Raw genomic sequence first — 72089 nt, forward strand, 5'->3', positions numbered from 1 at the left:
ACTGTCTTAAGTATAAACCAAAATAAGTGTCTGGTCTGCCTTGAGACACTTTTCTGAATCTTTCAGCACAAGGTATGTTCCAGCAGTCTTAGGCTCAACCTGTGTCTGGGAAAGTTGGGTGTCATGGGCTCCAGACTGGGGACCAGGGTTTAGATAGGGCCTCTATCGTTAGTAGGTCTCTGACCAGCAGGTGAGCATCCAGAGAAGCCTGATTTCTAATTGTTCCCCAGCACGCCCACATCTGCTTTCCACCCATCCCTGAAGAAAGTAGCTGACCCTCACCAAATGGCTTGAAGAAAGGAAAAGAGGGGTTTATGGGGAGGCATTTTACGTGTCTCTTCATATTTCATTTCCACCTCTTGGTCAGATTCCCCAGCAAGCACCTTGAACCTTAGAGGAGTTGAGCTGCATTTGAGATGCATCATTCTCTTTGTGAGTTCAGATGGTCAGGACCAGACCAACATATGTTGTCTTCTGGTTCTAGGCCACCTTTACCCTCATGGCTCCAGTCTGCAGTACCACACAAAGACCCACATGATATAAACTCCTCCACATCACCAGGCAGGCTGCACCCTATGATGTTCACGTCAATCACCTGTCACATTTGCTGGTACAATTTCTTATATGCCTCCCTCCATTTCACACTCACAAATACCTTACTGGGTAACCCCACTACACACTCAGACACTGACCTCAGGTATTCACTAACAAAGGAGAAAGAGAAGGGGTTTTCAGGTAAAGCTGAGACAGGGTTGAAAATCACCTTTGTTTTCCACCATTACAGGACAGATATAATGAGAAGGGACCCTAATGAGAACATACCTTATCGAAGTCTGCTTTGGGAACGTCCTCCTATTCTGCTCAAGCCTGCATGGTGCCTCCTTAGGCCTTCATATCTTGTAGCCAAGTCCCTGTGCCACCTTTCTGACCAGGCCTGGCTCCTTGGATACCTTGGCCCACTTTGCTCATCATTTCCACCAGGAAGTTGCCACAAGGCACATTTGTTGTGATTCAATGGCCTATTTCAGTGGAGAATAAAATATATGTTCCTCATGCCCCCTTCCCTCTTGTTGCTATCCCAGCAGCTGTCCTTCTACACATGTTTCACAGCCATTGCAATGTCCTGACCACCACACACAGGAGGTACCTTAAAAAGTCACTATGCCTTCCCCTTTGTGGGCAGGACATAGTCCAGGAGGTGTGAAATCAACTGGCCACCATCTTACAGAGATTTGTTATCATCATTTAAGTAGTGACTGCAGTGATCTGGAAGCTGTATGGGTTTACATGAAAGAATGAGGAATGACCTACCCTCAAGAAGCTTTGGTTCTATCAGAGTAAAGATAAGAACTCCAAGAAACATAATTCCAATGCAATGTGAGGTTACATATGAGAAAGCATGCAGGAAGTAGAGGGGACAGAGGAGGAAGGGGTCCATGTGCATTGAAATATGTGATGAAGGACCTGGATGGGAGTTGAGAACTCGGGAACCCACACCCTCTTACCACACCAGACACCCACCTGGAGACTGGCATGGTCAGTGACTCATGGGATGAGAGGACAAGTGACAGGCTGGAAGCTGGACACAGGGCTGAGAGGGGCTCACAGGAAATAGCTCCCCTCACTGGAGTCCAACATATGCTCAGATGGGTGCCCACTTCAGGAGAAGTTTGTGAGTTTCCTCAGATGCCTTCTGGATTCTGCGCAGTCCCTCCAGCCAGGACTCCTCACTGGGCCCTTCCCCAGAGCCTTGACCCTGGATTATCTGCCTTCCTTGGACTTCTGTGAGCAGAAGGTTTTGCTGGGAGTATTGGTAAGCCTTGTTGCTATAATGATGGCCTTCGTTTTCCCACAAGACCCCCTCGATTTTGTCCATGAGCTCCTTCAGCTGGGCCTCCTACTCTGCCCCCTCCTCTCTATTTTTGAAGCCACAGTGACACCTGGCACAAATGACATCCAGCTCAGCAAGCTCCCAGTTGTCAGTTGCTCACTTACTTGTCCAGAGAGCCTCCATCCAGGTCTTCCTTCCAGGTGAACACCAGGATGGTATAGGCCAGGATTTCCACTCCAAAGACATCCTGAAGGCGCCTGACCACCAACTGGTCCTCCTTTGTGAACCTGCCCAGCTCTGTCACCAGGAACACCACATGTGGCCCTGGAGAGGAGAAGCCGATGGCTTCCCAGGAGCCCCTACCTGCCACTTCCTGTGGACCTCAAGAGGACAAAATATTGGGGATGTCAATCACCTCAAGTTCCTTCTAAGCCCAGTCTCAGCTCCCCCTCTGGAAGGCCTAGGACAATGTTCTAGCACTAAGCTTAGCCTGGAACACTTCCTGGCCAAGGATGATGTTTCCTGTTGTACTTTTCCCATTTCTGATTTTCTCCACCAGGATGAACCTCAGCCTCTTTGGGGTCTGTTCCTTTTCCCTTAGATCTAGAAGCATCAAGAGAAAGCAGATATCTGCTACATGACCTCAGGAAGACTGTCTTGGGAGGAGAGACAAAAATTACATCTGCGCCTCAGATATGCCCTGGGTTCACATACCTTTCATTAAAAAAAAAATTAATTGTGTTTCAAAATGCGTGACATAAAAGTACTGTTGTTGCCCTAGCTGATTTTCTCAGTGGCTAGAGCATCAGCCCACAGACTGAAGGACTGTGAGTTCAATTCTGGTCAAGGGTACCTACCTCAGCTGCAGGCTTGATCCATGGCGCTGGTGGGGGTGAGTGCTGGAGTCAACTAAACAATGTGCCTCTCTCACAATGATGTTTTTTTCTCTCTCCCCTCCCTCCCTCCCACACTACCTATATTTCAATGAAAAAATATCCTCAGGTGAGGATTAGCAACAACAACAAAAAAAAAAGGTATTGTTGTCAGAGGCACCTCTCACAGACAGCAGAGAGGTGTTATTGGGCAGCCCATGAGTTGAAGGGAGAGGGCTCACCCCAACCTCAATTCTTGTCTTCCGTATAAATAAATATATGAGGGACCTTGATTGGACTGTGATTAAACCAATTTTGTTAAATAAATTAAAGCATGTACCTTTACTAGAGAAGCAAGGCAAGCAATCCTATACATCTGGTTTTTGAAGCACAGACAGGCTCTCAATTAATATGAAGAACAATGTTGGTGGAGGTCTGAAGCATCATATTTCCTCTTATCTATAGATTTCAAAATTCCTCTGTTGACTATTTTTGTACAGATTATTCCTCAAGGTTCCTTTTCACTTTGATGTGATACCCAGAATTCATGAGAAGCACCTGGCAACTTTATCTTGCCAAACCTTGAGCCTGCTGGCTTTTCTGCTTAGGGAGTAAAACACTTCATTTTCCCTTTCTTCGTACCCCCTCATTAGGGTGGCTTTTAACCATTTGCTCTCAGGTGTCCTTGGCTGAGGAGATAACAGCTTACTATTTACAAGCTGGCTGCAAATTGCCCCCACTGTTTGGTCTTGTTTTAACTTTCCTTTCTCAACTTCCCTATTCCACTTGCCCTATAATTTTCCTAGCTCTTTATCTTCCTGTAACACTGCCTTAGCTCTTTTTAGGTATACAATTCAGTGGTATTCAGCACTTTCACATTGTGGCCCCATGAAACAATAATTTCTCATTTCTCCCCACCCTGAACCCTTGTTAAACACCATTATACTTTCTGTCTCTATGGCTTGTACTGTTCTGGGTTCATCTGATAAGTGGATTCCTGTAAAGTTAACATGTCGTGACTGGTTTATATCACTTGGCATAGTGAGTTCAAGGTTCACCCATATTGTAGCAGTGTTGTAATTTCCTTCTTTTTCAAGGCTGATTAATATTCCATTATATGATGGACCACTTTTGTTTATTCTTATATATGGGTATGAGTTGTTTCCACTATCTGTATTGTGAATAATGCTCCTATGAACATTAGTATACACATGTCTGTTTGAGTGCCTGCTTTGACTTCTTTGGCAGCATATACCCAGAAGTGGAAATGTTGAATCATATGGTAGAAACCACATTTTATGTTTAGGTTTTGAAACTTCTTCTCAGGTTCACGTGTTCTCCTCCAGATAGAAACCAGGCCTTCATGAATATTGGACCCTGAGCTTTGCTAGGTATCCCTGGGTAATGAGAATATAGCTGACCACGTCACCTTCTTCAGCCATTCCAACAAGGAATATGGGGAGTATCAGATCTTTCAGCCAGATCCCAGGCTTGACAGAACAGAAGCACACTGGGGTCTCATTATTAGGCTACATCCTTGAAGTTTGAGCCTAGTAGTCCCACCCAGCTGAATCATTGGCTGAGAGATTAGAGATGCCAACCTAATATTGAAAAATTTAATGTTAAACTTTTAGAAATGACTGCGGTTGAAGGACAAGAAGAAAATAAATTCTCCTGGTCTTTGAGGTCACAGACCCAGAGCACATACAGAAGTCCCAAATGGTACCTCTGGTTTCCAAGTCTGTTTCTCATTGAAGACATTCATGTGTCTCAACAACAGAGCCCTAATCCTCATAGAGACAGGATTAGCATCTTGGCTGGTGGACACACCAACCAACTTTTACTGAAGACTTTGGCTCCCTCCAGCTTCTCCCACTTGACTTTGAAAGGTATGTGAGTGGATGGGTGGGAGTTTCAAGGAAGCGTGGAAGGTGGAATGTTCATCCCTGCCCTCCCTATCTGTAGCTGGGTGAAGACACCCATCTGGGCAAGCCTGGAGCCAGTACACACCAAATACATCATTTAAATTCTGGAGAGGATTTTAAAAATAGTATTTGACCTTTATTGCCATGAAAAAGGGTAAATCATGAGCCAGCACTTATATTGGTAACTTTCTCATGCAGATTATTAATATCGCTTTCTCTCAATGGCTCAGGTCATTGAATTTTATATCATAAAAAATAATTTGTGTTCAGCTACATAATGAATCGCAAATAATTTCTTATGGCTATGAAAATGGATTGCAAGTACTCCTAAATTCTGTTTTCCCTGGTTAGATGATAAAGTTGATCTTATGACTTTTAAGTGCAGTAGCTTTTAGGGGAGAACCCTTCGAGAAGGGCCAGACCAGTTCCGAGGCAACTGTGGTTGACTGATGCTTTGCATTGCTTGTGACCTCAAAGCTCCCACATCTTAACTACTAAGTATCCTAGTGAGGTCTTTGGCTTATATGCCTCCACCAAGGAGAGTGGTCTTGTCACACTCACCTTTCTGAAGTCATGACTCTCTCTCTCACCTTCTTTCTCCCATTGAGACTATTGGAGGACTTTCCCTCTTATTTGGTTGCCATAAGCAATACCCCAACCAAGGACTGTCTACTGGGTGAAGCCTTGACTGGGATGCACATTAATGCCTCTCTGATGCACCCTGCACATCACACCTTCCTATCAAAACCTGTCTCAGGTTCTTCAACACCTGACTCAGATTTGGGTACACTGGGAAGTCATTTTACCTCCAGACACATCTTTTTTAGCATGCTGGGCCAGTGTCACTGTGGAATTGTCTGGGAAAATTGAAGCATAGTAACCTCCATCTTGTATAAAAACTGCTTTTGAAATTCTCTGTTACTGTGAGATAGTCCCTTGTTCTGTCTATAAAATAACTTTTTTTTTTAGTTTGAACAATAGAGAAAGGTAAAATCTTAGCTATCTAACCTTGCAAGCTAGTCATCTGATGTAACAGGATAATTTTGATACTGATAATAATTCCCATATTCTTATGCCAAGTGTTTGTTCATTATGTATCCAAGGTTACAGGTGTCTGTGTAGATATGATATTTACTCAAGGTTACAAGTTGCCTGCATAGATATGACAGGTGTTTGTTATATATGATATGTACTCAAGGTTACAAATGATCTGTAAAAATAACTTACACAAGGACCTGAAAAGATATAGAAAGAGAATGCTTCCTCCTTTGGTTGTTCAGAATTTGACAGAGGTATTCTGCTCTGAACCTGTGTGCAATAAAAATAACTCCTAACTAATTGGCTCTTTAAGGCGTCTTGTTTAGTTCGCTGATTGATAATACAACAAAATCAGCTCAAATTCTTATTTCTCCACCTAGAGGAAATAGTATGTTTGACTGATTTTCCAAATTAGTTTCAAAGGTCACCTGACTTTGCCTTTCTCCTATGAGAAGGAAATTTTTTGCATTGCTTTTCTGGGGAGTGGACTGAGTGAGGAGAGAGGAGGAAGGTCAGACACACTCTCTAATCTCTCTCTCTCTCTCTCTCTCTCTCTCTCTCTCTCTCTCTCTCTCTCTCTCTCTCTCTCTCTCTTGCTCTTTTTCTGCTTTGTGGTCTCCATTGTGAGTTTAAGTGATTTCATGGAGAAGGTGCAGACAGCCTGCAGCCTGAGGAATGGATGGTGTTTGGATGGACATAAGATCCTGGAGCTGCCCTGTAATGAGGAGAAAAGAGCAGCGACACAGAAGCAGGTGTGACACTGTGTCCCGGGAGCAGTGGGAGAATGTGTGGCCAGAGTATTCATGAGGGTAAGAGCAGGAAGCTGTGGTGAGGGGCTGGGTGGGGGTGGGTTGGGGTCCTGGTGCCAGGATGATCCCTGAGGAAGGCTTGGCAGTGAGGGTGGCAGAGGGCTGAGAGGTGGGGGGCTAGGTGCTGTGGTGAGGAGGCCAATTAGCCTCCACACAGGAATTTCATGTTTCCAGGACAGTCCTGCTGGATCCAGGAGACCTCAGTGCCCATCTCCATGACAATCAGTTACTATGGCCACACTGCCTGTGTTATGCCCAGAGTTTGGGGGTCCCCAATAATCAACCACCAGGGAGCCTTTTCTCCAATGCAAAAGCAAAGAGTCTTTATTCAAACCTGGGTTTGGCTTCCAGCCTCTTTCTGACGCAGCAGCAGGATGAGAGAGCGAGCCCTGGAAGAACGATAGGTTATAAAGGGTTGGTCATTTGGGTGGGTTTAGGGAAGTGACGTGGGTTACAGAGATTGCCTAATTTGGATTGAGTCTCCTTCTCTACATTCCTATTGGCAGGTTTATGCAACTGTTACATTCTCGTGATTTTCTAAGGAAAAGGAGTCATATACATAGTTACACAAGATGGAGGGTACAGTACATTTGTGCTGTCCTGCTCTGCCCTTTCACCTGGGCCCCAGTGTCCCCATAAGTATGAATGCTGGGCCTGAACTAGATGTCTCTGTGGTCCCTGTAACATTCCAGCACATTTTATGAAATTTTCTATTGCAAGTCCTAATCTTTGCAAAGAGGGCCTTGTCCCCCGCCAGAAACTCCCATCATCCTTATAGTGAGAGGACAGCACACCCCGCTGCCATATGCCTATCTCACAGACTAGCATCATCCCTTTTCCTGGAGTCCATTCTGGTCTGTTTGTTCCATGTCTTCTGTGGGGTTTGGAAGGAAAGAGCACAGTCCCAGACTGTTTTCTGGGACACTCAGGACACAAGGAGACATTCACAGTAAGGGACTATCTCCAGATGAGGGCTCTGGGGTGTGGGGACACTTGACAAACAAGATCTTTGTAGATACAGCCCTGAACAGTACCTCACATCTTTGCTGCATTTCATAACTGCCAATAATCATGGGAAGATTAACAATCTTGTTGCCAAAACAATGAAGTCCCATCGGTGCCTGGCCTTCCAATCCCCAGCCCACATTGTCTGTAATGTGTAACCATTTTTCCATTTTTATTTCATTTGCATACCCACTCTTTTTTTAATATATTAAATCTTTATTGTTAAAAGTATTACATATGTCTCCCTTTTCCCCCCATTCAACCCTTCTAGCTTGCCCTTGGCTTCCTATTGTGTGTGTCCACCATCCTTCCATCCCCCACCTTCCCTCTGACATTCCCCAGTGTGCTCTATGCTTCTATGTCTCTGGATCTATTTTGCTTATCAGTTTATTTTCTTTATTAGATTCCACATATGAGTGAGATCATGTGATACTTGTCTTTCTCTGACTGCTTTATTTTGCTTAGCCTAATACTCTTCAGGTCCCTCAGTACTGTCTCAAAGGGTAAGAGATCCTTCTTTTATACTGCTTCATAGTATTCCATGGTGTAAATGTACCACAGCTTTTTTCCCCATAATTCTACTAATGGGCACTTTGGCTGTTTCTAGATATTAGCTATTGTAAATTGTGCTATGAACATAGGGGTGCATACATTCTTTCTGATTGGCGTTTTGGGTTACTTAGGATATATGTCTAGAAGTGGGATCATTGGGTCAAATGGTAGTTCCATATTTAATTTGTTGAGGAAATGCCATACTGTTTTACATAATGGCAGCACTAGTCTGCAATCCCACCAGCAGTGCACTAGGGTTCCCTTTTCTCCACATCTTCGCTAGCACTTGTCATTTGTTGATGGTAGCCATTCTGACATGTGTGAGGTGATACCTCATTGTCTTTTTAATATGCACCTCTCTCATGATCAGTGACTTTGAGCATTTTTTTTTCATATGTCTCTTGGCTCTCTGAATGTCTGCTTTGCATGTGTCTATTTAGGTCCTTTGACAACTTTTTAATTGGATTGTTTGTTTTCCTTTTGTTAAATTGTATGAGTTACTTATATGTTTTGGATATTAAACCCTTATCAGATGTAGTAAGGCCAAATATGTTCCCCCATACAGTGTGCTTCAATTTCACCTTGTTGATGGTTTCTTATTACTGTGCAGGAGCTTTTTATTTTGTTGTAGTCCCATTTGGTTATTTTCTCTTTAGTTCCCTTTGCCCTAAGAGATGTATCTGTACACATATTGCTACAACAGATATCTGAGATTTTGCTGCCTATGATTTCTTCTAAAATTTGTATGGTTTCAATACTTGCATTTAAGTCTTTTTTCTCCATTTTGGGTTTATGCTTGTGTATGGTGTAAGTTTGTGGTCTAGTTTCATCTTTGGTTATGTATCTACTCAATTTTCTCAACACCATTTATTAAAGAGACTGTCTTGACTCCATTGTATATTATTGCCTCCTTGGTCAAATATTAATTGAGAGTATGGCTTAGGTTAATTTCTGGGGTCTCTGTTCTGATTCCTTGCTCTGTTTGCCTATTCTTCTGCCAGTACCAGGCTGCTTTGATTACGATTGCTTTGTATTATAGTTTGATATCAGTATTGTGATCCCTCCAAATTTGTACTTCTTTCTCAAGATTGCTGTAGCTATTTGTGGTCTTTTTTGGTTCCATATAAATTTTTGGAGTAATTGTTTTAGATATGTGAAATATACTGTTGGTATTTTAATAGGGATTGCATTGAATCTATAAACTGCCTGGGTACTATGGACATTTTAATGATGTTGATTCTACCAATCCATGAACATGTTATATTCTTCCACTTGTTTATATTTTCCTCTATCTTCTTTTCAATGTCCTGTAGTTTTTCTGAGTATAGGTCTTTTACCTCCTTGGTTAAGTTTATTCCTAAGTGTCTTATTTTTGTTGTTGTTGTTGTTGTTGCAATAGTAAATGGGGTTATTATTTCAGTTTCTCTTTCTTAGAATGCATTATTGGAGTATAAAAATGCCATCAATTTCTGGGTGTTAATTTTGTATCCTGCTATATTGTCAAATTCATTTATTCAATCTCCTAGTTTTCTGGTGGAGCCATTAGGGTTTTCTATGTACAATATCATGTCATCTGTGAATAATGACAGTTTTACTTTCTCCTTTCTAATATGGATGCCTTTTATTTCTTCTTCTTGTCTTATCCTGTGTCTAAAACTTCTAGCACTATGATGAATAAGAGTAGTGAAAGTGGACATCCCTGTCCTGTTCCTGTACAGCTTAGGGGAAATGGTTTTAATTTTTGCCCATTGAGTGTGATGTTCACTATAGATTTGTCATATATGGCCTTCATTATGTTGAGCTTTGATCTCTCTATTCATATTTTGCTGAAAGTTTTATAAAACAAAATGGGTGATGGATTTTGTCAATTTTTTTTCTGAATCTATTGATATGATCATGTGATTTTTCCTTCCAATTTGTTGATGTGATGTATCATATTTTTTTATTTGCTAATATTGTACCAATCTTTTATCTCTGGAATTAATCCCACTTGGTCTTGGTGTGTTATCTTTTTAATTTTCTAGTATTACATTGAGGATTTTAGCACTTACTCATATGTCTATCAGGGATATTGGTCTGTGCTGCTCTTTCTTTGTAGTGTATTTATCTGGTTTTGGAATTTAAATAATTGTGGCCTCATAGAAAGCTTGGAAGTGTTCCTTCCTCTTGAGTTTTTTGGAATAATATAACAAGCGTAGGTGTTAGTTCTTTTTAAATGTTTTCCAAAACTCCCCTGTGAAGCACAAGGACCAGGGTTTTTTGTTTGTGGATTTTTGTTTGTTAGTTTATTTGTTTATTTATTTTATTAATGCTTCTATTTCATCAGTTGTTATTGGCCTATTCAGGTTTTCTGATTGTTTCTGATTCAGTTTTGGAAGTTTGTATTTTTCTAGCAACTTGTTCATTTCACCCAGATTGAACAGCTTGTTTGCATATATTGCTCATAGTATTTTCTTACAGTCCTTTGTAATTCTGTGTTGTCTGTTGTTACTGCACCACTTTTATTTATTATTTTATTTATTTGAGTACTGTCTTTTTGTTTCTTCATGATTCTGCTAATAGTTTATCAAACTTATATGTATTTTCTAAGAACCAGCTCTTGGTTTCATTGATCTTTTGTGATTTAGAGTGAATTTCATTTTTAACTTTTTGTTTGGAAGATCTATTCAGCGAAGTCAATGTGGTGATAAAGTCACCTTCTATGACTATATTCTTGTCAATCTCCCCCTTAAAGTCCTCTGGATATTTTTAATATATATTTATGTGCTCTTATATTGAGTGCATGTATGTTTACCTAGGTTACATTCTCTTGTTGGATCGATGCTTTCAGTATTGTGTAGTGACCTTTGTTGTCTCTTGTGATTGCCTTCATTTTGAAGTCTACTTTGTCAGATATGTGTATTGCTACACAGCTTTTTTTTCCTTTTCATTTCCATTTGCCTGCAAATTTTTTTTCTATTCTTCACTCTCGTCCTGAGTAAGTCTTTTGTTCTGTGGAAGCCCAGCCAGCCTTTTTGTGCCTCCGCCCTTCTTACCAGGCTATATGCAGGCTCCACTTTCCATCCTTGGTTATTACAGTTCTCCCCATCTAGTCTTCAGTTGATTTTTCATAGTAGCTTTTCAGTACTTCGGTTGTATTTCAAGTTTGGTCCAGGGAGAATGTCAGTTTATCTTCCCTTTACTCTGCAACCATTTTTTTTGCGTACCCAATCTTATACCTTTTGCCTAGACCCCCATGTATATTTGTCCTTCTACCCAATATAAGCAGCAGGGGAAGGGGGGGGAGGGGCAGAGGAAGTAGGAGAGCATATTTTTGTGAATGATCTTCTGCTCTCCCATGTTGCCATAAATGTTGGAAAATAAAATGCTCATATACACTTCAACCCTGTGTCTGCTTAATTGACTCAAGTAGTGACAGGCAGCCTGACCCATTTGTAGTCCAGTTTCATTTTCTGGCAACACTGGTAGGACCACAATTGGGATTCCTCTGGGTGATTACTGGTGATCTGGCTTACAGCAGGAAGTGGGGATTCCTGAGGCTGAGGCTGGAATCTATCATTTGCAGCACTGCCAGGAATCTTCCTGTTTTGAGTCACAGCCTCAGCAATCCCCATCATCTCACCTAATTTGAATCGAGTGTTCTGTAACTCTATAATGAGAGGCATCCATTGTCTGTTGCCTTTTGCCTCCTACCTGGTGTGAGCTTGATCAACTTCTGTTACTACTCATGGTCCTTGGCTAGTCTCTGAACCTGAGCCTGATGAAATTAGGGTGGAGGCATAGCCCTATGTGGTGCAGGACATTCTGTCTGGTATTCTGTCTGGTTTTGCATGGTAAGCCACAAATGATTGTCTGTCTGTTGTGTGCATATATAAATATCTCATATTAGGCTAGTTTTGCCTCATTTAATTTTGCCTGTAATCTTGTTTGAATTATTTAAGGATGGGTGCTAGTGGCTCAATCCCAAAAGATACTCCATTAAGACAGATCTATTTACACTATTTACACTTATCTGCCAATGACAAAAAAGATAGTTGCATTTTATTGTAATATTGTTTGGTCTATATATGCTCTAGATTCTTGGTAAAGGTGGCCACTAAATGGGTCTTTAAAATATTATACAGTATTACAGTTAGAATTGTTTTGTCAGAGATCATGGGAATGGCGGGAAGTGCCATATATTCAAGCCTTTATGACTTTTCATAATTCTGACTCAGCAGAAATAAGGAAGGGCTAAGTTGATGGTTCAGTGAAAAGATGTGGTACCTATAATACAAAAAGGTAGAGAAGGCCTAACCGGTTTGGCCCCGTGGATAGAGCATCGGCCTGCAGCCTGAAGGGTCCCAGGTTTGATTCCAGTCAAGGGCATGTACCTTGGTTGGTGTAAATAGATCTGTCCTAATGGAGTATCTTTTGGGATTGAGCCACTAGCACCCATCCCCTGTAGGGGATGTGCAGGAGGCAGCTAATCGATGTTTCTCTCTCATCATTGTTTCTAACTTTCTATCCCTCTCTGTAAAAACACAATAACATATGTATTTTTTTAAAAAAAAAAAAAAAGGTAAAGAAGAGGAAGAGCTGGAAGAGGAAGACACTGACTTTCAGTCTGTAGTTAGGAGACCTCCTCCAAGTGCTCCAGAAGCTGGTCTCTCCTTATCCTGGACCCCTGGGCACTGAAAATGAGCTTGAGATGGTCATCTCCTCTCCCTCTAGATAAGAACAAAGCCGGGAGCTGAATTTGGAGGGCATAGATCTACTTCCCTAGCAGGGCAATTCCCTCTCTGCCATATAACAGTGGGAGCCTCTGAGAATGCCCAAAAGGTACATGTAAAGATGTTCAAGGCAAGTAAACATGAGGGAAATAGATATAAACACCACAGTGAGCCCTGCCCAGGAGGCTTAGTTGATTGTAGAATTGTCCTATAGACTGAAATGTTGTGGCTTCTATTCCCAGTCAGGGTACATGCAGGAAGGAGACGACCAATCAATGTTTATCTATCACATCCATGTTTCTCTTTGTCTCTCTGTACCTTCCTCTCTGTCTAAAATCAATACAAATAAAATTGATTTACTGTTTTAAAAACATACACAGTGAAATATCAACTTCACACCTGCCTGAATGGCTATGATCAAAAGGACAAAAATAACAAATGGTGGTGAGAATGGGAAGAAAAGAGAACACTTATGCAATGTTAGTAGGAATATAAATTGGTGCTCCCACTGTATAAACCAGTATAGAGTTTCTTCAAAAAAGTAAAAATAGAACTACCATATGATTCAGTGTTTCTACTACTGAATGTTTAAGTAAGAAAACAAAAACACTAACCTTAAAAGATATCTGCACTGCTGTGTTTATTGCATCATTATTTATAATAGCCAAGATATAGAAACAACCAACATGTCTACATATGAATTAATAGATAAAGAAATTATACCTCAATGTGGGGTTGGGGGCATGAGAAGAGATATATCACAGAGCTTATATACTTATAGGCATAGCCCAAGGACATGGGCAATAGGGTAGTGAAGATCTAGGGAATGGGTAGGGCTTGTAGGGTTGGGTTGAAGGGTGGAAAAGGGGAGATATATGTAATATCAACTATAAAAAGCTTATTAAAAATCTTATTACACAAAAAAATTAAAAAGAAATAAAAAAGAAATTCTGATATCATCCTAAGTGAAATAAATCAGATAGAAATGGACAACAGTCATGTATGTAGGATAAAACAGAATGCAACAAAAGAAAAAAAACAAGAAAGACAAAAAAACAAAACAAACAAACAAACAAAAAACAACCTCATACACACAGACAACAGTATGGTGGTTATCAGAAAGGAAGTGGTTTGGGAAGAAATAGAAAAGGGTAAAGGGGTTCAAATATATAGTGATGGACAAAGACTTGACTTTGGCTGGTGAACATACACCATAATATTCAGATCATGTATTATAGAATTGTACATTTAAAACCTATGTGATTTTATTAACCAATGTCTCCACAATAAATTTAATAAAATAAAAATATAAAAATAAAATTACTATTTTGGAAAATAGTATATATTAGGAAAATGAAAAATAATTAGCAAAATGTATCTTAAGCAATAAGAAAAAAATAAAAATAAAATATGGGAGAAATTCTTACAATCACACATCTGATAAAAAACCTGCAAATATATTTGATAAAAAACTGACAAAGAACAGAATGCATAAAGAACTCTTATAATCCATTAATGAAAAGACAAATGACCCAATTTAAAAAGATCTGAATAAGTATTTTGGGCATATACTGCACCAGTGAAACCATCACCACAACCAAGGTAATGACTCTATTTTCTAATGCCCTATAGCCCTGCCACCCCACTTTCCTTTGCCACTAAAGCCCCAACAACCACTTATGTGCCCTGCACAGATATGCACCAAAATTGTTCCTTAATGTGAACATGTATGTGAGTGGCTGAGACCTAGACTCTGAGCTGAGATCTCAGACCTCTGTGGAGGAGGATATGATGATTGATGATGATTTTCTGCAACATGGAAATTTGTTAATCCCAATTTAGGAAAAGTTTTAGAAAAAACAAGATGCTTTTTAATAGGAAGAAAGAGCTTGAGAATGATTGCCTTAGATACCCCATTTTTTATATTTGTCTAAAAACATAGATGAGGATGAGTCTGCTCTTTTAAAAGCATATGTTGTTGAGAGACAGACTTATAGATGGAGAGTCGGCATACAGCTGTCAGGGGGTGGGGAGCTAGGTAAATTGAGCAAAAAAGAAAAAAATAAGAAAAAACATAATGGACAAGAACAACAGTGAGATGACTAGGTGTGCGGGGGGAAGTGGAGAATGGTGGGTACCTATGATGGAAGGAGACCTGACTTGGGGCGGTGAACACACAATAGAGTGTACAGATGATGTGCTTTAGAAGTGTGCACCTGAAACCTATATAATTTTGTTAACCAGTGTTATCCCAATACATTCAATAAAAAGGAAAAATAAATTTAAGAAAAGAAAATTTAGTTACTGTACTCATCCCAGAAATCTATACTAATAAAAAAGTAATATGCTAATTAGACCAGATGTCTTCTAGACATCTTCCCGGGCTACCATCTGGTCAAAGCCACAGTGGCTGCCAGGGCTGGCAGCATAGGAGAAGCAACACCCCTGGAGGAAGAGGCAGTGTTGCAGCCTGGGGATCCAGAAGGGAGGCAGTGCCTCCACTGAGGGTGCTGTGGCTGGTGCGAGGACATCAACTGCTACAACATAAAGAGCCACACCCACAAGATGGTGAAGGTGGGGCTGGGCCTGGACCATGAGGGCAGCAGCCAGGGTGAGTGCAGTTCAGGAGCATCCGGGAGTGGCGAGTGGTGTCCCTAGGCCATCCAGCACTGCATCCAGTCCCTGATGCATGCCCTCCAGTGCTGCGAAGCCAACTGCCAATGAAGTGGGTTGTGCAGCACACCAAGGACTGCCAATCCAAGACCAATGGAGGTAGTAGAGTGTGCAAGCAGTTCATCACCCTTTGCTGCTACCATGCCAAACACTGCCAAGAAAACACATGCCCCATTCCCTACTGCCTCAACATCAAGCAGAAGCTCAGCCAGCAGGAGATACAGCACCACGGGCAGCACGTGTAGCTCATGTCCCAGCGGATGCCACCATCAACACTGCACCGTGCCTCAGCAGAATCTGCCTTCCCTTCCTTCAGCACCACCCCAGCCCCCCACACTGCATCCCAGCACACCCTGGACACCACAGCCCCCGACTCTGCCCCAGCCCTCGCCTGTGAGCGTGCCTCTAGCCGGTCGCCTGTGAGCGTGCCTCCAGCCGGCTTCTCCAATGTGGCCAGAACTCAGCCCCCCCCCCCACACACACTACCACCACCACCACAGTTTGCACTGGAAAGCCCACTAACCAGGTGCCAGGTCCCTTCTCCCTCCCTCCCCCGCCCAGGCCCACCTGCAGCAGTGGAGGTGCCCGGCAGATTGCACGTGAGGCCCAGCAGCAGCAGCATCTGTACTGGGTGAGCACCAACAATAGTATGTCCCTGAGGCAGTGACCCCTGAGAGCCAGATGGCCCCCATGGGCCTGAATGTGACCCAACCAGGTCAGTGAGCCTGTTATTTTGCCCCCCGAGCCCTGGCAGTGGCAGCCAGTACCCATCCCCCAGCAACAGCCAATGTGAGGCATGCCCAGACCCGTGATGTCTATGCAGACCCAAGGTGCAGCCACCTCAGAGCATCTCTCCAGGTGCCCTGAAGGACCTGCTGTGGACCCTGAAGTCTCCCAGCTCCCCCATCAGCAGCACATGCTCAACATCCTTAAGTCAAACCCTCAGCTGATGGCAGCCCTCATCAAATAACACATGGCCAAGTTTGTGGCCAGCCAGCCTGGCCTTCAGCTCTAGCCCAGCCTGCTGAACCTGAACACCATGCAAGCCAGCGGGCCACGACCTGCTGTCCCTCCGCAGCAGTAAGCAATGGGAGGCCTGAAACCCCAGGGCCAGGCCTTGAACATCATGAACCCAGGGCACAACCCCAGTGTGGCGAGAATGAGCCACAGTACAGAGAGATGCCACGGAGCAACAGCAGCAGCAGCAACAACAGAAAGGCAGTGCTGGCATGGCTTCAGGCATAATTATCCCACCCACCCTCCCTACTCTTGCTTGCTGAAATGGATATACAGCTGTGTACAGCAGCACATGTTCTCAGAGGACCACAGGACTCACCTCTCTGGCCACCACATCCCTCAGTAGCCAGGTGAAATCTCTGGCCCCTGTCCACTCTCCAGACACCAGTCTCAGCCTCCACATTCCAGCCCATCACCATAGATATGCCCCAGCCTTCACCACACCATGTGTCCCCCCCAGATTATTTCTCCGCAACCAGGACTCCCAGTCACCATGGCCAGCTCCATAGATCAGGGACACTTGGGGAACCCCAAATATGCAATGCTACCACAGCTAAATACCTCCACAGGAGTGCATTGCCCAGTGAGCTGTCCCTGGTTGGTGACACCACAGTAGACACCCTAGAAATGTTGCAGGAGCTGAGGAGGCACCGCCACAGGAGAGGAGGCAGCGCTGCCACCATGGCCACTGCCCCTTTCACAGAGGCAGCTCAGCAGAGACAGAGGCTATGGAGAGGCCGCTGCACAGGCCCTTCTGCAGAGGCAGCTGGAGAGGGGGCTATGTGGTCCTGGTCCCAGTGTTGCCCCTTTCGCAGAGGCAACCATAGAGGCCGCTGCACGGGCTGGTCCTGGCGCCACACCTGCACAGAGGTGCACCTGCTGTACCTCAACCTCCCACAGCCCCTCCCTCAGCCACCTTGGCCCCAGATCGCGGCCCCCCCCCCCCGCCCACCAGTGGGCGGGGGAGGGGGATCACCGCTAAGAAGCAAGGGCTGGGTGCCAGCAGCCACCTCTGTCAGCTGTGGCAGTAGCAACTGGATGATGGGGGCAACGCCTTCCCATGATTGCCTGGTCACTTCCCGCATAGTGAGGCCAGACAGCCACAGAGGGAGGACAGACTACAGCTTAGGTCTAAGCCATCAATAGAAAACCCCCTGAAGGCTCCTGGACTGTGAGAGGGGGCAGGCTGAACTGAGGAGACTCCCCTCCCCCACCCAGTGCACAGATTTCATGCACTGGGCCACTAGTAAATAAATAAATAAATAAGTAAATAAAAGCATATGTTGGTTCAAAATATCACAGGAATAATCTGAAAGCAACACCCATATGGAGGGCAGGGAGAGACCTAAGAAAGAGGCAGACCACTGCAGATGGTTAGGTAGCAGTTTAATAGGCCAGGGAACTTACTTAAAAGGCTTGTCTTGAGTGGCCTGAACAAACATTCTCTGCATCTGCCTGCCAGATCTGAAAAGTTTATATAGAGGCCTTAACTGGGCCCAGATACATACAACATCCAACTGGCCTCAGCAACACATTACTGTCTCACGCTATGTGTACTTGAAGCAGCTCCTGGGAAGGGAAAAGGCAAGCTGAATGCACGTTCCAAAGATAGTTGGGATGAACCTCCAAGAGGCTGGATCCAGACTTTGGGTCAACTGGAGATCACATCTTCTCCATGACCTTGCACAGTGTAGCAGAACATTGGGTTCAAAGGAACACAGTCTTGGTGGGAGAAGTTATATTTTCACTTGAGACCAGTAAAGGAGACAGGGGAATAATTTCCAAAGCTCTGCCTCTCCTAAGGGAGGCTTACATACTCGGTTTGATAAATTACATGTTGATTTCTTCTTTGTAACTAGATAAACTAACCAGTCATGATTCTGGTCAAGTTCATCCCTGTTAGAGTTCCTCTGCAGAATACTGTGCCACATTTTAGCATTTAGTAAAAACAGCCCAGACTTGAGACCAACACTACAACCAACACTCATCCACGGTGACCAGCTCCCACAATTTCCTATGGCCCCCTCTTCTTCTTCAGTGTGCCCTGAGCGGTCAGCGAGGGGCTTCACTAGCATGCATGTGGCTCATTTGATGGCTGCTCTCTCAGATCCTTAGCAACAATACAATCACATGTGAGAGAAGACACAAGTTAAGACACCAAATTCTAAAATTAGGGGCAACTTTTTCCACCCAGAACCATAACTCCATCTATTGACTTAGAAAGTGCCCTGGGCTGAGGGACAGATCACTCAGGTTGTTGACTGTTATTCCCATGTGATTAACCAAAGATGGTACATTGGCAGACTCATTAGGTATGAACACAAAGCATTCTGCTGGAGCAATGACAGAGATTTCAACTTTCAGGAGAGATATTCTGGTGTGAGAAACACTAGAGGGAGTTTTTTAAGAAACAAGAATAAAGACCAGGGCATTTCTGAAAGATTAAAGAGAGTGATTATCATTAAGATTTCCCAATTAGGATTCTAGCAGCAGAGGTGGCCCACTCTAATTAGGTAATTGGGGGAGAGTCAAGTGCATGGTTTCCTACAATCTGTGGACTCGGGTGCAAGTGACAGAGAAGACTGCTGGCAACAGTGAGGAAATTACATGCTAACCCTAAGGGGGTGAGGCCTGGAACCCACACCTTAGAGAAGGTGTGATCTTCAACTTAGCATTGCAGCTGATCAGATATTAACTTGCAGGGAGAGAGGCAAGAGAACAAATACCCCGACCTTGCTTTTCTACCCAGAAGAGATCTCCTGCTTGGATTTCCCATTGGCAGAACTCAAGCATAAGTCAGAGAGCCAGATGTTGTTAGATAGGACAAGGATCTCAATGTATTGGCCATTCTTACTAGATGTTAATCTTGTTAACCTTTTGCACTCGGATGTTGAGTGTGACTCAACACGGTTAGCATCGGTAGCAGCTCGTATGTCGAATTGTATTGAATGTATCAATAATTTCAAATATAAAAAATCCAAATAAATAAGTTTGTATGAAAGGAAACTCCAGTTTTTTATTCTACTGCCACGCTTTGTAAAATCTGAGGTATTTAAAAAATTAAATCCCGAGTAGAATAAAGGAATCGAGAAAAAAGCAAGCGAGTGCAAAGGGTTAAATATTAAAATTTATGAGACCAGCTGGAAACAGGATGAGCTTGACAAGAACTCAACAGGACAAGTGTAGCCAACAGCAAAAGGAAAAAAAAAGAAGAAAGAAATCAATGTATAATTGACCAAATAGTGTGAAGAATGGCTAAGCCTTTCCCTTTGGAGAGACAGAGCTTTTGATATGAATCCCCTGTCTCCTTAACTTGCTAAAAGTGTATAAAACTACCCTGTGACAACTATGTCTCCTTCTGGAATATGATACCCCAAGTGGAGCAGCCCTTGAGTTTGGTAACAATATCATCCACATAGATCAGCCTCCTGGGGCAAAGAGCTAAGATGAAGGAGGGCAAAATGTGCATCTATAGATGCAAATGAAAAATACTTAGCAGAGTAGAGATTTTTAAGTTACAGTCAGGGACATTTTGGGATGGCACCTAAAAAAGAGAAGAAAGAAAATCAAGAGGAGAATTTAGCAACTTACAAACATCCATGTGTTCCCAGACAGGGACTGGCCCATAGTGTGTGAGTTCTTGACTTGGTGCAGGAAAGAGAATGTTCATTAAAGCTGGGGACAGTGAAACAAAGGAAGGGTTTAGGGTAGAAGAAACAATAGAAAAGAGCGGAGGTGGAGCTGCTTTGGCTCTAGAAATGTTATAGGAAAGAAGTGAGCCAAGGTGGGACTGCTTCAGCTCAGTGGGAAGTCAGGGAAAAGGGGGCCTTGGAGACAGGATTAGGGGATGAAGCTGGGTGCCACTGCCCACTGCTCCCCAGGTTGTAAGTGCCTCATTGGGACCCATAGAGTTTAGAAAGAAATACCTGGTACAGGGCATGGGCCTGTGCTAGAGTGAATTTTTGTCCTGAGGACTTTTTTGTTTTGTTTTCAATCAGCTGTCCAGGTGAATTTTTAATATGCTGATGCATCAAGGTAAATGTATAGAGGCATTTTTGATTGTCCTTTGGTCTGTTTTACTGTTTTATTTTATCTTTGTTGTGCCTGGCTTTAATTGATTTTTGTTATTTTTCCCTGACTTCATTTGCTCTTGGGTTTAGCTGGCACAAATCACAATAAATTGAGTCTTTGTGCTCTACTTCCCATACAAGAGTGTTTTAAGCGATGAATTCTCTGTTTAGGGAGGAGACATATACACCATTTGCTCTCAAGTGCTCTTGGTTGGGGAACATAAGATTTTGTGATTAACAAGCTAGCTACAAGCCGCCCAAACAGTTAATTTTCTCATCTCGGTTTCTCTATTCCATTTGTCCAGGATTTTTTCTAGCTTCTTACTATCCTGCTTCACACTGACCACAGAACCATCTTATTGGAGAAACCTTTCTCCTTCACTAACAAGTTGCACACAAATGTGGACTGAAATAATGTGCATCACTGGTGGTGCTAACACTTGACACATGCAGGATTTCTCATTTGAAATTTCCTAAATTGAGTCTGTGAACTCTTCATAATATGTTATTGCCTTATTATGCCAATTCTGTAACTTCTTCCGTTCGTTAGCATTGTGGGTATTGGTGCTGAATGAGCTGGGAAGGTGCTGGTGGTTACTGTCACAGCATAACAAACCATCCCAAAACCTAGTGGTTTAAACCAACAGTCTTTATTTTTCTCATGAATCTGCAATCAGGGCAGGATGCAGTGGGGGTGGCCCATCTATGCTCTTTGCTGCTTCATCTGAGGTGGCTCAGTTGGCAGCTGGAGAATCTGCTTACATGTTGCCTCACTTGCATTACTGGCAAGTTGTTGCTGCTGTAGATGAAAGAGTGAGCCAGTGAGTTCAAGTCTTCTTTGCATGGCCTCTCAATGGGTAACCTGGGCTTCCTCACCACATGCTTGCCAAGTGCCAAGCCCACAAACTCTAGGGAGCAAAGAGGTATTTTCCCTATCTCACTTTTGAAGTCACAAGCACAAACTAGTTGTCAAAGCAGTCACAAAGCCCATTGAATTTTATGGTAGGAAAAAACCTTTAATTCAACAGAAGGAAAAATAAACTCAGATTACAATGAGAATGGATGGGATAGAATAGATTGCTGTAGTCATCTTTGGAAAATAGAATTAACCACATTAACAAATCATAGTAAACTAAGAAACAGAAATAAAACTTACATCATTTCCAAAACATATCCCATGTTTTTGAAAGTATATCCCAAATTATGTCTACAACATATTCAAATATATTTATTTCAGCTTCTTCCTCAATATTTTCATTTTTTTTATTATAGTCCTCCAATAAGAATATTTTTTTCTCCTTCATTGCTTGCTCTGATATTTTTCCCTGAGCACATTTCTTTTCAAGTAGTTTAGTTTCCTTCAGTAATTGATCAGCATAGCTTTTCTTCAAGTCTTCTACCTGGAGTTTCAGCTTTTCCTCTATGTCCTTGTAGATGGGAACAGAAAAGTAAGGCATGCTGTTATCCTGCACCATTTTCTCTATCAGATCCACCAGGTACTGCAGTTGAGCTTCCTTCTCAGCCTCATCACTTTGCTGGTTATTGAAGGCACAGCAGCGGTTCCCACACTCCTTGATGATGCTTTGCAGGTTTATGTCTGCTTCTGATAAAAAGCCATCCAGTGTCTGATCACCCAAATCATCTTTGCGAGTGAACAAGATGATCATGTGGTTCATGGCTGGCTCCCCAAAAAGGACCTTGATCAATGCAATGGTTCTCTGTTCCTCCTCCGTGTAGCGGCCCAGCTGTATAACCAGGATGATGGCGTGAGGCCCAGGGCGGGAGAGGAGGACACACTGGCTGATTTGCCTACAGGTGGTCATCAGTTCCTCCTTGGTGTCAAAGAGCCCTGGGGTGTCCACAACAAGAAGCTTCTTCCCCTTCCACTGTCGCTTTCCTTTCTGACATTTCTTGGTAACAGCATGGGGAGCAACTTTAGAAACAAATGCTTCTCTCCCAAGGATGCTGTTTCCTGTTGCACTTTTCCCACTTCCAGTTTTCCCCACCAGAACAATCCTCAGAGTGTTGTCCTGAAGACCAGCCATGTTCTTTCAAGAAGTTCTGGGGTGCAGGTACCAACAAAACCTTAAGGAAGGGGATGAGAAGGGGAAAGGGTACTTAGGTAAGTGGAGACCATTCCCAACCCTCTTTTCTTCATTCTTGTCCTCCCTGAAAATGTGTAATCATCCATTACTCATCTGGAGGAAATAATAAAGCAGAGTTTTCTCACAAAAGAATACAATGTCCATGTGCTTTCATAGAAGAACTCACTTAAACCTCTACAAATCTGATCACCTCAATGTTATGTAAGCTACTCCTGATCTTATAAAAAAAAAGGGGAAATCTTCCCATTCTTTCTATGAATCAAGTGTGATATTGATCCTAAAGCTAACAGAGATTTAACCAATAAATAAAGCTACAGATGTGTCTCATTTGGAAATATTTATACCAAAATTTGTTGTTACAACACAACTTATTAATAGATGAAGTAGAAAATTACCTAGTGAAGTCAAGACATTTGACTGAATTCAAAACTTATCCATGTGTAAAGCACTTAATACATTGAAAATAATTATCTAACATGATCTTATATAACTATAAATTTTAATTTTTTATCATCGCTTTCTCCCTGTAGCTGAGAGAGTGGATTTTGAAGTTAAAATAGCAGGTTATAAAGTTTTGGAATGATGAAAAAGTAGGTACTTCTCTAACATTATTTTATATAATTGTAAAGTTAAAATTTTTGTTATCACCATTTTTTTTCATGCAGGTAAAATATAGTGGATTATAAAGTTAAATGGTGGATTATAAAGTTCATTTGGATGAAGAAAAAAGAAAGTTACTCAGCACCATCAAGAAAAACTATGAGGAAGGACTACCTCTACCAGGAGACACAGTTTCTATGATTATAGAAGTGTGATGCTGTTGTACAGATAGAGAGAACAGTGAACCAAAAGCAGAAAATTCAGAAACAGACCTAATTAATCATACTCTTTATATTCAATTCAATTACACTATGCTACATTTATATTCAATATGGCAGTATACCACATCAAAGGGGCCAAAGATGTCGTAATAAAGCAACTTTGGGGTAACCATATAACTATATAGAAATGCCTGCCATATAAATATACAGAAAAAAAACAACAACATAAAATTGCATCCATTGCCTCATGTCTATCAAATTGCAAGCAGATTAGAAGTTTAAATGTAAAATAAATGCATAAAAAGAAAAGAAAATATATATGGATAAATTATTGTAAACTGCAGGTAAGGAAAATATTTCTAATATTTGAAATTGAGTAAGGAAAATAAATATTAAGTGTGGTTACATAAAAATATTACCAATAATATGAGACAAAAGACATCTTTGAAAAATTAAAGCAAAAATGTCAAATTCAGAAAAGTAATATTTTTCAGCTTACAACAAAGGAGGTAAATGTTCCTGTTGTACACAGAAAATTAAAAAGTACAGAAACAAAATACCAGGAACTTGATACGAAAAGGAGCAAGAGATGGGAATAAACATTCAGAGGAAAATGAATTTAAATGGACCTTGAATATTTCAAAAGACATTAACATACACTCAGAGAAAAAATAAATCAAAACACAAAAAATAAAGTCACTAAAAATATTAATTAAATTACACCTCTATTTCTGAGGTGAGATACTATTTGACACATCCATGTTTGGCAAAAATCCAAGTGTTTGCTAGCATAATCTGTTGGCAAAGATATGAGGGAAGCAGATTCTCTCCTGCATGGCTGGTGAGAATGGAAAAACAGTCCAAACCCTACAGTAGAAAAGTAAGCACTGTCCTGCAAAAGTACTTATGCATTTTCCCAGTCATTGTCAATCCCTCATTTTAATATACATTCCTTAACTACACTGACAAAAATGTAGAAAAAGTACACATAATGTATTTATTGCATCATTATTTGTATTAGCAAAAGACCAAAAACCTATCAAAAGGCCATCATTAGGGATTGGTTGAATTACTTAAGATATATTCACACAGTGTGGGACTAACCAACTGTGAAAAGGAATGTCTCTCTCTATACACACATGGAGAGGTCTCCAGGATACATCATTAAGTGGGGAAAAAATGAAAATAATGTAGAGTTGACCTACCATTCTTATAATGAGGAGGAATATGCACTACATGTATGAAATACAAGACATCTTTTTCATATATATGAAAAGGCAATAGCAGGATACTCTGAAATCTAAACCAACAAAAATTAACTTACATGGGATGGGAGAAGCAGGGTGTAGGGAACAAGGACAGAAGCTGGAAAATGGGTGTCTTCCTTACACTAAGATTTTATAGATTTGAACTTGAGACCGTGTAGGTAGCTTACATAATTATACAAAAAGTATATTTCAAAATACTAAAACCAAAATGAAATGGAAAACAAATTTAATTGTATACTGTGGGGTGGATGGACCATAGAAGGAATTGGTCCCAGACACTTAAAAAGGCAATAATTTCATTGGCCATATTTAGTGTTATTAACTTAAGTTTAACAAAAAAATAAAAAAACCTGAAAAAATAAAATTGTTTCCAAAAATTCTATTCGTGTGTGTGTGTGTGTGTGTGTGTGCAGTTTTGAAGTCCATTGAAAAGGAATAGAGATAATAATGAGCGCAGGGACAATGACCACCCTTAGTGCCTAGAGTGTGGTTTTCAAATGCCATTTCCCACCAAAAAAAATTAGGGTTTTATAAACAAACTACTGATTCTAGGAATAGGCAGAAAATGCTTCAGTTGAGCTTTCACTCTCTTGTCATCAAAAAGCCAGGATCTCTCAAAAATCACTGGGATCTCATGGAAAGGACTTAAGAGCCAACCTCAAGAGAATGCAACTGAACATTGATGGGTCAATGTGAGCATCGATAATAACTCCAATGAATCAAATATATCAGATATCTTAAAATACATGAGTTCATAACATGGCCTTCTGCTTAACATAGCCATTCGCTCCCTTGCGAGTGTGCTAGGAAAACATCTTCTTGTTATGAACATTGACAAAAAAATGGAAAGAATTGAGCATGTATCTTGTCTTTCAGATATAACTGAACTTCATGGAAATGAGAGAATGGTTGGAGGGAACTTTCTTTTTATAAGATTTTTCCATCTAATAAATTAGGGAAAAATGATAGAATTTGATATCACCACTGTTAGGTTTAGATTTGATCGAGCAATTGTATCAATATCCCTCCCCTGGGAACTGGCTTTTCAGGTTATTTCACTATGGACATTCCCTTTGCTGAGACCATATTTCACTTGCAATGACTACATTCCATTATGTCCCCTCTGGGTATGCATAAAAAAAGTCTCTGTCCAGAAAATGCCTGCCAAAAGTTCTTTAAAAGCCTCTGACTCCTGTCACTGGGGCTAGAATCATCCATGCTAGCCACCTGGTATGGGGATGATCCAATAAATTCCTAATCCCTCACCTCCTGCATTCCTCTTTCGGCAACCTATCACTTCTGACCCTCAATGAAATTTAGGCCATCAGTAATGTCGATTACTATAAAACATTATATGCCTTCTGAGGAAAGTTTACAGTGAACCTATGGTATATTCCCACCAAATAGTCAAACCTGAGTTAGATCAAGCCTCACCTTAAATATAACTTCACCCAAAACACTGGAACTAGAAAAGCAGGTGAAATGATACCATGAGAATGTTAATCAACAAAATGTAAACTGTCCAGTTCTTTTGGGAAAAAAGACTTCCTCCTTCTTATACAGAGAAATTTTCCAGAAAGAAACAGAGAAGTTGAGAAAGCTATATATTGAATTAAATATAAGAGAAACCAAACAACTGCAATTTATGAATCTTAATTGGATCCAACTTCAAATAGTTTTTAAATTATGAGACAATCAGGGAAATCTGAAGGCAACTGGAAACTTCGTAAAAAATTCTATTTGCCTTCTGAAGTCTGACTAAGGTCATATTTTTAAATGGTTTAAAATATTTACTGATAAAATGAAACAATGATATTTACTTCAAAATAATGTGGGGTGGCTGGAGAGTGGTGAGTATATAGATGAAACGAGATTGGCATCACTTAATAATTATGGAAGCTTGGTCTAGGTGCATGGAAGTTCCTTGTGTTATTCGTTTATCTTTTAGTAAATTAACATTTTTCAACAATAAAAATTTGATATGTATATAATATAACCACTGCTGATATTTTATAACAAGCACCCTGATAATTTTTTGTACATTATCTCACCTAATTCCCCATAATAGCCTGCAAAAAGCTAATTTTATTATTCTAACTTTTTAAATAAAGAAATTAATGTGGCTTGAAAATGCTGAGACACTTGCCCAAGGTCACAGTGCTAACAGGTATTGGGCAGAGCAGAGATCAAATTCAAAGTCTGTCTGACTACCACCTTCCCTCCTAAGCACTGCACACATCGGCCTCCTCTCAGTGTCTTCTCAGACCCAGAATTCTAAAATTACAATGAATCAGAGCTAGATCAAGAAAGGGCAGGGAGGAGAGTCCACACTCTTTCCAGAACAGAACACTTTTAGAAAGCCTATAACCAGGGACATTCACATACAATGTTCCTGCAGAATAACCAATCCTCTACCCATGACACCCCCTCCTCACCTCACATGTCACACTTACTTAGGTTAGAGTTTCTCTCTGCTGAATGATGGAAAGGATTCAGTAAACAGCAATGCAGATTTCCTCTGCCCTTAGTGATGTGGGCAACCCCTAGAGTCAGCACACTCTCTGGGACCCTGCTTCTTTTTCAGAAAAAAGAAGGAGTTAGTCAGGGTGGTCTCCAAATTGCTTTCAAGCTCTAAAGACCTGCCTTGGAGATACTCATTTCCTATCCAGGGAAAAGGAGGGTTTGTCAGGCAGCCCTCAGTGTCTATCACAACAGCAAATGCCTGAAGGTGCACCACTCAGCACAAATGTGTCCTGTTCAATATGAGACATGTAACATTGTGCTAATAAAGCTCCTGACTCCCCTCTCTACCCTCCTTCACTACCCTCTGACAGCACTCCCCCGCTACTGTGCTTCGGGCACAGAACCTGGTCCTTCCTGGGACCAGAACCCACATCATGTACACTCCATGGACCTACTTCCCAAACAACTCTAGTGCTCAAGGATGCTCCTCAGCCAGACTCACCTTTTTTTTCAACCCGTTGATGAGTTCTCAAATTTTCTCCAAAGACAGTCTTCCAGCTGGTGCTTTTATTTTAACTGTGAAGAAAAAGTGTTCACACCCTCTGAAACCATGGAGGCAGGAAGCTCAGATTGGGTGGAGCCAGTGGAGGAATTGTTTGCCTTTAAAGAGAAAGTAATATTTCCCCTAATTTGGTGAGTGCTTTCATTTTGCCAAGTTGAAACCTTTTCCTCCATGTGCTTGCTCTTGTACCAAAAATTACCAAAGCTATATTTGGTGTTTGGGGTTATAGTAGTAAATACAAAAGCCCTATTAAATGACATAAATCTTTCCCAGAAAAGCCAGGTACAGTGTCTGTCACCTTCCCTGGTGCAGTGGGAGACTGTGGGGTCATCTGGAAGAAGAAAGTTGGATGTGGGACTTGGTGTATCCTCAGGTCTTGCTAGTGATGGTATAATATGGGTTTTGGCCCTACTATTTCAGAAGGGTCTCAAATTACTCATTCAGAAATTAACAAAACTCAGGTACAAAGCCCAAGGGGTATAAATCATGAGCCAAGTGGAAAAGAGGAAGGAGAGACCTGGGAAAAGTCTTCCAATGATCACAATATCTCTGTTTTTGTTTGCTTGTTTGTTTGTTTGTTTGTTTCATATGGTTCTTGCATGGTTGAAAGTCTAAATTACATGACATATAAAGATGCACCTAGTGAGTAGATGCAACTTTTCCTCCCAGCCTTCCTACCTTCTCCCTCTCCAGGCCCAGACAGAGGAAGCTTATCTTAGATTTACCAGTGGATGGATCCAAAACAATCTAGAAATTGTTTTCAGGTGAGAGGCAGGCTGTTGAATCTCTCATGGTTGACGAGATGTTCTAGTTGTCTGTTGCATCACCACAAAAAGGTTAAATTTTGATTACACATTTTGCTTGACTAGATTGAGAAAGTGTGTTAGTCAATGCTTCAGCTTGAGGGTAGGTACTAAGAGGACCAAATGTGGCAGAAGTAGTGGACAGTAGGGTTGCTACCAATGGAGGGAAGCAGATAAATTTGGAAATGGTGGTGTAATTGGCCGTATTATTGAACCAATTATTGGTATTGATGACTTTGGTCACCTTGAAGGAACCCAGGTAACAGTTTTTCTATTTACAATAAAGACACAGATCAGGGACAGCTATGTCATTCACAAGGTCTGGCACAAAAGGAAAATACCAAGCCCATTGTTTGAAATCATGATTAAAAATTATGCACTCTAAGCACAGGTCCTTGAGCAACCCTACAAGTCACACATAGAGGAAGCTCACCTTCACAGGCTGCGTATATATGAGTCCGGAGCAGAGCCAGAACTGCATCTCCTGCTCAAAATATCTCCACCACTGCCCAGTTTCACTTCATTCTCCATATTCCCTGAATGAAACTTGTCCATCCAGAAGCTTCCTTTTATGTTTTCTCGGACAACTAACTAATTGCTTCTCTAAGCACACTCATAGGTTCCCAAAAGGGAAGAGGGACATGGTTGAAATAGAATCCATAGATGCTATAGGGAATAGGATGCGGGTCTTAAGTGGTCATAGCCCTGAGGTCCTTGGCCATGGAGGACCATCTGGAACACAGCTCCCACCCCTGTACCCTCTCTTAGAAGTGACCTCCCTCTAGGAGACTTTTTTGATAGAAGGAATTTTGCCTCCTGTGCTATCAGTTGGCCATGCTTCTCATCCTTAGCAGATTCTTTTCATATCCAGCTCTGCTGTGAGCCACCTGTCTCTCTGCTGCTGGTCCCCACCTGCAACTTCATGAAGGTGCTCTCCCCACTCACAGGATGCTGCTCCTTCCACATAGTCAAAAGGAAAGAGATGAATGTAGAGAAAGACATGGCTTCCTATTTTACATTTCCCTATTATTCCTTTCCCCCTTTATGCTTTACATCACAGACATACATGTCAATGTGTAAATATGTGCATTTTTTTAAGATTGGGGTTACAAAATACATTTCTGTAACTTCTTTCAGAGTCTGCCTTGTGTAGTTCAAGGCTCTTTCTGCTGCTCAAAATTATTACAACTTTGCAAAAATAATAACAGGAGGTAAAAGGAATGGTTTCTTGAACTGTCCTGACACTTCCATAATGAACAATCAACTTGGTATATCAGTTGCCTATTGCTGCCATAACAAATTACCAAAAATTTAGTTTCCTGGGACAATGCAAATTAATTTTCTTAGTGTTCTAGAGATCAGGAGCCTGAAATTAGTCTTATGCAGATAAAATGAAGGTATCCTCAGGGCTGAAGGTCTCTCCAGCAGCAAATTCATCGCTTGCTTCTTCCAGCTTCTAGAAGCTTCCATAATATCTTGTTTTGTGATCACATCACTCCAATCTTTCCTGCCACCATCACATTGCCTTTGTCCTCCTTTGATCTTGTATCCTTCTTCTGAAGGCTTTTGTGACTACATATAGGACCCACTCAGATAATCCAAGACAATCTCCCCATCTCAAATCATTAACTTCATCACTTCTGCAATAAAGTAACATTTATATGTTCTGAGGATTAGGACATGGTTATCTTGGATTTAGGGAGAGTGTAATTTTCAGCCTACCACATGTGGATAAGTTAACCTCTCTATAACTCCCTTTACTGATCTTTAAAATGTAGTATTGACTTCATAAGGTCAGTGTGTATACCAGGAAGAGGGGTTCTGTTGTAAAAGAAATGCTTAATAAGGACACATATGTAACACCTTAATCAATAAAAAAATTTAAAAATGCTTAAAATATGATTGCAGTTGTGGAATTGGGTAATGCACAGATACTGAGAGCATTCTGGGGGACTTGATAGGAAATGCCTATATATCCTTGATGAGTTTGTTGCTGAGAATTTGAATATTAAAGATGAGATCTCAGTTCGAAGTGAGGACTGTGGTATTGGACACTGGGAGAAAGGTGATACTTGTTACAAAGTAGGGGAGAAGTTCTGAGTTATGTTCTATTGCTGGGTGCAAAGAAGAGCTTGAAAGCAATACACTTGAGTTTCCAAAGACAGTTTGGGGGTACAGCCTGGGTTCTCCTTGTAAAATACAACACTCAAGAAATGAGAGCAATGCATCCATAAGCCAAGGACCTCCAGGGTTGTCATCAGCCACAAGGAGCTGGGAACTAGCAAGGATCCTCCCCAGCACCTTCAGAGAGAGCATGGCTGGATCCCTAGAACTATGGGACCATAAGTTTCTGTGGCTTCAAGCTACACAGTTAGGAGTGCTGTGTTACATCAGCCCTAGGAATCTCACACAACACCTTTTCCTTCCTCCACCTTTTCTCCTGCCCTCCTCATATTCCATCCACTCAGCATCCCAGAGATTTCCCCTTCTGCATGAGCTTGTGTTTACTACAGTAGTCTTTCCCACCCCCACCCTCACATCTGGCCCAGGTGGACCACAGAGGCTGATGATGAGTGAAGTGCTGGCTTTCTCAGAAAGGCCTTTAAACTCTGCCTGACCCTGTCTCTCCGCAACGCCTCACTGCCCAGGGCTCCCAGGCCCTATAATCAGCACCACCCCATTCTCCTTACTTTTACAGTTTCTGAACTAAGGCCCTTTACTGAAGAATTTAGTGGTTGTCAACAAATATATGCAGCACCAAAACAAAACCCAAATTCTTTCTTTTTAAGAGAGAAAGTGGAATGAAGGGCTCATGGACTCTTAAGGGAGTGGGCAGACTACCAGGATGGTGTGAGCACAGCAGGTCCTGAGACCACCTCTGCCTGAGAGTATGCTCCAGGCCCACTGGCAAGACCCGACCTCACACTCCAACAAAACAACAGTCACACAAAAGAAATAAATAGTTTTACAAAAACTCAGAGACAAAGACAACAATATGGTGGTTACTAGCAGAAAGGAGGATGGGGGTTTGTAAAGGGTAAATGGAGTCAAACATATGGAAATCGAAGGAGACCAGAATTTTGGTGTTGGGTACACCATATAATATGCAAATAATGTACCGTAGGATTTCACACTAGAAATACACATACTATTAATAACCAATGTCATCCCAATAAATTTCAATTTTAAAAATTATAAATAGTTTCACCTAAAAAACAGAGGAGGGCCTCATTCTTTGCAAAGTAAAACAAAAAGAGCGTCTGTGCATTTAAATACCCAGGAGCCACCTTGCTCGGCTGGCAGCACACAATGTTAATGTACCTGACAGTGTGTCCCCTTCTGTTAACATCAGTGACACTGGTTTCGTTCCATGAGCGACAGAGCAGATTGTCATATGACCACATCAGCACTAGTGTCTGCCATTAACACGTGAAATGCAGTCAGGAAAGCTGTATTGTTCTGGTTCTGCCACTAGCAGCATCTATGGTTTTGGACAAAAAGATAACCTCGCTGAGGCCTGGAATCTCTACAGAGAAGAAGATAAGTGTCATATCATCTAAGTCTGATGCCTCCAAGGAATGACACCATACACCAATATCTGGGCCTTGCCCCATGAGAATGAGTCCTCAGACTCCCCCACTGGTTTGAATCCTGAGCCCTGGCTGCTTACCCACATTTCCTCTCAGATGTTGGTTGGTTGTAGTGATAAACTTGTGCCAACAAACAGGGATCCGCATGTAGGAGCACAGGGAGGGCCCAGTCCTGGGACTTTTGGCTTGAGGGTCTGTGTGAAGGAGTGATATCACTGAGGGCCTCAGCTCCCATGCTTTGAGTGCCTGGGGTCATCAGAGTCATGTGTAGTTACAGACAGTGACAGATCCCAGCCCCATTACCATGTGGTACCAACAGCCAAGAAGGCAAAAGGCGGGGAAGCAAGTATGTTTCTCCCATGTTCTCTGCCACTCTCAGCACACCCTCCACTCCCTTCCTTACTCATCTGCCAAGACTTTTTAGTCACCTTACTTCATAAGCCTTTGTTTTCTTGGACAACCCTGAATTCTTAGCCTTTCAACACCCTAGGGGCAGAAGAATAGGCTGCTTACAACAGGAATCCAGAAAGAATTCAGAGGCTGCTGGATCCATCTGTTAACATTCAGTCACTTGCCACCTTTCTGGGATTTTCATTTTGGTTTGCACAATTTCTGCTGTTATTTGCACTTCTTCCTTTTGGGTTTAGTTTGACTTTTTTTTTTTTTTTTTTTTTTTTGCTTCACTCCAGTTCTCCCATAAACATATGTTCTTAGGTGCTTTATTACTACTAATAAATGCTATAAGTACATCTTTACCAAGGGACAACGGTAGGTGCAATTTTAATATGTATCCAAGTGTATCACAGCACAACATTTTTTATTGTTTCTCATAATCCACTCTATTTCCAAGAAATGAGCTACAGGTTGATTTATTGTAAATTCATTTGTGCACAGGAAAGCACATACGCATCCTGCCTCCACCACAGCATTTCCAGCCCTTACTTCCTCCATGTTCTGTTTAACTCATCACTTGAAGTTTTGGTCACAACACAGGTTAGGCTAGGTTACAGGGCCCATGTCCCATTATCTGTACCTGCTGAAGTGTTCAGATGGGTGAGAGGAGAAGGGTGGGCCAAGAAGAAACCTCACCATGGAGATCTCCCTGAACTATGTTCAGGATCTATCTGGACCCCTGCTAGGCTAATGCTGGCCTGAGGATTAAATGGAGGAGTTTTCCTGTGAATCTCCAAACCCTCACCTGTTCCTCCTCCAGAGCAGGCACAACACTGAGCACTTTGACTCTGACCTGAGCCAAACAAAATAATTTCTACTCTAAATTGAACCGGTGCTCACGGTTGTTGCCATTTTTCAAATTTTAACAATTATATTCTCAAAACTTAACTGGTGAATAAACAGCTAATGCAGCCTCATTGTTTTGGAATATTTCTTGAAGAAATATCACTTGAAAATATCACTTAAAATTAGAATTAGGAGACTGGTTTCTGAGGTGTGAAAGACCACAAATGACTATTTGGAAATATAAGGAGACACCAGCATTTCTCCCGTCCTCTGCAAGTATAACACATCTGCATTGATTGGAAAGCCAAGGACCCCAGATAAACATAGCGATCTGGAAGGCAAGGGGGCTGCCACCTAGGCGCCATTTAGCAATAGTTCATTCTACTCCACCAAAGAACAACAAAAAGGGAAAGTAAACTGTACAAAATCCATGCACTCAGCAGGAAGGAAGAGGGGAGCTAGCAGAGTAACCAACATTGGATCTAAAACTACTGACCAGGTTTCCATTTTCAGACAGGATTGTGAGGGGCCCTGCAGAGTTATAGCTGGTGACATTTTTTTACAATTAGTCTCTAAAACTGCCCTAAGGCAATATAGCAAATAAAGAAATGTTAATTTTTTACAATGTACCAAATTTTAGTAACAAGAGTAAGAATCTAGGTGGCACTTAACCCATGACTCCCCCACTCACCTTCAGCTCAACTTAAAGGAAACTCCATTCTGGGAAGATGTGGTAAAAAAGATGGGGCTCCTGCTCCCCTCAGTTAACCAACAATTATATGCTGCCTTACTAATAGGGCGGGCTGGCAGCATTTCTCATGATGCCCTTTAAGTCTGAGTTGCAGAATTAAACTGGTGAAAACAGCCAGCAGCACCCTCCTGCTTCTCTAGTCATAGCACAGAGGCTCTATCCCAGGCACAACAGGCTAAGCATACTGGGAGCTCAGCAGCCCACACTCTAGCTCCCTCATATGATGGAGGGTCCATCCTGGGAGAGGGAGGTTGATAAAACCAGAGATAAACACCCTGATTATGCCCCAGAGCTGTGGCTCAGATTTTATGCAAGAAGATGAGAAGTCCATAATTACAGAGAACTCCAAAGCTCTCCTCAAAAGAAATGACTTTATTTGAAGCAGAGTGTGGGAAGTTCACTGGCACTGTTGAAAACTGTGAAGGTTTTACTGTTAAATAATTTAGAGAAGTCTGGTAATCTTACAAGAGCTTCAAGAGAAACCATGGATCAGCAATTTACTAGAGAGAGACAGGAAAATAGACATGTACAAAAGGTTGTTCTAGGATCAGAAAAAATCTGAAAGACTGGCCCCCAAAACAACCCCTGCAAATGAAACCAATTTTATTTATATCAGACTGTGGAGCATTTTATGCCCAAAGACACTGTAAAAAACAGGAAAGAAAACAGATGACAATTAGTAGACTTAACAGCTGAGTATAATACCAATGGAGACATGGAGCTTAACAGAGATTAAGGAAAGAGGGAAAGAGAGCACTGCTAAGGCTATTGTTATCCTAGATGACATCCCAAGGCTTCACCTAAGGAGCAACATCAGAGGTTTCACACTGAAGGGGAAATAGACTTCCCCAGAAGAGTTCAGTCATGTCACTAAACAAACTGACAAACAACAGTAAATTGAGCTATAGAAATGCAGAGGTGAATCATTACCCAGAGCACTGCAATACATTACTTAAAACACACAATTTTTAATGAAATTGCTACAAAAAAAAAACAGGAAATTGTGACCCAAGGAGTGACAAAAATTCAGGGAACAGTAACTCTCTCTGAGAAGGCCAACATATTGCATTTGAAAAGAGTGCTTCAAAGCAGCAGTTAGAAATATGTTTAAAGAACTGAGGGAAATAATGCTAAAAAAATAAAGGGAGCCATGAGGGCAATACCTCATCATATAGAAATGAAAATTTTACTAGAGAGGCTCGATGGTAGTTTTGAACCAGCAAAGGAAAGAAGCAATTATTGGTGTAAAAATAGCAGAAGTCAAGAGAAACTAATCAGAAGGTCAACAAAAATGAGATGCGGGGACCAAATAGATATAACACTAGAACACTCCACCCAACAAGACCAGAAAACACATTATCTTCAAAGGCACAAAGAACATTTTCCTAAACAGACCATGTTTGAGGCCATAAAATAAGCCTCAATAAATTGAAGAGGCTTGAAACTATACAGAGTATGTTCTCTGGCCATCATGAAGGAAAGTTAGCAATCAGTAACAGAAAAAAAAATGAGGAAAAGGACTATATATATATATATATATATATATATATATATGTGTATGTGTGTGTGTGTGTGTGTGTGTTTGTGTGTGTGTGTGTGTGTGTGTGTGTGTGTGTGTGTGTGTGTGTTTTAATCCTCACCTGAGGATATTTTTCCCATTGATTTTTAGGCAAAGTGGAGGGAAGGAAGGTAGAAGAGAGAGAGAGAGAGAGAGAGAGAGAGAGAGACAGAGAGAGAGAGACAGAGACAGAGACAGAGAGACAGAGAGAGAGAGAGACAGATAGAGAACAGACACATCAATTGGTTGCCTCCCACACCCATCCTCCCATCCTGACCCCCACTTACATGCACTTGACCAGGAATTGAACCTGCGACCCTGCAGTGCTCAGGCCTATGCTCTAATCGCTGAACACCCCAGTAAGGAAAAATCAATATTAAACAACACAATTTTAAATTACCAAGGAATCAAAAAAGATATAAAAAGGGAAATTATAAATACTTTGAGATGAATAGAAATGAAAATAAAAAAACAGCAAAGCAAAACTCATGGGGTGTAGCCAAGGCAAGGAAATTTTATATCTGGAAATATAAACGTAGCAATATTAAACTAAGAAGAAAGATCTCAATCCAATATCCTAATATTCCACATTAAGGTAGTGATTAAGTTAGAAAACAAAACCTACCAATCAATCCAAATTTTAGAAATGGGCAGAGGAACTGAATAGACACTTTACTAAGAAGACATATTAATGGCCAACAAGAAAAGGTGCCAAACATCACAAATTATCAGGGAAATGTAAATCAAAACCTCAATCAGATATCACCTCACACCTGATAGAATGGCTATTATAAAAAAGACAAGATATAATACATGCCGGTGAGGATTTGGAGAAAAAGTAAACCATGTACACTATTGGTGGGAATGTAAATTGGTGCATTCACAATGGAAGACAGTATGGAGAATTATCAAAAAATAAAAATAGCACTACCATATGATCCATATTGAAATCTATTCAAAGGCAATGAAAACAGGATCTCATCTGTACTCCCATGTTCATTGCAGCATTATTCACAATAGCCAAGATATGGAGACAACCTGAGGGTATGTCTATGAATGCATAGATGAAGGTTATGTGAGATATATACATCCACAGGGGTGGGGAAAAGTAGGTTTACAGTTATGAGTACAGGAAATAAATAATACAATAAACAATAAATAATCATACAAGAATAAACTCTGATTTGAATACTCACAACTATAAAACCACTTTTGCCCACCGTGTGTGTGTGTGTGTGTGTGTGTGTGTGTGTGTGTGTGTGTGTGTGTGTATTCTGCCATGAGGATTAGAACATGTTTCCATTTTCAAATGGACCTTGAGGGCATTTGCTAAGTGAAACTAGTCAGACAGAGGATAACAAATACTATGTGATATCACTTTTTAAAAATATATTATTGATTTCAGAGAGGAAAGGAGATGGAGAGAGTGAGAGAGAGAGAGAGACATCAATGCTGAGAGAATCATCAATTGGCTGCCTCCTGCATGCTGCTTACTGGGGAGCAAGCCCACAACCCTGGCACATGCCCTGACTGGGAATCAAACCTTGAATGCTAGGGGCTAGTGAATGGGGGAAATGGGGAGATGTTAGTTAAACAATACAAATTTCCAGTTAGAGATGCATAGGTTCTGGAGATTGAATACACATCACAGTAATTATCTATACTAATACAAGGGAAATATGCAAATTGGTCATAATGCCTTCACAGTAACAACTGAACAGCAGGCTGCATGGGGCGACCATGCTGGCAGGGGTGTTAGCGAGGGATGACCAAATAGATGACCAGCAGGCTGCATGGGGTGATCAGGCTGGCACAGGGGGCATTGAGGGGTGAACAGGCCAGCAGAGAGGACAGTGAAGGACAACCAGGCTGGCAAGGGGGGCAGTGAGGGGCAACCAGGCCAGGAGGGTAGTACAGTTAGAGGTGACCAAGCCAGCAGAATGGGGCAGTGAGGGACAACCAGGCTGTCAGGGGGGCACTAAGGGGCGACCAGGCTGGCAGAGGGGAACAGTTAGGGTCGATCAGGCTGGTAGGCAGAGGCAGTTAGGGGTGATCAGGCAGGCAGGCAGGTGAGTAGTTATGAGCTAGCGGTCCCAGAATGTGAGAAGGATGTCTGACTGCCAGTTTGGGCTTTATAAGGTAGTAGTAGTTGGACATCACCCAAAAGGTCCCAGATTGGAGAAGGTCCAGGCTGGGCTGAGGGCCCCCATCCCCAGTGCATGAATTTCCTGCACCAGGCATCTAGCAGTTAATAATCCTGTATTATGTACTTGAAAGTTGTTAAGAAATTAGATCCTAAATTAGATCCTACTAGTATCTAATCTGTTCACACCACAGATAAGATACTAGTATAGTAAATATGGGACATGATGCAGGTGTTAGCAAATGCTAAGTTGGTAACCATTTTTTCCAATATATAAATGTGTCAAATCAACACATTGTATACTTTACATTTACACAATGTTACATGTCAATTATAGCTCAATGAATGTGGGGGGAAACTAGATGGAGTTAGTGGGAGTTGCATTCTTCACTAGAGATAAGGAGCTGGCAAGAATGTGTGAAAATCAGACCCCAGCCTGTTAGTCACATTAAGTGAAACCCCTCACTATATATAGGAAAAGTCAACTCAGAGTTAGGCTTGGACAACCTGTTCGTCACATTAAGTGAAAACCCTCACTATATATAAGAAAAGTCAACTCAGTGAGTTAGGCTTGGACACATCCTTGTTAATGACCTAACCTGGTCAGGCCCCTTATCAGCATAATCCCACCCTCCCTCCACTCAGTAACTAGCTATTTTCCCCAACTTTCTCAGGACCCTCTGGGGAGAGAGACCTACAGAGATGGCTAGAGTAAGCCCCTGAAGGACAGTTTTCATCCTCTCGATATTCTCCCATTTTTAATAGTGAAAAGGCCTTCATTTCCTTTGAGAACCAGGAGACTTTGTAGATGATTCCTGCAACCAGATAATTCCCAGAGAAAGGAGGTTCAGGAATCCCTAAACTAGGTGAATAGACTCAGTCCCTTGGAGGTTTAACATATAATATCCCACATGTTTTCCATTCCTCTATGACAGTATGTGTTTGTAACCCCACGTTTCAGCTCTCTAGACCTGTCCAGGAACTTTCTAAATCCCAGCTTACCCATAGTCCTGTTAGTTCCCTGAACCTTCTCATCTCCACCTTTGGCCAGGATTCCTTGCATTAGCAAAATTCCCACCCTTTGCATCTGTGGCTCTTTCTCCATTTCTGCTCTGGTGTCAGTCATGGGAGTGTATTAATTTCAAAGGGGGTGAACATTATGAAGGTTTTGGGTGTGGGGAAAGTTCCTGCAGAAATATGAACGCCTTTGGATTGAGGACCAGGCCAGCCCATCATCTAAGTCCTTTGCCCAGAGACAAGGTATTCAGCCTGCCTCTCCCTTGGCTTCTTCTTGAGCGGTGCCAACTGGAGAGAACAATCACTGTGGTAACCATGTGGACAACGTGAAGAGGTGGAAATAGAAATGGAAGGTGAATCACAGACAGGACTCAAAATGTGTGTGTGTGGGGGGGGGGGGGGGGCGGGTGTCCTGGAACAGTCACAGGCCTGAGGGCACAAGGCAGCTGGGAAAGGCCCGATATCTGCTCTCTGGGGAGTATGTAATTGAGGGCCTTCCTTGTCCTTAGGCTGGAGAGGCAGACTGAGGACAGACTGCACTGTGCACAGGGACTTGGTGAGCACAGAAAGTTCCATTGTATTAAATACTGACTGATTGGGTAGAGACACTTTACTTGGAGAAGCCTCAGCTTGGGGGCAGGATGTCAGGAGTTGGAAGAGATTGTCCCAGTCTCTCCAGGACACTGAACATATTTAGAAACATTGAGACAGGACAGTGAGTGGACTCCCAGAGCAGAGTCAGAGGCTGCATTCTGGGACATAGGTTTCTTCTCCAATTTCCAAAACCAAAACTCCAGTTCTCTTCTTGTTTGTCTCCCAGGCCAACCAACCTAAGTGTTTCCCTTGGCCCTGCCAATTTTTCTAGTTCTCATGGTTTTTCAGTCTCCCCTGGCTGCTGAATCTCCTGGGAAAACTTAGTATCTACAGCTTTGGTCACTAACATAGAATTACCTCTAAAATTTAATATCTAAAGCTTTCTAACTACCATAAGTGTTACAATCTCCTGTCTGCCCTTTGCATTTGAAATCCCTGAAAATACAAACCAAAGTCACCAAACCCTCTCACAGTATCATTCCAAATCTGGCCCTTCCAATGCTCTTTCCTCTATTCTGACATTCTGGGGAATCTGGAAGCACGACTGTGTCTGTGTGGTGTGGCTAGCATTTTGGATTTGGTCCAATACATTACAGGTAGTTAAACCTATTTAATGAAGAATGAATGAAATTGTGTTTGGGACTCTTTCGGGTAAGAATGAGAGGACAGAAGAGATGAAAAAATGCTTGTGATAAGAATATGTGCATACTTGACCCTGGTGTGAGCTCTGTGAGGGGAATGGGCAAACTCAGGGCTTAACAGATGACCCCAAATGTGTCTAGAGTGAAAGAGTAAGAGCCCTGAATGTACATTTAACTAGGTCTGTGCCCCTGCCCAGCTAGGAGATATGAACTTGATTAGCTTACGCTTCCATTCCCCAAGTATAAAATGAGGATAATAAACCTACTCTGATCTCCTTGGAAGAGGATGAAGAAGGTATCCGATCACACACTGGATGGAGTATGACTCACCGGCTAGAATGTTAGACAACCAGAATGGAGAGTTAAAAGAGGGTCTCATTAGCAGGCAGCAGGTTTACTCAGGAGGGGAGTGTGGAGGAGAGAGAGAGGGAGGGAGAAAAGGAAGAAGAAGGAGGTGATTTCATTGAATCCTCTCAACAACCCCGGAATAAACAATTCAATACTCTTAGTCCCATTTTTTAATAACGTTTCATGTTTAGATTAAGCAGCTTCCAAGGTGGCACAGCTAGCCAATGATGAGACTGTGAGTCAAACCCAGAGTGTCAGGTTCTCCAGACAACTCTTCACACCTGGGCTACTGACGCCTCCTGGACTGGAATCTGGGAGAAGTATGGCAGAGGCCACTGAAGCCTCAAATAGGGACAGGTCTGCAGGGTGTGGACCACCAGGGATAATGGAGGTAAGGTCATGTCTGGAATGATGAAGGGGATCCCCTACAGCAGGGATGGCGAACCTATGACACGCGTGACACACGTAGCCATTTCTGATGACACGCGGCCACTGAGGCAGCCCCATGCCAAGGATGAAACATTTCCTGCTCCTGAGGATGAAACATTTGCGACTAGAGTCTTGGAGTCAGACTCTAACTCGAAGACTCTAGTCGCAAATGTTTCATCCACCCCTATTAGACACTCTGTGCCAGAGGTCTGTAGGCCAAAACAACAGGAGTCAGGCACAGAGCGTCTAGTTCTGGGACTTCCAGTTAAGCCGGGATCTTTGCCCTCACTTCCGCCGGCAGAGCAGGGAGCAGCAGAACGCAGCGGGGAACACATCTCTGGGGGTCCTGCCATTACCAGTAACCAAATAACAGTTAACCACAGCAACCATTATCTACTGTTCTGGGGTGTCATGGATTTCTAATCCATCATTACTGAGATAAGTGAGGGGGAGGCTGGGAGAGGCAAGGGTTTGTGGCGTGCTATGGGTGCCGTTTCCCGCCATTAGAAATAGCGGCAGCCATTTTAATTCACATAAGTAACACCATCTTGCTCCATAGTGCAGACTCCATTTCATCACTATTACTGTTGTGCATCCTTATTAACCCCTATTTCTGCTTATTAACCCTGCCCTTTCCTAAAAGACAGTTATATGCACCATTTTGTGGTTAGTTAGGCTAGTTAACCTCTAATTGACTGCAGGCCTAACAAGCTATCTATAATTTTATCTTCTGTCACTGCCCCCTTGATGGAGAACCCAAAAAATAAAAAAAACTAAGGTTAAGTAAAGGAAGTGGTAGTAGCAGTGGCCGACCCTTTCAAGAGACATGGACCGAGATGTATGGCTTTACAGAAAAAAATGGCAGATCATTTTGCGTTCCATGTACTGAAACGGTAGTAAGCAGAACGTGGAATATAAATAGACATTTTGAAACTAATCATTCCCAGCTCTTGGAAAAAAGTGAGGATGAAAGGAAGGAATACATTTCCAGGCAGCTACACCTTTATAAGAGCCAATCTAATTTCATCCTTAAATTTAAGAAAGGCTCTACAAATTTAACATCTGCAAGTTTGAAGATTGCTCACTCTATAACTCAGCATGGAAAAGCGCTCAGTGAGAGAGAATTTATTAAAGAAACTCTCCTAAGATGTGCACCAGTTCTATTTCACGATATGCAGAATAAAGATGCAATTATTAAGAGAATATCTGAGTTACCACTCAGTAGAAATATCATAAAAGACCGAATAATGAGACTGAACACAAACGTACAACATCAATTAAAGAGAGACATAAGGAAGTGTAAATATTTTTCGATCACTCTTGATGAAACTACTGATGTCACATCACATGCTCAGTTGGCCATTATTGGTCGATATTCTGATGGTCTCACAATAAGAGAAGAGTTGATAAAGTTAGTACCAGTGTCAACAAGTAAATCAGGAAGCGAAATATGTAAGGTTGTTATACAAACATTTCGTGACCTAAGCATCTCTAAAGTTGTGTCAGTGATGACAGATGGGGCACCAAATATGGTGGGGGGGGAAGTAGGATTTGTCCAATTGTTTACAGAAACTATTGGACATCCGATTGTGCCTTTTCATTGTATTATCCATCAGGAGGCTTTATGTGCCAAGGCAGGATTCACCGACTTAAACGACTTAATGCCAGTTGTTACAAAAATTGTTAATTTAATAGCTGCTCACCCCCTTCACAAGCGAGAATTTTCGGCACTTTTACTGGAGGTTGATTCCACCTACAGTGGACTGCTGATGTACAATAATGTAAGATGGCTGAGCCGAGGCAAAGTTCTTGAGTGGTTTGTGGAGTGCTTTGAAGAAATTAAGGTATTTCTTGACGATAAGGATCTGGGAACCTTTCCTCAGCTTAATGATGATAAGTGGGTCAACACCCTGATGATTTTTTACAGATCTCTCCGTTCATATTAATGAACTGAACTTTAAGTTACAAGGTTTTGGCAAAAGTATTGATGTTATGTTTGAATACATAAAAGCTTTTGAAAGTAAAGTTAAAATTTTCAAGCGAGATGTAGAAACTAAAACTTACAAGTATTTTCCTCGAGTAACAAAGTATTTTGAGAAGGCCAGTGCAGCTGTACAAAATGAAATGGAACTCTTGCATATGAAGTACCAGCATGTTTTAGACTCGTTACTTGACCAGTTTAGTGATAGATTTAGTCAATTTAGAAGTCTAGAACAGACCATGAAAATAATTAAGTATCCTGATGTAGTAGTCTACAGTAGTTTGGAATTAAATGGTTTCCAATGGATGAAAATTGATGATTTGGAGATGCAACTTGCAGAATTTCAAGACAGTATCTGGGCTCAGGTGTTTGTCGACTTGAAGTCAAAGTTTGAGAATCTGGAAAGGTGCCGCTTGGAGAATCAAGAGGAGTGCCACTACAGGAAATTTGGAGTGCCTGGAACCGACTACCAGACACTTTTAGCACCCTGAAAAATATAGCAATGGCTTTACTCACAATTTTTCCTTCTACATACTTTTGTGAGGCCTTATTCTCAGTGTTAAATAATATCAAAACCAACAGAAGAAACAGATTGACAGATGAAGTTAGTAGTGCTTGCTTGGGCCTGAAGTGTACAAAATACCAACCTCCAATTGATGATTTAGCCAATGAAATTCAGCAACAAAAAAGTCACTAATAGGCAGGTTAGTTAAAGAATTCCCCCTTCCCTTCACTTATCTTAGTTCACGGCACCCCACACAAGCTAAATATTATCAAGACCAACAAAAGAAACTGACTGACAGATGAACAAAGAAGTCACTAAGCAGGTAAGTTAAATATTTAGTTTTTGGTTTATTAAATACAATTATATATAACAATTATACATGTATGTTATTTAAACTATAAATATTGCGAAATAATGTTTTTTTTCCTCTAACTGACACACTACCAGAGTTATGCTCAGTTTTTTGGTGAAGTTTGACACACCAAGCTCAAAAGGTTGCCCATCACTGCCCTAGAGAAATGCCTTCCAGGTGTTGAGCATCTAGAGGTGAACATGGTGTAGCTAGGATGACATGGATAGACGGTGAAGATCCTCCTGAGATTAGTAAGGCTTTGGTTGGTAAAGTAGTGTTGAGACACTGTTGTTTTTGTTCCAAGGGCTTCCGGGTCCAGGTAACCAGGAGACATTGCTTTAAGCATTGGAATCTCAGAGATGACTTGTCCTCCAGGTTTCAAAGACACCATGCAGGCCATCCTGAGGTTCATCCTGGTGGGGAAGACAGGGGTTGGGAAGAATGCCACTGGGAACAGCATCCTGGGCCACAGGCGCTTCATCTCTAGACTCACAGCCACTTCAGTGACCATAATCTGCAAAGTGGGGAGTTGCAGGTGGGACGGGTGGTACATGGAAGTCATAGAGTGCAGACACTGGCCTTCTGGAGCCCCAAAGAGCAGCTGAGATGGGTGGCAGAGAGGCTGGTGAACTGCGCATGGGATGATGAGGTTGAGGGCTCCTATGGTGGCTGCACATATGGATGGTGGAGGGGAAACTGCACACAGCTGTGCTGCTGTGCTTCCTGGTCCTGTGTTGCCAGCTGGAAGCCAGAGGCCATAGTTGAGATTCGTCCTGAGTGACAAGAGTGTATCTAAGTAGGACTTGGAGACATCACCTGACAATCACATCCTTCCCTGGTGTCTATGCCTCCGGGGCCCACAGGCTTTCCTTGTGTCCCTACCTGGCAGTAACCTACCAACCCAAAGACAATAGTCCTGCCTGCTCCCATCTCCCCCCAAACCTGCCCATGGGACCTGGCCCTCCCTGAGCTCTTCTTACTGGAGCCCAACAAGTGTTGTTGCTCTTGCCTGTTTTCTACTGACCTCAAGCTGCTGTCCCAGATCCTGAAATCATGCCTGTTTGCCAAGGAGACCAAGGGCCAGAGTCAACACAAAGCCTCCATCCATGCCCATTTGTTTCAATTGAATCTGAATTGCATGAACAAATGCCCTGGACATTCACATTGTGTTAATGGAAATCAATATTTGTAGATGTTCGTTCATCTGCCTTATATGCCCATTGAATAAAGACACTGCTCTGCCATTCTAACCCTTTTTGCAAAAACCATACACCCAAGTGTATACACAGAGCTCCCACACTTCCTCCCCTGCCACATGTACACATTGAAGTAAGTGCCCATAAGAAGATAAGACACTGAACCGCCCATCTGTCTCAGGTAGGGATGGCTCCTCCCTGGTCTCCATTCAGACCCCTTAGCAGCTTGAATGCAGAGGTTTCTACAAGTCCAAGAAAACTTTAACCAGAGACTTGAGTCTCTAGGAGCCAATAAGACCTTGGCTTATCTGGCGATCCACACTTTCTCTGTCCCCAGCGTCTCCACCTTCACACACAAACTCAAGCCCACCTCCAATACTGCTGGGTAATTTCATGTCATTTCCCCACAGTATCCTTCACCTGGTGCCTTCACAGACAGAGATTCCCAGGTCACTAATACCCTTACATCACTAAAGAAACATGGAAAATAACCTGTAACAGTTGAGTGAATATTGGAGTAAGAGACCCACAAGCCCTGGAAACCATTAGGAACAAGAATGGAACCACCAGTGTCAAATGCTGAGACTTGTTATTCCCTCTGCTGCCAAAGGGCATTGTGGTTCAATGGTTGTGCACAGATCCCAGCAGAGGCACTGATAGGAATTTTGATTTTAGTCTTGTCCACTTGTTAATTTCCTTTTGCAAGAAAACTCTACCACTGTCACTTTGCTCAGGAAGGAGATGGTCGCTGATGCAAATAAATGAGAAAAAAAGAATAGCAAATGTCTAGTGTGATGAAATACTTGATTATTGCTCTTTGGTTGCAAGGAATGGAGCTCAGAGGGTCCACAGTGAACATTTATTGAGCTGGTAGAAATCTAGGAAAGGGCACCCAGGATTTCCAGGGGACATGCACACCCTATGATGGCTATAATCCAGGCCACTAGGGAAAGTAGTATTTTTTTCTGTCTACACATCAATTAAAAGACAGAGATTGGCACAGTGGATTAAAACTCATGACCCAACCATATGCTGCAGAAAAGTTCTTTTGAATATTATGGTAGAAACATGCTGAAAATTAAAGGATGGAAAAGATCAGTGGTGCAAGTATTACTCATGTAAAAGGAAGAAGGAATGGCTGTATTGATAGCAAATAAATTAGACCTCAGAACAAAGAAAATTACCAGACATAGAGTGGAACATTACATAATGATTAATAGGTGACTCCACCAAGAAGACAGAGCAATCCTAAATGTGTTTTCCCAAACAACAGAGATGTGAAATATGTGAGCAGAAACTGACAACTGAAAGGAAAAACAGACAAATCCACAATTAGAGTTAGAAACTTCACCACCCCCTCAACAATTGACAGAAGAGCTACATAGAATCAGGATTAGAAGAATTCCATAACACCCACAATGAATGGATTTATTGAGGTTTGTAGAAGTTCATATTTGCTGAGGACATATTTTTTATGGTGTACGTGGAACATATACCAAGACAGGCCATATCCTGAGTCATAAAAAATCTCACAACATTTAAGAGAATTGAAATCATATGGGATATGTTATGGGACCACAATGGAATTGAGCTGGAACTCCCTAGTGGAAAGGTAGCAGAAATATCTTCTGCACTGCCCTATCAGCAGTACCATGAATCCCTAAGTGGTCATCAGCATCTAGAAAAAGGCCTTGATGATGGTCCTACAAGGTCAAATTCTACCTCTGAGTATGGAGTTTTCTGAGCTCGGAAGACACACACCACACTGTCACTGAAGGATGGAATGTAAGGGGTAAATGGCCATTTCCCCCTGTTTTTGCTACCCATTGCTGAAGCAAGTCTCCTTTGTTGAAAAGAGTGAAAAATGTTCCCTACCCCACATCCATCTCCTGGTCCCAACACTCACCCCCTTTACACTAAGAGGATAAATGACTTTGCTCAAGAAAGAACAACAGCCTCTGCTCACCCTTGGACAGCCCTTGCCCATAAGTTATAGCATGCTAGCTCTGTGAGCATGATCAGCCTGATGTAATTTAGCCTCTTCATAGAGGTTCTGAGAGCAGAGCCTGGTCAGAGAAGACATGTTCCCAGCTGAGTTGACGATCATCCTCACAGAACACTGTCAACAGCACCACTGTGAACAGTCTCCTCCTCAGTCCACTCAAAGTGGTTTCAGGAGATCTTTAAATAGGAGAGACTGCTGTCTATTTTTGACAAAGGAGGAAACAGGGGCCTAGAAAGAATAGATGGCACACAGCAAGACACACACTGCCCAGAGATCGGGAAGCAATTCTAATTCTTAAAGTTCCTCTGACACTCAGGAATCTCTTCAGATAAGACTGTGGGAAATGTGGCAATGAAAAAACAAGTCAGAGTTGGGTGGGGAGATATATGAACTAGAAAACCTGGCCTACACCTTCTAGAATCTAGAATCCCTTGGGGAATGTCTGACTGCCAGTTTGTGCCCACACTTTTAACAGATGACAGCTCCATTGTTGTTTCTTTCTTTTCATGCTTAAACCCATTAGAATTAGTAGGTATTCGAAGTGTGTATATATTTTGGGGGGACACCCTATATATCTCTAATTAGCAGTAAAAGGAAACAACAGCGGATTTGGAACTCCCAGACAGGGGAGCTCGCTCACTCCCCACATGTGTCCCCACTCCACTTTCCACCTTCACGGGCAGCAGGAGAATCAATGTTTTCTCTCATTGACTTGGAAAAGCACCTCCTATCACCCACTGTCCTGCAGGAGTGCGCTAGGCTCCAAGCCAATGAGGCTCAGCCAGTGCAGCCTTCACTCAGGGGTGCCAGCACCCAAAGTGCACATTTCTCCTCTGCAGTGCAGTCGCCCTGATTATCCCACCATTTCACTAAGAGGACAGAACTGCTCGCCTCCTCTGGATTCCTGATCTTGAAAGCTGACCACCCATGCCCACCAGATGTGTCTGTCCCTACCTGCTCCCTGATCAGCACCTGCATTAGCCCCACAGAGGTGATCTCATCGCTGCACTGGCCTCCGCAGGAACAGGGCATCACCACTCTGTCCTCTCATTGTCATCTCACAGGTGCCCACCCTCAGCACCCAGAACACCTAGACACTCTCCAAAGGAGTTAAGCATGGCAGAGGGGACATGCGTACATCCTGTGGGAGACATAGGCATGCTGGGGTTGATGGAAGTGCGGCAGAGAGGTTGTGAGGGGGGGGAGGCAGGAACTTGCGCACACCATGATCCGGGACTATTGCAGGTGTGCATGGGTGACAGTGCGCTGGGGGACATTTGCACCCCAGGGGGAAAAAGAGAGGATGAGCGCACAGAAGGCCTGCAGCTGCACAGATCCGCAAACCCCCATGGCGAGGCCAGGATGATGTCAATCTAGCCCACCCTGGTGGCTGTCCCTGAGATGGCACAACTTCTGGGCCAGGAGGTGAGACTTGAGCAGCCACTTCTCAGCGCTGATGACCTAAAGGCGCTACTTCAGCTTAGCCTGCAGGCTTCACTTGGTGCACTCATGGCTGCCACCACTGCCATGTAAGGAGTACAGGCCATCCTCTGCTGGCCCACCTCCCCAACCCAGAGGCTCTCCACGTACTGGCCCAAAGTGCACTGCCCAAGGCTACGAAAGTAGGCATTTCACCCCACCCTGCCCACTGGCCTCTCTGTGCCTGTGCACTCTGCCCACCAGCCCAGAGCTAGTCACCTGGCTTCCTTGCCTTGGGCAGCATGCTCCAGGCGGGTGGGCAGCCTGCTCCAGGCAGGTAGGCAGGCATCCCACCCTGCCCACTGGCTGCTCCATGCCTCCACACGCTGCCCACTGGCCAGGAAGGGGGCGCCTGGCTTTGTAGTCTTTGGTAGCACTCAGGGCAGGTGGGTAGGCCTCCTGCCCTGCCCCTGGCCACTCAGCACCTGCGCATGTGCTCGCTGCCCACAGGTCTGCCATCTTTGTTGGGTTAATTTGCATACTCACTCCTGATTGGCTGTGGGTGTTGCAGAAGTACAATCAATTTCCATATTTGTCTATTATTAGTATAGATACATTTACAGAAAATATAAACTCAACCATATATTATTGTTTTGCTTTCAAGTATCAATTGGCTTTTGCAGAGATTTTTAATTGATAAAAATATTTTCTGTTTATCCACCTAATCACAATTTTATGTGGCTCAATCCTTTGTTGAGGTGCCAGTTGTCACCCATTTTCATTTTCTACACACCTGACCAATGTCTGAATCAGTCCTGATCAGCCTGTTGTTCAGTGACTGGGCATAGTATATATATATATGTGTATATATATATATATATATATATATATATATATACACACACACACACACATATATACATATATGTGTATATATACATATATACATATATGTGTATATATATGTATACATATATATACATATATATGTATACATCTTACCTTATAATAGAGAAACATGCAAATTGACCGCACCTCCGCTATGCCCATGATTGGGCCTGCCAGAGGCTGGGGGCGGGACTCCAGGTGGCCCATCCGGCCTTTTGGAAGACCAAGATGGCTGCGGGCAATCCAGTAAGTTCCGGGGGTCTGAATGGCGATCGCCACCAGCGGGGGCGTGTCCGGGCCGAGCCCGGCGCTCCCCGGGGTGGCAGCATGGCGATCGCCACCCTGGGGGGCGGGTCCGGGCCGAGCCCGGCGCTCCCCGGGGTGTCAGCATGGCGATCGCCACCCGGGGGGGGCGGGTCCGGGCCGAGTGGCGATCGCCACCCTGGAGGGCGGGTCGGGCCGAGCCCGGCGCTCCCCGGGGAGTCAGCATGGCGATCGCCACCCTGGGGGGCGGGTCCGGGCCGAGCCCGGCGCTCCCCGGGGTGTCAGCATGGCGATCGCCACCCGGGGGGGCGGGTCCGGGCATGGAAGGACTCCTGGCAGAGAGGCAAGGACCCTCACTCCTGAGGCGGGGGTTGAGGGATGGAGCCACCTCAGTGGAGGGGTGCTGCCCTGCAGGGTACTGGACTGACTGAGGTGATTCAGAGAAGCTCCCAGTGCTAATGGGCCTCGCTCAGGAGGCCTTCACACTTCAGAGGCAGTGACTACTGCTCCTGCCTTCACCCAAAAGCAAGCTCGCTACACCCTGCCCCATAGCAGAGCATGCCTAGGCAGTGAGTGGGACGCCTTCCACCTGCTTCGGAGAAGGCGGGGCAGTAAAGAATGGGGGGAGAGGAAAGAATGTGGAGCATCTGCAATGAAGAGGTGCTTGAGAAAGAGGCCTGGGAAGCCTGACTGGAAGGTTTGTTCTGTTTGCTGGGCCGCTGCCCCTTAGGAAGTGCAAAGAGCATGGCTCTGAGGGCTTCCTGTGTGCTCTGAAGGCTTCCTGAGTCAAGTTCCACAGCCAACTGGAATTGGCCTCAGTTTCCTGGTCTGTAAAATGGATGAAGCCTGTCCCAGTGCCTTCACTGAGCTTTGATGGCCAATTGAGATACTATATAAAGAAAATGAGGGAAGAAGTGAGAAAGAAAAGGACGGACAAAAAAACACAAAAGAAAGACTGAAAGGAACCTGTAAACCCATTGTCACTTAAATAGGGAATATAGTCAATAGTGTTGTAATGATGGTATGATGCCAGGTGGGTACTAGAAATATCGGGGAACACTTTGTAAAGTATATGATTGTCTAACCACTATTCTGTAACTAATATAAAACCTGAAACCAATACAAAATAATGTTGAATGTAAAGAAATGAAAATTGGAGTGAAATTTTTATAAATTTCAAAGTTTAAATAAAAGCTGTAAAGGAAGGAAGGGGAGAATAAAAAGTGTTTTTCATTTTGCCACTTCATTAAAAAGACAGTTGTCTTTATGTGATGCTTTTATACTTTTCTAAGTCATTATCTCATTTTAATTTCCGGGCAACTTAAAGACAAGGTAAGTATTCCCTCCACTATTCAAAGAAAGGAAATCTTGGTGTCTGGTCCTAATGATTCAATCGTCAAGCCCTTATTGTAAAGCAGGGTTAGTAAAATTTTCTGTGCAGGGTCATATCTATACTAATAAAAGCCTTGGGGGTGATCAGGCCAGCAGGGGAGGGTATTTGGGGGCAATCAGGCCCGCAGAGGAGCAGTTAGGGGTCAATCAGGCAGGTAGGTGAGCGGTTAGGAGCCAGCAGTCCCGGATTGTGAGAAGAATGTCCAACTGCAGGATTAGGCCCGATTCCACACAGGAATCGGGCCTAATCCTGCAGTTGGACATCCCCCGAGGGGTCCCATATTAGAGAGGGTGCAAGCTGGGCTGAGGGACACCCTCCCCAGTGCACGAATTTCGTGCACCGGGCCCCTAGTATATATATAAAGTTTTAGCAAATTTAAAAATTTTGACAAAACACTAAATATCTTTTTTTTTTCCCTTTTTAAAGCAATGGTATTATTTTATTTAAATCATCAATATTCTGGACATGGCTTACTTTATGAAGAGAAGATTCATTCTCTGCTGAAGCATAATTGCATTATCAGATATTAAAAAGAAGCCATAAATCACAGAATGGAAATTAGCCTTCCAATGGACATTTTATACTCTGAAGATGATTTTATTTTAACATTTTTGTTGTCAACCACAGCAGTAGCATGCTAAGATGGGAAACCCAAATTTCAACATCACTCCAACCTGAATAAAATTTAAATATATGAACAGTAGATTGAATAATCAATAATAGATTTTTAGGCAGATAACCATCTCTTTGGCAGTAAATGGCATAAGGGCAAATGCATCTGAACAAGCTCCATCTTCATTAGTGTCACAGCTTTGCAGGACCTTGTAGAAGCAAGAAGATATTTCCATGTTTTCCATTGCTCCATTCTTTTTGCATTGCTCCATTAAAAATTTGCAACGGCACAACCACTTTTTCTTCATTGCCTATTCAGATTTGTAAATGTAATTTATTGCAAGCAATATCATTTTACAGATTAAATTAATGTTATTATAAAGAGCTTTAAAACTCACAGATATTTATGAATCATACTGAGAAGGATCTGTACTCACTTATAATGATGAAATCCTCTAGGTTTTCCCAGATGAAATTGCCACCATGCCCATATTTTGAGCACAAAACTGATAACTAGAATTCTGAAAGGGGCAGGAAAGAAGTACTGTGCCAAAAATGTGTCAGTTGGGATTATCATTTTACTGGTGGATTGAATGAAGTTCTGCTTTCTTTTTTTTTTTAATTTCTTTATTGATTAAGGTGTCACATATTTGTCCTCATCCCCCCCATTCCCATCCCACCCCTCTCCCCACGCATGCCCCAACCCCCTGTTGAACTTAACCGTTGGATAGGCTCATATGCTTGCATACAGGTCCTTTGGTTGAACTCTCCCCCTCCCCCCACCCTCCCCTATCCTCCCTCTGAGGCCCGATAGTCCGATCGATGCCTCCTTGCTTCTGGTTCTGTTCTTGTTCCTCAGTCTATGTTATTCATCATTTCCCCTAGATGAGCGAGATCATATGTCACTAGATATGTACTTATAAGAACTGAATGTGAGACGAGCAATAATAGTTATGCTGACAGGCAAATGAATCAGTCTGTAGCGAGCTTCCCCCTGGACCAACAGTTCTTTTGAGACCCAATTTCAATGTCCAGCAGTTCCTTATGTGTACATGTCAGCACTGACCCCTCAGCTCTGGATGGTGGACAAATGGTGGTAATGGAGGTCCGACTCCCTCTGGTTTGGTCTCGGCCGGACCCAGGGGCATGGCGTCACCCGGATTAAGGGGCACGTGGCCACACCCATACCCAAGGGGCGCGTGGCCTCACCCGGGCCTGAGACCCAGCCTCACCCGGATGGATCCAGGGGCACTAGGCCTCACCCGGACCCAGGATCCGGCTTCACCTGTACCCAGGGACGTTTGGCCTCTCCCAGACCCAGGGGCACGTGGCCTCACCCGGGCCTAGGTGCACAAGGCCTCACCCAGATCCAGGGACACATGGTCTCTCCCGGACCCAGGGACGCTTGGCCTGTACCAGACCCAGGGGAAAGTGGCCTCACCCGGGCCTAGGTGCACGTGGTCTCACCCGGATCCAGGGACACATGGTCTCACCCGGACCCAGGGACGCTTGGCCTCTCCCAGACCCAGGGGCACGTGGCCTCTCCCGGGCCTAGGTGCACGAGGCCTCACCCGGATCCAGGGACACATGGTCTCACCCGGACCCAGGGACGCTTGGCCTCTCCCAGACCCAGGGGCACGTGACCTCACCCGGGCTAGGTGCACGAGGCCTCACCCGGATCCAGGGACACATGGTCTCACCCGGACCCAGGGACGCTTGGCCTCTCCCAGACCCAGGGGCACGTGACCTCACCCGGGCCTAGGTGCACGAGGCCTCACCCGGATCCAGGGACACATGGTCTCACCCGGACCCAGGGACGCTTTGCCTCTCCCAGACCCAGGGGCACGTGGCCTCACCCGGGCCTAGGTGCACGAGGCCTCACCCGGATCCAGGGACACATGGTCTCACCCGGACCCAGGGACGCTTGGCCTCTCCCAGACCCAGGGGCACGTGGCCTCACCCGGGCCTAGGTGCACGAGGCCTCACCCGGATCCAGGGACACATGGTCTCACCCGGACCCAGGGACGCTTGGCCTCTCCCAGACCCAGGGGCACGTGGCCTCACCCGGGCCTAGGTGCACGAGGCCTCAACCAGATCCAGGGACACATGGTCTCACCCAGACCCAGGGACGCTTGGCCTCTCCCAGACCCAGGGGCATGTGGCCTCACCCGGGCCTAGGTTCACGAGGCCTCACCCGGATCCAGGGACACATGGTCTCACCCGGACCCAGGGACGCTTGGCCTCTCCCAGACCCAGGGGCACGTGGCCTCACCCGGGCCTAGGTGCACGAGGCCTCACCCGGATCCAGGGACACATGGTCTCACCCGGACCCAGGGACGCTTGACCTCTCCCAGACCCAGGGGCACGTGGCCTCACCCGGGCCTAGGTGCATGAGGCCTCACCCGGATCCAGGGACTCATGGTCTCACCCGGACCCAGGGACGCTTGGCCTCTCCCAGACCCAGGGGCACGTGGCCTCACCCGGGCCTAGGTGCACGAGGCCTCACCCGGATCCAGGGACACATGGTCTCGCCCAGACCCAGGGACGCTTGGCCTCTCCTAGACCCAGGGGCACGTGACCTCACCCGGGCCTAGGTGCACGAGGCCTCACCCGGATCCAGGGACACATGGTCTCGCCTGGACCCAGGGGTGTGTGGCCTCTCCCAGACCCAGGGGCACGTGACCTCTCCCAGACCCAGGGGCACGTGGCCTCACCCTGGCCTAGGTGTGCGAGGCCTCAACTGGATCTAGGGACATCTGGCCTCACTCGGACCCAGGGGAGTGCGGCCTCCCCCAGACCCAGGGGCGCTTAACCTCACCCAGGCACGGGACCCAGCGTCATCCGGGTCCAGGGACACATGGCCTCCCCCGGACCTGGAATCTGGCCTCACCTGGGCCCAGGGGCACGTGGCCTCACCCAGACCCAGGGACGTGAGGCCTCACCTATACCCAGAGGCATGTGACCACACCCGAGCCCAGAGGCGCGCAACCCCGCCCGCACCCGGGTCCCAGCGGGGCCCCGTTTTCCCGATCCCAATTCCTGCTGGTCAACCCCCCCTCAGCAATTCCCCTGGCCATCCTTCCAGAGCTCCAGGACGGCTGCTGCAGAACTCGTCGGGCGGCGGCTCGGTGAAGCTCCGGTGCGCCCGGTGCATGGCAGCGGGCCGGTCCGGCGTCGCTGCATCGGCCCTTTTGTCCGCAGCGGTGGCCGGTCGCCGAGCATGCGCACCTGGCCGCTTCCGGGGCGTTGAGATTCTTGACGGACTCGGAGGTCAGCAAGCACGGAGTCTCCCACCCCATGTCTCATAGGGGCTTGTCTGTCCGTGCTCGGCAGCCAGTGGAGCCGTCCCCTCAGCCGGAGACCGCCGGGGGAACTGCGCCGAGCACGTTCCAGGCCGCCGTTGTATCGCCTGAGCCGTAGTTCTTAAAGTGTGGTCTTTGGGTCACCGGCATCAGCATCATCCCGTATACCCCTCTTTTATTCTAGTTGTAGAGCATCCACTCAGCCAGCCCTATGGTGGTCTTGGATGGTGTCTGCTCTGCTCTCCTGTCGTAGTCTCAAAGTTGTTGTGGTAGGCAGCAATCAGGCTTCCGCCCTATGCCTCCATCTTGGTCCTCCTTTGTATAGTTAAGTCTTGATTGTTGTTGGTGTTACTGGGAGGGCTCTCTTTGTCTATAAAGGAAGAGTTGCTGTGCAGGAGACACGTTTATGGGCCGGGTCTTGGTGCAGCAAGGCTTTGGCGCTCACTGAATGTGTCACTTATGCGCGTGGTTGAAATCTGGTGTCATCTCCCACAGACCACCAGATGCCCTTGTTTCTGGGTCTCCAATGGGGTGTAGATCAGCTACTGCCTTAGGCACTCAGCCAGGATTACAGCAAAAACTGTAGTTTCCTCCTCCTGTCTGAGTGGCCCTGGAGCAGTCCGACTAGAACAGCAGTTCATCTGGTCCGCTGCCAGAGGGCAGGCCACCCACATGCATAAGCCGTTGCTTGGAGCGCAGGTGCGCCTGCAAGACTTGCGGGGCGGGTCTTCAAAACGTGTGGGGCGGGTCCCAGGGCGGGGCGGGTCCCAGGGCGGGGCGGGGTCTCAGGGCGCCAACAGGCCATGGTGCGGCGAGCCGCGATGGCTGCGAGTCTGGTCCTTCTGCCTTCCACGTTTCTAAGTCCCCTTGTTCCACACTCCAGTGCAGCATATACTGATTGCTGGGCGCACCTCCGCAAGAGTCCCGCCTCTCTCCGCAGGCATCTGGGTCTCCCGCGGGTCCCCAGAAGCTGGATTTCAGGGTGATGGAGAGCTAATCTCCCCTAGGTTTGGAACAAAAGCCCCTTTCCCCCGCCACCAGCCAGACCCACGTGCCTCCACACTTCATCCCCACCGATTTCGCTGGATGTGAGGCAACAGGTCAGGCTTTCACCTCCGCCGCCATCTTTTTCGAACTTCCCAATTTGTACTTTTTAATCCCTTCAATTCAGTCAACTCTACTGAAGTCTAGCGCCACCAGGAGGTGCACGGAGAGGGCGCCCGGGCCTCCGTCTGGTGTGCGGGGCGCGCGGCCCGCGGAACCAGGCGCGCGGGGGCTGCGCGGTGGGGATGGGCGCTGGGCGGCCGCCGGGCTCCGGGCGCCGCCGCCGCCGCCGCCACCGCCGCCGCTGCCGCCGCTGCCACCACCGCCGACGCCGCCACCGCCGCCGCCGCCGCGTCCCCAGCGCCCCGGGCCGGGCAGCCTGCGGGGGCGGCGCAGTTGTGAAACTGAGTGAGTATGGAGTCGGAACTTTCCTTGGCGGCCGCGATTTCTGGGCAGCGTCTGGGGCCCCTCCAGCCTGCTCCCCAAGCCCCCGAGCCCGCTCCTTCCCAGCACCTGGGGCCTCTTAGCCGCCGTCTTGATTCTCCTCCGTCAAAATGGCTAGAGGGCTTGAATGTAAGATGAGAACTCCTAAGAATCCTCCAAATCGGTGTTGGCGGCCTCCGGGGCCCCGAGAATCTCACTGCGCAGCTCGGCCAGGTCGGTGGCGCGGATGCGCCCCTCCTGCAGAAAGATGGTCTCTTCCTTCACCTAGAGCCGCTGCGCCGAGTCCGCGGCCTCCGCCACACCAGCTGCCGCGGCGCCCACGAGCCCATGGCCCCAGCTTCGGTGTTGACTGAGAGGAGCAGCCGCCCGGTCTGGGGAGTCGGGAGCAGCAGTCGCCACCCTCACCAGTCCATGTTTCAGTTTTATTTCCGAAACTGCCATGCGAGGCAGCAGATCAGCCTTTCACCTCCGCCGCCATCTTTCCTCCTCTAAATATCTTTTCTGACTACAATATTATTCAACTAGAGAAGTCACTAACAGGAGAAAAATGGAAAAAACTCACACAAAAAATACATGAAAATTAAACAATACACTCCTTAACAACCAATGGATACAAGAAAGAAGTCATAAAGGAAATAAAAATATTTTGAAATAAACAAAAATGGAAACACATATACAAAAACATGAAATTCAGCAGAAGCAATTCTAAGAGGAAGGTTGTAATGATAGATGCAACATTAAGAAAGAAGAAAGATCTCAAATAAACAAGTTAACTTTACATCGAGAATTCAGAAAAAAAAGAGAACAAACCAATCCAAAGTCCACACAGGAAGGAAACAGAGATCAGAAAAACAATAGAAAAGATTTTTTTAAAAATCAAAACAAACAAACAAACAAAAAACCTAGGAGCTGTATTTTGAAAAGATAATCAAAATGTACAAACATTTAACTAGACTAAAATTTCTAAATAAAGAAGACTCAAATAAATAAAATCATAAATTAAAAAGGAGACATTACAACTGATATAACAAAAATACAAGGATCATAAGAAACTACTGTGAACAGTTATTTGACAGGAAATGTATAAAATTCCTAGAAGCATAAACCCTACCAAGACCCAGTCATAAAGAAACAAAAAATATGAACATGCAAGTAATGAGTAAGGAGATTGAAGCAGAAATAAAAAATCTAACAACAAAGAAAAGCCAACACCAAACAGTTTCACAACTGAATTGTAGCAAACATTTGAAGGACAATTATTACCCATCCTTCGCAAACTCTCCCAAAAAGGGCAAAGGAAGGAAAACTTTTAAACTCATTTTATGAGGACAGAATAAATCTGATATTAAAACCACACAAGGGCACTGCAAGACAAAAAAAAAAAAAAAAAAAAAAAAAACTACAGGCCAATCTTCCTGATAAACCCTCCACAAAAGATTAGCAAACTGAACTCAATGGCACATTAAAAAGGATCATAGGCTAACATCAAGTGGGATTTCAATAAGGGTGAACTTGCTGTTATTAGTGTAAATCTGTACCATACTATGGTGGATATCATTGTTAGTTAAGACATGAATCCTAAGGTATAAGCAGCTCTTAGTAAATGCACCTTGCTAAGTGTTTAAATGTAGCACAATATTTTGTAGGCATAGAGGGAAGCAAGATGAGCTTGCCAGAACCCAACCCAACCCCACAATAAGTAGCCAACTGCAAAGAAGAAATCAATGTTTAAATTTGCATCTCTCGGATGATTAGTGACTTTGAGTATGTTTTCATATGTCTCTTGGCCTTCTGCCTTCTTTCAAAAAGTATCTATTTAGGTCTGTTGCCCATTTTTTGATTGAATTGTTTATCTTCCTTTTGTTAAGTTGTATGAGTTCCCTGTACATGTTGGGGATTAAATCCTTATCTTTGATAACATTGGCAAATATGTTCTCCCATAGAGTGGGCTTTCTTGTTGTTTTGTTGATGGTTTTTTTGCTGTGCAAAAGCTTTTTATTTTGATGTAGTCCCATTTGTTTATTTTCTCTTTAGTTTCCTTTGCTGTAGGAGCTGTATTGATGAAGAAATTGCTTCAGCATAGTCTGAGATTTTGCTGCCTGTGGATTCCTCTAGTATTTTTATGGTTTTCCGTCTTATGTTTAAGTCATTTATCCATTTTGAGTTTATTTTTGTGTGTGGTGTAAGTTGGTATGGAGGTAAGAACAGTATGGAGCTTCCTCAAAAAAACAAAAAATGGAACTCTCATTTGACCCAGTGATCCTTATTCTAGGAATATAACCCAAGAAACTAGAAACACTAATCAGAAAGAATATATGCACCCCTATGTTCACAGCAGCACAATTTGGCATAGCTAAGATTTGGAAACAGCATAAGTGCCCATCAGCAGATGAGTGGATTAAAAAACTGTGGTACTTCTATACAGTGGAATACTACGCTGCGCTAAAAGAGAAGGAATTTCTACTATTTGCAACAGCATGGATGGAATAGTAGAGCTTGTGCTTAAATAGAGCATCCAAAGCATGAAATTTAGAGACAGTCCGTTTCCTGCAGCTAGATTTGAATGGAGTCTTTTAAAAGGCCAAGAAAACAAATGGATATCAGAAATAACCACACATACATCTTCTTTTAAATGAGACAGGAGTAACCTGAATGGTTTTTGGTCCACACTTGATATTTGTCTATACTTTATCCAATATTTCCAATATGTGGATTAAAATGTTTGTTAAATTGACTATTCCTGGCCTTTCAATATAAAGTGGGAGAAATCAAGATGATACATAAAAAACTTAGCATCATGCTAAGTGAAATAAGCCTCTTAGAGAAAGATATCACATGAGCTCACACATTTATGGAATATAATGAACAACATAAATTGATGAACAAAAGCAGATCCAGAGACAAAGAAGCTTTGATCAGACTGTCAAACCTCAGAGGGAAGGTAGGGGAAGGTGGAGATAAAGGGGAAAGATCAACCAAAGGATTTGTATGCTTTCATAAAAGCCTAACTAATGGACACAGACACTAGGGGGGTAAGGGCATGACTGGGAGTGGGGGGGAATGGGGCAATAAGGACACATATGTAATACTATAATCAATAATGAAAAACAAAACAAAGCAAAAAATAAATAAAAGAAAGAAAGAAATGTTTAATTAATGAGATAGTGTATAAAAGCACTCCCTTTGATGAGACAGAGCTTTGTCTGTGAATCCTCCATCTCCTTTACTTCCTGCAGAAACTAAAACTACCCTGCAACAACCACGTCTTGTGCTTAAATAGAGCATCCAAAGCATGAAAGCTTTGACTAGTATCATGAAACTTTAGCCGTAAAGTGTCTAAGGCCAAGACAGATTCCGAGATATAGGATCTAAGAGTTGCTGGTGAGTTAACAATAGCTAGTACAGATGTCAACCAAACAATAGTTTCCTGCTGTGGATAACAAATATTCTTCTACTTGCAACAAATGAAGAAAATGCTATAGTGCAATGATTAAAATGACCCCATTTATGATGAGTTGGCCAAACTCTTCTCAAAGTAATATTTTTATTGTTGCTTTTTGCTATGTAATCTTAACTTTAAGACAAAGATTGGTGTGAAGTGTTAAAAAACACCAACTTATTTCCAAAACAGTGGCTTCTAGTTTTACATACTTTTCTTGGTGCCCAGGTGGGAGGAGCTCAATGTAATTGTTACAGGTGGTGCCAGAATATGTGTGAATAACAGGTACAAGGTTCTGCATTATGGTGGCTTTTCCCTGAAGAAATTTTCAGACAAAGTATTTCCAATGGACTTGGTCACTTATCCAGCAGTTGTTAGTGAAGTGCCCAGCGAGGAACCCATATTGGAATGACCTTTTGAACTCTAACTCTGAGAAACAAACAAGTCCCTGGTCTCAAGCCACACCCAGAAACCACCCTGAGTGTTAAACCACAAGGGCAGAGTATAAGCCAATCTCAAACACAGTCACCTAGAAAACAAAGGACAATGAGGCCAAAAGCTGCAAAACAGGAAGCACACCACAAAACTGCTTTTCCCAGTCAACATGGGAGACTGTGAGATAAAGAAATCAAGAATGAAAAAGGAACAGAAAACAATCAAACAACTGAAATAACTAGTAGAAGCCAGAAACAGGTAGGAAAACCAGTTGGAAAAAATTTAGAGACAGTCCGTTTCCTGCAGCTAGATTTGAATGGAGTCTTTTAAAAGGCCAAGAAAACAAATGGATATCAGAAATAACCACACATACATCTTCTTTTAAATGAGACAGGAGTAACCTGAATGGTTTTTGGTCCACACTTGATATTTGTCTATACTTTATCCAATATTTCCAATACGTGGATTAAAATGTTTGTTAAATTGACTATTCCTGGCCTTTCAATATAAAGTGGGAGCAGGGAGAGTAAGGTGTTTTGGTGTGTTGCTTTTTAAACTAAAGCTGGAGTGTCTAAAAGAGACGTGATTTTTATCTACTAAGGAACAGAGTCTGAAAAAGTGTAAATACACACATGAGATGATACATAAAAAACTCAGAATATTAGTTGCCCCTGAAGGGCAGAGGGAGAGAGAAAATCATAAATGAAATTCATGTGTAATGTGTTAACATTTTAATCAAACAGAATATCTGCAGTAAAAATGCCAAAATACTTATATTTGTTCATTGCAAATTTTGGATTTTTGTTTCATAAGTTCACTTAAAACTTGTTTCATAACTGCATAATATTTAAAACTGAATAAGTAAATATAACCTCATCTTAGGTATGTAACATCTTGTCTTTTCTAACAAAAAAATGAGTGACACAATATTATGCCTCATTTGAATGAGACATTTATGCTAATTCATGCCAATGGTTCTGCCAATTTCTGTTTAAATCTACTGAAATACAAAATGGTGATCACTGGGAAACAAGGACCATAGAGGCAGCCAGGAAAAACATTTGATTAAACACTGAGCAGGAAGTGAGTTTTTCTTGAATTTGTCCTCAGTGTTGATTCCTTCTCTTTGCCCATGGAACCGCCTTCTCTCCACCAACTGCTCAGAGGGCTAATCACAAACTTGCTAGAACAGAGAGAAAATCACATTGCTGTAAATGGCATTGGCTTGTTTGAAGTAATGAGAATTTCTGGTGCCTAAAACTCTTTGTGACACATGGGTATCCAGTGGCCAAGAGGAAAAGTACAGTGCACCTTCCCAGGGAAAGGTTGGATCTGGGACATGACTTCTTCAAGGACTGACATGAGAGGGAAGTACTTTTTCCAGAAAGTTGGCCTACTTTGATTCCAAAATATAAAATAAAATAATATTCCCCTCCTCATTCCATAAAGAATGGTTTTGTTGCTTTTTTTTTCATTTCATGCCTTATCCAGTTCAAGAGACATAAGTAATGGATTTGTTTTAAAATACTCCCTGCTTTCCTGTATGATGAGACAGAAAGAAAAAGACAAGCATTGTGTTCACAGTCCATTGTATTAGCTTCACCAGGTTCACTTAAAGTTATGCATAGACTTTTGAGGGGGCATAATGTAAGTTAGAAAATTAGCAATGGAAATGGTTCCTCAATGAAGAATTATTCTTAGTAGTCTGAACTGGAGGTGACCTCAGGCCTTAACAACTCCATGTGGACACTTACTTTTTATCCTTTTCCTGTTTTTATCCCAGAAGAGGATGGAAGGTCTTCCAAAGAGCAGATATGGAACTAAAGCTGAAGGTATAAAGGCTCCAAATCCTCAAGAGGCATCGTTTCCTCACCTCAAACACAGTGACAGAAACCAGTGATTTTAAACTGAAGAATAAAAAGTCAGTGCTCATTTTTTCTTTAACTTCCCTACCACCTTCACCTCAACCTCCACCAAACCCCTTCAGTGTGATGCTCTCCGTGCACATGATGTGTGGGAAATGTGGAAATGAAACTTCAAGTCAGAAGTTGCAGGGTTTTGAATTGAATTGTGAACAAATTTTATCTTTCCTTGGCCACTTTGAGCAGAAAATAGAAATACCTCCCAGAAAGATTTACTAATCATGCATGCTTCAAAACACCCCAGAACACTGCAGAAAAGGAAGAACCAACACAGAGTAGAAGAAATAAAATAATAGATTTTAGGACACTGCAATGAACTTGGAATCCATTTGGGCTCATAGAACTCTAGACCTCCCCAGGTTCTCACCCTTCTTGGTCCCTTGAAGGTTTTAGCTCTTGGCTCAGTGTCGCCCTCTCCAAGACCACTTTTGTTAACTTCCTGTAATTCAACCAGCCAAGTAGGAGATCTTTCCATCACATATACTACTAGTGGTCTTAAATTCCAGTCCTCTTCAGCCACCCATCCTGAGTCATCTCTCAGATTTTTGCCTTTCACATTAACTATGGCCCTTCTGTTGTCTCAGTTTTAAGCAGAGAACTCCCACCCAAGGAACAGAGACCCAGGGACCCTTAGCTGGTCCTTGGTGGAAGGTCATAGCTGACACTTTCTTTTCTCCTAAGGTTTAGATGAATATGTTGAGCACTTATATACAAGTGTTCATGGGAATTTGTGGGTGAAAAGAGGTGGTAATATCTTCCCATGTGTGACTTCTTATCCTCTGCCTCCTTCTAACTTCACATTTATTTAGCATGAAACTGGGCTAGGCACCATCCCTGGAGAAACACAAGGACCACTTTACTTTCAGAAAATCTATCTTCCCTGGTCTAGATGAAGGACTTGGAGCAATTTCTTCAGTGTAGCAGTTATTACTGTTGGCTATGGGTCCAAAGTAGGCTTCCTATGTAGATTTCCTATGACCCGAGAACCTCCTAAAGTTGTTGGAAAGCTTTGTATGTATTTAGATATGACACTTTCTTTGGAGGAAGGCCCACAGCTTTAATGAGATACCCTGAGGGTCCAGGACTGAAATATCAGAAGCAACAGTAGCTTAATAAGACACATAATTTTTCTCTTTCAGGAAGTGAAGAAGGTAACCAGTTTCCATCATCTTCCTCACTGAGGCTCAAACTGGTGGGAAAATCTTGTTGCAGAAAAAGTGCCAGTGAGAACAGTATCCTCTGTCAGCTTGCGTTTGAGTCCAGGCTGGGGGTCCAGGCCATGGCAAGGATGTGCCAGGTGGCCACAGGCACATGGAATGGAAAGAACATCCTGGTGGTTGACATGCCCTCCATCCTGGCGAAGGCCAAGACCAAGAGTTGTATAAGGACATCATTAACTGCTATTTGCTCTCAGCCCCAGGGCCCCATGTTCTTCTGCCGGTGATGCAGCTGGTTGGCTTTACTGCCCAGGACATAGTGGCAATGAGGAGGGCGAAGGAGGTCTTTGGGGCAGAAGCCATGAGGCACGTGGTGGTAATCTTCACCCACAAGGAAGACTTATGGAGAGAGTCCATAGGTGAGTATGTAGCCAAAACGGACAACTGCAGCCTGCAGATCCTGGTCCAGGAGTGTGGGAAGAGATACTGTGGCCTCAAGAACTTGACGACGGTGGAGGAACAGAGGGAGTAGTTAGAGAAGCTGATGGATGTGGTTGAGAACTTGGAGAGGGATAATCAGGGTAACTTCTACACAAACAACCTCTTCCACAATTCACAGATGCCCTAGGGAGGCAGGGATGGCACCCCAGAAGAGCACAGGTGCTATCTGGCCAAAGTTCAAGTGCACATTGAAGAACAAAAGTGAGACATGAAGGATACTGGGAGTCACTGGGCATCCAAGCCCGTGCACAGAGTCAAAAATTGTATGTTGCCTGATATAACTATGCTGTTTTAGCTTTTTAGCTTTTTTAATTTTCATTTCATGAAGTATATTTTCCACCCCTTTATTTTCAGGCTCTATGAGTCTTTCATTCTGTAGGGAGTGTCTTGTATACAGCATATATATCGGTCTTGTTTTCTCATCTATTCAGGTACCCTATGACCTTGGATTGAAGCATTTCATGTATTTACATTTAAATTGATTATTAATAATATGTTCTTTTTTTAAATTGTTATTTCTTCTTAGAGAAGTTCCTTAAATTTTTCTTGTAATACTGGTTTGGTGGTAATGAACTTCTTAACTTTTCTTCCCTGTGAAGTCTTTTATCTCTCCTTCAATTTTAAATGATAACCTTCCTAGGTAGAGTAATCTTGCTTTTAAGTCCTTACTTTTTAAGATGTTACATATTTCATACCAATCTCTTTGGGCCTTGAAAATTTCTATTGAGAAATTAACTGGAAGTGTTATGGCAGCACCCGTTAGGTCTTTTTGTTGCTATTTTTATGATTCACTCTTCATTTCTAGCCTTTGCCATGTAAATGATAATGCACTTTGGTATGGACCATTTTGGATTCATCTTGTTAGGGACTCTCAGTATTTCCTGGACTTGTGTGTCTTTTTCGTCCAGCAGATTAGGAAGTTTTCAGTCATTATTTTTAAAAATAGGTTATCAATCTCTTGCTCTCTCATTTCTCCTTCTGGTATCCATATGATAGGAATGTTTTATGCTTCATATTATTCCAGATGTACCTAAAATAATTGTCACTTTTAAAAATTCTTTTTCTTTTTGCTGCTTTAATTGGATGTTTTCCACTACCTTGTCTTCTAAATTACTGGTTTGATTATTTGCTTCACCAAATCTCCTGTTGATTCATTTTAGTGTATTCTTTATTATAGATATTGTATTTTTCATTTATGACTGATTCAGAGAGGAAGGGAGAGGGAAAGAGAGATAGAAACATAAATGATGAGAGAGCATCATTGACTGGCTGCCTCCTGCATGATCCAACTGGAGACTATCCAATAACCCAGGTATGGGTCCTGACCAAGAAGTGAACTGAGACTTCCTGGTTCATATGTTGACATTGAGCCATACCAATTGGGTTCAGCATGGATTTCTCATTCTTTCTATTTCCTGTCTATGATGGTTTTAGGCTGTAATCACCCTAATCCCAAAACCAGATAAAGACACTAAAAAAAGAGAACAACAGGCCAATATCTCTGACTAACAGAGATGCTAAAATCCTCAACAAAATCCTAGAAATTCAGATCCAGCATTACATTAGAAAGATCATACACCATTATCAAGTGGGATTTGTTCCAGAGATGCAAAGGTGGTATTTAATCTGGGGATACAAATCAATAAACATGATACATTACATAAACAAATTGAAAGACAAAAATCACATTGTCATATCAATAGATGCAAAAAAAATCATTTGACAAAATGATAAAAACTCTCAGCAAAGTGGGAATAGAGGAATCATATCTCAACATAATAAAAGCTTTATATGACAAACCTACAGCCAAAATCATACTCAATGGCAAAAAAACTAAAACCTATTTCCCTAAGAACAGGAACAAGACAGTGATGCCCACTCTCACCACTCCTGTTCAACCTAGTACAGGAAGTGCAGGCTATAGCAATTAGACAAGAAGAAATAAAATGCATCCAAACTGGAAAAGAAGGAGTAAAACTGTCATTATTTGCAAATTCCATGATATTGTACATAGAAAACACTAAGGACTCCATAAAAAAAAAAAAAACTACTAGGTTTAATAAATGAGTTCAGCAATGTAGCAGGATAAAAAAATCAACACCCAGAAATCTATGGATTTTTTACACACCAATAATGAATTCACAGAAAAAGAAATAACAACAAAAACAATCCCATTTACCATTGCAACAACAAAAAATTAAGATACCTAGGAATAATCTTAACTAAGGAGGTAATAGACCTATACTCAGAAAACTACAGGACATTGAAAAAGAGAAAGAGGAAGACATAAAAAAATGGAAGAATATACTGTGCTCATGGATTGGTAGAATCAACATCATTAAAATGTCCATACTACACAAAGCAATCTATAGATTTAATGCAATCTCCATTAAAAATATCAACTGCATATTTCACAGATCTAGAACAAATTCTCCAAAAATTCGTATGAAATAAAAAAAAATATCCCTGAATAGCTACCGAAATCTTGAGAAAGGACAAAGTTGGAAGGATCACAATACTAGATATCAAGATATATTACAAAGCCACTATTTTCAATACTTCCTGGCATTGGCACAAGAACAGATATATAGACCAATGGGACAGAATAGAGAACCCAAAATTGACCCAAGTCATTATGCTCAATTAATATTTGACGAAGAAGGCAAAAGCATTCAATGGAATCAAGACAGTCTTTTCAGTAAATGGTATTGGGAAAATTGGACAGATACAGGCAAAAAAAAGAAAGAAAGAAAGAAAGAAAGAAAGAAAGAAAGAAAGAAAGAAAGAAAGAAAGAAAGAAAGAAAGAAAGAAAGAAACTAGAGCACTAACTTACACCATATGCAAAAATAAACTCAAAATGGATAAAGGACTTAAATGCAAGATGGGAAACCATAAAAATATAAGAAGGACCCATAGGCAGCCAAATATCAGACATATGTCCTAGCAATATCTTTACAGATACAGCTCCTTGGATGATGGAAACTAAGGAGAAAATAAACAAATGGGACTATATCAAAATAAAAAGCTTCTGCACAGCAAAATAAATCATCAAGAAAACAACAAGAAAGCCCACTGCATGGGAGAACACATTTGCCAATGTTATATCCGATAAGAGCCTAATCTCCAAAATTTATAGGGAACTTATACATCTTAAAATAAAGACAATAAACAATCCAATCAACAAATTGGTAAAGGAGTTAAATAAACACTTTTTGAAAGTGGACATACAGAAGGCCAAGAGACATATGAAAACATGCTCAAAGTCAGTAATCATCTGAGAGATGCAAATAAAAACAATAATGAGATGCCATCTCACACCTGTCAGAATGGCTATCATCAACAAATGACAAATGCTGGCAAAGATGTGGACAAAAAGGAATCCTCATGTACTGCTGGTGGGAATGCAGACTGGTGCAAATACTGTGAAAAACATTATTGAGTTTTCTCAAAAAATTAAAAATGAAACTCCCATTTGACCCAGTGATCCCACTTCTAGGAATATATCCCAAGAAATAAGAAACACCAATCAGAAAGGACATATGCACCCATATGTTCATAGCGGCAAAATTTAGAGTAACTAAAATTTGGAAACAAGTTACATGAGCATCAGTAGATGAGTAGATTAAAGCATATTACACTTTTGTTATTATAGACTAGAGGCCTGGTGTACAAAATTTGTGCATGAGGGGGGGGGGGTGTTCCCCAGCGCGTCCTGTACCCACTCGATCTGGGACCTCTCAAAGGATGTCCTACTGCCTGTTTACAGGGATGGTGCCTAAAGCAGCAGTCAGACATACCTCTCACAATCCGGTACTGCAGGCTCCAGCCGCTCACCTGCTGCCTGCCTGCCTGATTACCCCTAACCACTCTGCCTGCCAGCCTGCTCACCCCCAACTGCCCCCTGTGCAAGCCTGCTCACCCCCAACTGCCCCCCCTTCTGGCCTGCTCACCCCTACCTTCCCTCCCCACTGGCCTGCTCTCCCTCAACTGCCCCCCTGCTGGCCTGCTCACTCCAAACTGCCCTCCCTGTTGTCCTAATCATCTCCAACTGACCCCCACTGATGGCCTGCTCACCCCCAACTGGCCCTCCTGCTGGTCTACTTACCCCCAATGGCCCCTGCCATCCCCTCTTGGCCTGATCACCCCCTAGCAACCCAAGGTCCCAGCCCCTCCTTTTTTTCTTTTTCTTTTTTTCTTTTCAGCACCTCCTTGAGTGGAGGTAAGGGCCAGCTGGAAGCAAATATCTAGGATTTATTTATCTTCTATAATTGAAACTTGGTAGCCTTGAGCGGAGCCAGGGCCAGCCATGGAGGGCAGGAAGCTTGGCTTCCTCCATCATCGGGGCAATCCAAGCCTCCTGCTTGCTCCAGCTCCATGGCCGGCAGCCATCGTGATTGGGTTACTTTGCATACTTGCTCCTGATTGGATGGTGGGAATGGCTTGTGGGTGTAGCAGAGTGTTTGTTAATTTGTACATTTCTCTTTTATTAGTGTAGATGTACACACATACACCATACCATATACTGCTATTGTCCAGTTCCTCACTTACTTAACTGAAGGATATTCACTTCTAGTCAACAATATAATGGAGATTTTAAACAAGACAAATCAATTAGTGGTAAGAAAGTAGAAGTAATAAAGAAACTGTGGTACATCCAAAAGGTAGAATACTACCCATTAGTAAAAGAGAAGAGCTCTTGATACAAGCAACTGGAATGATTATCAAACCCGTTATACTAAGCAAGACAGTTTCAAAAGGGACTTTGTTTTACTTTCTCTAGAATCACAGTTTCTGGTATGAAATCTTTCACAAATTTTAAACAACCACTGACTGTTAATGAATGAATAGTATAAACTCCCAACACTCTTCATAGAAGGGAACATGTCTCATTCTTCCATCATATTACTCACAATACATGGTATTTTTCAAGGACCTCCTTTACTGCCCTTGGAGACAAATGGGCAACAGTGTGTTCAGGGTATTTCACATGGGCTTCTCCTCTCCTTACAGTTTCTCAAGAGCAGAACCTTGCCCTAACTGGTTTGGCTCAGTGGATAGCACATTGGCTTGCAGACTGAAGGTTCCCAGGTTTGATTCCGGTCAAGGGCATATACCTTGGTTGCGGGCACATCCCCAGTAGGAAGTGGGCAGGAGGCAGTTGATTGATAGTTCTCTCTCATCAATGTTTCTAACTCTCTATCCATCTACCTTCCTCTCTGTAAAAAATCAAAGATACACTGAGTGGCTAGATTATTATGAACACCCCATCAGTACTTCGTTGGGCCACCTTTGCCTTCAATACTGCAGTGATTCTTCTTGGCATTGACTCCATGAGATGTTGAAAGGTGATGCGAGGAATCTGACACCATGCCTGATGAATAGCACTGTCCAGATCTGTGAGATTTTATGGTTGTAGAACCAGCTGCCTTGTGTCTCTTTTAACTTCGTCCCACAAATGCTCAATTGAATTTAGATCTGGTGATTGTGGAGGCCACCAAAGCAAGGTAAAGTCTCCTTCATGTTCTTGAAACCACTCCTGCACAATACGATCACCATGGCATGGCACATTGTCTTGTTTGAAGAAGCCATCTCTATTGGGATATGCCATCAACATGATAGGATGAACTTGATCAGCAATGATACTTAGGTATGTTGTGCTATTCAGACATTGTTCCACACGAATTAAAGGGCCCAAATCTTTCCAGGGAAACATGCCCCAAACCATAATACTGCCCCAACCAGCTTGAAGGGTTGTACTCATGCATGTGGGGTTCATGCGTTCATGCTGTTTCCACAAAATTCTCACTCTGCCATCTGCATGATGCAACTGGAAACGTGATTCTTCGGACCACATGACTTTTTTTCCAATGCTCAACTGTCCAATCCTTGTGTTCCTGTGTGAAATGGAGAGGTTTTATCTTGGTAACTGCAGACAGCAAAGGTGTTCGAACAGGCCTTTGGCTTCCATATCCCATACGGTGCCTAAAAATGTCAGGAGGTAATAATAATCTGGCCACTCAGTGTATATATAAGCAGAACCTTTAACTTTGCCTCATCTACAGCATTAACCTAAATGCAAGGGTAAGAAAAACTGAATGCATTTACTCGGAAATTAACCACAGTTAAAGTCTTTTTTCACATTAAACCTGTATTTACCTTTTATTGCAAGGTATATGTGCCTCTTTGTTTAATATATGCTTCTAGAAGCTTGTGATACAGCAGGTTGTTAATGGCCTATCTCAGAAATTTGTCTAAAACTCCATGATAAAACAATACACACAGTGCGCACCATATTTTTTTGAGAGAACCCAAACCTGTCTTACTGTGAGTTACTATTTCAGAAAGAATCATGAGCTTCGTTCTGTGGTTTTTACTCATATTACTAGAGGCCCGGTGCATGAAATTCATGCAAAGGGGGGGTGTCCCTCAGCCCAACATGCACCCTCTCCAATCTGGGACCCCTCAAGGGATGTCCAACTCCCCATTTAGACCTGATCCTGGTGGGTTCAGGCCTAAACAGACAGTCAGACATCCCTCTCACAATCTAGGACTACTGGCTCCCAACTGTTCGCCTGCCTGCCTTCATGATTGCCCCTAACCACTTCTGCCTGCCAGCCTGATCACACCCTAACCACCCCCCTGCCAGCCTGATTGATGTTTAACTGCTACCCTGCCCGCCTGTTTGCCCCAAACTTCCCTCCCTGCAGGCTTAATTGCCCCCAACTGCCCTCCCTTGAAGGCCTGGTCCCTCTCAACTGCCCTCCCTTGCAGGCCTGGTGCTTCCCAACTGCCCTCCGCTGCTGGCCATCTTGTGGTGGCCATCTTGTGTCCACATGGGGGCAGCCATCGTGTGTGTTGGAGTGATGGCCAATCTGCATATTACTCTTTTATTAGATAGGATAGAGGCCTGGTGCATGGGTGGGGGCCGGTTGATTTGCCCTGAAGGGTGTCCTGGATCAGGTGGGGGTTCCCTTGGGGCCTGTGGCGGTTTTCAGGCTGGCCATGACCCCAGTGACCCAAGTGGAGGCCCTGGTATCTGGGATTTATTTATCTTCTACAATGGAAACTTTGTAGCTTGGAGCGGAGCCAAGCCTTCTGCTCGCTCTGTGGCTGTTGCCATTTCTGTTTGGATTTATGTATCTTCTATAATTGAAACTTTGTAGCCTTAAGCGGAGGCCTGGACTGGCCAGGGTGTGAGGAAAGCTTGGCTTCCTCCATTGCTGGGGAAACCCAAGCCTCCCTCCTACTCTCTCTGTGGCTGCAGCCATCTTGGTTGGGTTAATTTGCATACTCTCTCCTGATTGGCTGGTGGGCATGGCTTGTGGGTGTGGCAGAGTGGTGGTTAATTTGCATATTGGTCTTTTATTAGATAGGATTGTTCTTCAGTGACAGGAGAAAAAGAATGCAGGAGACCAAAAGACCATAACCACAAGCTTTCTATATACATCTTTAGTGAATTTTTCTCCTCTAGATTTTTTCTAGCTTTTCAGACAATCTCCATCTGTAGTTTCTACTTATTTTTTGCCTTTATAACCAAAATGATCATTTTACTCAGGTTTTCAGAAAAAATCAATTGTTTGCTTTAGGTAATCTATAGATATATATGGGTATAGAATTCTTTCAAGATGAAAATAAATTTGTTGAATTACATTTTTATGGAAGGATTCAAATTGTTCCTTATCATCTTCCCACTGAAGAACAACAAATTGTCTGAAATATGAGTAATATTTTATTCATATTATTTGTTAACTTTTATTAAGTGTTCATTTTAAACTCATTTGTGCTTGGGGGTAAGGAGGGTTATATGTCCTTTTGGGGACAAAATGGTATAAGGCATGGCAAAGTCAATTTCAAGATGACAGAGTATATGACAATAGCAAATGACGATCAGGACACACTGGTAGAAGATGGAAATGTGCTTTTTGAAATCCTATAAATTATTGGTGTGGGAGTAGAAAAAGAGTTGACTTCAAGTATTGTTATCCTTATATTAAATATTTTTATAAACCAGGAAAACTCACAAAGGTCTCAGAAACATTGGTTACACACAATTTCTATCAGCACTTAATGAATGAATTCAAGGAGGATGTGGTCTTTGATGGGCAGATGGGTTAAGAAAGTGTTTCAAACTTTTAGGGGAATGGAGAAGAGATAATTTAGGGGGTAGACCAAGCAAAGCTTCAAAAACACTTGAACTTTCACCAAAAAGTGAAATTCATCTCTGTGAACTTAGAAGAAGTATTATTGGTATTTTCTTAGGTAAAACAGATTCCAGTTTTGCACAAATATGAGAGAATAGAAAACTTTTACTATAGTGAAAATAAACAAAAATTCAGATAACCCATCTTTCTGTAAGTATTCAAGACGATAGAAGTGCAGTGGCAACAGTTAGT

The 72089-nt window shown here is 43.1% G+C and overlaps 1 protein-coding gene and 3 pseudogenes across 2 annotated transcripts; 2 read left to right on the plus strand and 2 right to left on the minus strand.

Moving 5' to 3' along the window:
• Positions 1–1642: 1642 nt before the first annotated feature.
• On the minus strand, positions 1643–7590 carry LOC129151407 (GTPase IMAP family member 6-like; annotated as a pseudogene).
• Positions 7591–12884: 5294 nt separating this feature from the next.
• LOC129151408 (CREB-binding protein-like) lies at positions 12885–16662 on the plus strand (annotated as a pseudogene).
• Positions 16663–21502: 4840 nt separating this feature from the next.
• GIMAP7 (GTPase, IMAP family member 7) lies at positions 21503–27724 on the minus strand. Of its 2 annotated transcripts, none has more exons than XM_054726346.1 (2): positions 27664–27724; positions 21503–22589 (listed from the first exon to the last, which is right to left on the minus strand). In XM_054726346.1, the coding sequence occupies exon 2, from the start codon at positions 22547–22549 to the stop codon at positions 21662–21664; it is 888 nt and encodes a 295-aa protein (XP_054582321.1). In that variant the 5' UTR covers positions 22550–22589; positions 27664–27724; the 3' UTR covers positions 21503–21661. The 2 variants fall into 2 exon arrangements, with proteins under 2 accessions (XP_054582321.1, XP_054582322.1); XM_054726347.1 differs by lacking the exon at positions 27664–27724 and adding an exon at positions 27152–27225.
• A 34180-nt stretch (positions 27725–61904) lies between these two features.
• Positions 61905–63907, plus strand: LOC129151522 (GTPase IMAP family member 5-like; annotated as a pseudogene).
• The last annotated feature ends 8182 nt before the right edge of the window (positions 63908–72089 follow it).

The sequence above is a fragment of the Eptesicus fuscus genome, chromosome 14 (genome assembly GCF_027574615.1).
Source record: "Eptesicus fuscus isolate TK198812 chromosome 14, DD_ASM_mEF_20220401, whole genome shotgun sequence".
Lineage (NCBI taxonomy): Eukaryota > Metazoa > Chordata > Mammalia > Chiroptera > Vespertilionidae > Eptesicus > Eptesicus fuscus.

Bases quoted from the DNA above. Each gene is read 5' to 3' on its own strand.
- GIMAP7 (XM_054726346.1), bottom strand. From the start codon at position 22,549: ATGGCTGGTCTTCAGGACAACACTCTGAGGATTGTTCTGGTGGGGAAA.